The sequence below is a fragment of the Capricornis sumatraensis genome, chromosome 7 (genome assembly GCF_032405125.1).
Source record: "Capricornis sumatraensis isolate serow.1 chromosome 7, serow.2, whole genome shotgun sequence".
Classification (NCBI taxonomy): domain Eukaryota; kingdom Metazoa; phylum Chordata; class Mammalia; order Artiodactyla; family Bovidae; genus Capricornis; species Capricornis sumatraensis.
Window position 1 is genome coordinate 9,443,559 of NC_091075.1, and position 72,089 is coordinate 9,515,647.

The 72,089-nt window shown below is 38.2% G+C and overlaps 1 protein-coding gene across 1 annotated transcript; it reads right to left on the reverse strand.

Moving 5' to 3' along the window:
• Positions 1–2,742: 2,742 nt before the first annotated feature.
• Positions 2,743–41,400, reverse strand: METTL14 (methyltransferase 14, N6-adenosine-methyltransferase non-catalytic subunit). The gene is made up of 11 exons (XM_068975271.1): positions 41,232–41,400; positions 36,930–37,018; positions 36,204–36,291; positions 34,844–34,924; positions 34,408–34,495; positions 22,865–22,955; positions 21,315–21,456; positions 17,064–17,156; positions 14,548–14,664; positions 12,951–13,161; positions 2,743–4,000 (listed from the first exon to the last, which is right to left on the reverse strand). Exons 1-11 carry the CDS (start codon positions 41,295–41,297, stop codon positions 3,696–3,698), a joined length of 1,371 nt encoding a protein of 456 aa, XP_068831372.1. The 5' UTR covers positions 41,298–41,400; the 3' UTR covers positions 2,743–3,695.
• Between the last annotated feature and the right edge of the window lie 30,689 nt (positions 41,401–72,089).

Here is a 72,089-nt window from a genome sequence, read left to right on the forward strand (position 1 = left end):
ACATTTCAGACTTACCATCCTCCCTCTGTGGTGACAATCCGTTGGCGTTGGGTATGATGTCTGCCTTACCTGTGAGCTCTGTTGCCACCTCTCTCTCAGATCTCCACGGCCTTGAGATCAAGTCAATGACTACTTATTAAGGTGCTCTGTTCTGCTCCCTTAGAGAGGAGCTAAGAAAATCCACCCATGTGGGAAAGCAGCAAAGACAGGACAAAAGGGAGACAGTAAATGAAAGTAAATAGTCCTGCATTAAATATGCAAATAGCGTTGTCAAAGTCACTCAAAATGTCTAAAAAAAGAATTCAGTTCAGTTCAGTCGCTCAGTCGTGGTCCAACTCTTTGCGATGCCATGGACTGCAGCACGCCAGGCCTCCCTGTCCATCACCAACTCCCAGAGTTTACCCAAACTCATGTCCATTGAGTCAGTGATGCCATCCAACCATCTCATCCTCTGTCGTCCCCTTCTCCTCCTGCCTTCAATCTTTCCCAACATCAGGGTCTTTTCCAATGAGTCAGTTCTTCGCATCAGGTGGTCAAAGTATTGGAGTTTCAGCTCCAACATCAGTCCTTCCAATGAACACCCAGGACTGATCTTTAGGATGGCATGGTTGAATCTCCTTGAGTCCAAGGGACTCTCAAGAATTTTCTCGAACACCACAGTTCAAAAGCATTAATTCTTCCGCATTCAGCTTTCTTTATAGTCCAACTCTCACATCCATACATGACTACTGGAAAAACCACAGTAATGTCTCTGCTTTTTAACATGCTGTCCAGGTTGGTCATAGCTTTCCTTCCAAGGAGCAAGCGTCTTTTAATTTCATGGCTGCAGTCATCATTCCACTATAAAATGAACTCATGGCTTGCTTCACTGATTCACATTATATACCTAATTCCTATATGCACTTTATATCACTGACTTCAATTTTAATTTTTTAGAAGCATTTTTGGAAAAAACCTACCTTATTTGATTTCATTGTTCATCAGCCCCTCTAGTTACAGAAGAACTATAACACAGACTCAAACTGATCATTTTAATATTTTGTCAAATTCTAGAAAAAGGGTTTATAGAAAAAGAACATCTAGATTAAATGAGGTAGTATTTTGTCTGCACATTATACCTAACAATGTTCATATGAGTAACTGACTGGGCGTCTTGAGAGCAGAAGCAAATGTGACTTTTCAGAAATGGGAGTCTTCAATGGGCTCAATTTGCTAGATAAATGTTCTAACCTCCTGGGGAGTCCCAGGTTTATAGCTTAAAAACTGACAGCATATACTTAAGTCCCTATCACTGAACATCAAAGATAATGCTAATGTCCTATATGGACCCCAAGATTATACAGGACTGTTCCAAGAAAAGCCTTTCTTATACACAAAAGCGTATGTTTTTAACAGCGCGCTCAAAAAGAGACTTTCCGATCAAAGATTATCATTTAGAATGAATCCCAACTGGGGTATCATTTTGTCAAGTTAATAAAAATTATACCAAATCAATAAAATCTAGAACTATAGACTAAATCTTACGTTCTTAAGTTCAGAATGAAAAAAGTATAGGTTTTAAAAATCAGGTGCTGTAATCAGAACATTGTAAGTTAACGACTAAAATGGGTAGAAAGTATTTTAAGAGACATGCAAAGGAATCATTCTCAGTTACAGTGTGCTACCCCAGGCATCCAACCATTACAATCCCATCAATTTAAAGTGAAACTGTGGCACAGCAATTACGTGGTTTACAAATAAGAGAGGTATGTAGTTTTTATGAGCTAAGGACTTATAGGAGGTAGCTCTTCTACTTACCAAAGTATTAGCTGGTGCAGCCCTGATTCCCACTCCAACTCTGGTGCAGCCCTGATTCCCAATCCAGCTCTGGATATGCAGCCTGTGGAGTCTGACTCCACACTTGATCCCCCACTATAAAGCTCAACGCCTCGTGCACTGTGCTATCTCATTCTACACTGTGACTGACATCGCAACAATTCCCTGGTCTGATATGGTTCAGTAGTGTTTGGGTACGATATTCCCCACCACGAACTCTGTTCTAGCTGACCCAGAGAAGGAACCAGGCTAGAGTCCTATTTAAAGGACAGAATCACTCCCTAGCTGGTGTGTCTAAGGACTCCCACTAGGCAACTGAGTATCCATCTTCTTCATTCCCAGGTCACCTTTAACAAATAGAGTTCTCTCTATTAATTACTGGAGCTGAAAATGTACCACCATTTCAGTAAAAATTCTAACCAACAGTTCCACATCATATCTACATCAAGAAGAACATTAGTCAAATGCTACCTGTACTAGAAAGATCTAACAGGTTGAGCAAGTAAAATTTATCACGCTTTTAAGGATCTCAAGCATATTCCTATAATTCAATCCCTATCTTCAAACTGAGTCTTTAAAGGATATAACATAACCTCACTTTATGAGCCAATACACATAAAGGACTACTCACAGACCAAGAGAATAGTCTCATCTGAGGTCAATCCTTTTTCATTTGGTAATGACGACAATTCCACTCACAGAAAAGAGACTCTCAAAATTCAAAGGTTTAAAGTTTCATTAGAAAAATCATACATAAGATAAAAAATATGTTTATCAACAATAATGGTATTATTTCATTTAGCAGATTCATGCAAAACATGAGTGACAGTATAGAAATGACCATATAAAATTTCATACAACTTATCTGGAAAACCAGTCCCTTAGAAGGCAACTGCAGTTCCATTTTTCCAAGCTCTCTTAAGTTGAGGGTTTTCTGTAATTGGTTTTACCTTTTCTCCATAACAAGTTTAAAGATGCATGTCATTTTCCCATCACCAAGTACTTTATTCCCCAAAATGTTTAAACCAAGCACCTGATAACCAGGTGTATCTGTTGCTTTTATTCTTTTATTTTGCTAAGGAATATGAAACTGCTTTGAAAGTCAATCCAAGATCACACCAAAGTTTTATTGTCCTTAGCTGCTTGGCTATTTGTCCTCGTCAGCTTCTTAGGAAGCATGAGTAACAGTCATCGGTAGCTGCACAACTGAGATTATGAGAACTTTTTTCCCTCTTTGTAAAGTATGTCTATGGGCTCTACTCCTCTCTGCCCACCCGGTGGCTCCACCTCCCTGATCAGATTTAAACCTGGGAGGAGGATTTTGTTCCAAGTCTCTTAATTTCTTCTGTGATCAAACTACACGAGTTTACTTAAGATTTTTCAAAAAGAAAGAAAAAAGTCTCTTTTATTGTTTCAATGAGAAAATGTTGAAACCCTAAGAGAAGTTTACCATCTGTCCCAACTCCACTCGATCAAGCCTGCAAACAGCTTCCCATTTGCTGTGACAGCAGTGGTGGGATGCCCATGATCAACTACTGTCAGCACCCGTATGATACTTCAGACTGGGTCTTTTTCACTGCTCACTTTATTCCTAAAAAGCAAAAGCCTTTGTAATTAGACTAAATTCCGTTTCTGAAAGCGAAGGTATTTGTGTTGTTCCACTCTGTTTGGTTACATGCACAGGACAAAAGCCAGGATGACTCATTTACCCTGAATAAAACGCGACAGTGACAACTGCAAGGGAGGTTGATTAAAATATTCCTGTAGCTTAGAGAAACTAAAGCAAAGTGCAAGCTGGAACAGAGTTCTAAACATCTCCTGGGTGAAATTCAAACTATCGGAAAGGTGAAGGGGCATTAATAGGATCAGTGTCCTAAAAACTATCGAGGTGGAAAGCCACCTCTGTGTGCTCCTCCACGGCCCCCCCTGAAGCCACCTCTTTCTCCTCGGAAGTTAGATCGATTTCTCTCTCGCCCACGGCCGGCAGACGTGCCACCTCTTCCGCCTCCTCTGGGAGCTCCACCTCCCCGATCAGATTTAGATTTGGGAGGAGGTGATTTTGGTCGAAGTCTCTCAATTTCCTCTGTACATCCAGTCAAATAAGAATTCGGGGCACTGAAGTAGGATGCATACGTTTCTGCATTGTAGTTACTATTTGTAAGAGTTGGTCCAACTGTAAGCCACCCTGAAACGGAGGGAAAAAACATTAACCTTTTTCTTCCCCCCAATTATTTTACTTATCTTTAGAAGCCATTTCAAATCTCCAGTTATTTCCAGAGATGCCCCTATCACTTACCCAATATTGATATTTTACATAGAACATGTGGCATTTAACTATGGTCTTTGATTTTATATATATATTTGTTTTGTTTTTCCTCTTAAAAACTTTTATAATATAATTGTGATTTCCATCCATATTTCACATTCTGTGAGAATAGGATTTAGAAAATATTAGACACTACACTGAGTTCTGGCTTAGTGAAAATTTATTAAATTTTATATTACCTTCCTACTTGTAGAAATGGTTCCAGTTTTCTAACTAACATCCTGGAACTAACTTTTGCCTCTTCTCTTCCAACCACGTTAACCCAGCTGGCAGGTCTTAGAAATTCAACCTACTACCATGCTGCTCCTACTTGTTACCATTTCTGCTGCCACCCTTAGAGTTTTTATTTTTCTACTAGTTTTGTCCCCTACACATACAACAGACATACTTGTGTACTGTAATGCTTTCCCAACCTCTCCTCCTCTAAAAGTGGAAAGCCTAAAGCAAAGCTGAAACCACATTCCTTCTCTGCACAACCTTCTGGGCTTTCCACTAAGCCAGAATTCAGTAACATGGAATCGGAAGCCTTATACGATGAGGTCTGAACTAGCTTTCTAATTGCACTGCTGAAACAATGAACCACTATAGTTAACTGTTTGCACACTGATCTCCACCTTGTGCCTACAATTTTTTCTATCCTGTCAACCTGGTGAAAATTCCATCCTTCAACATCCACTTTAAACATGGACCTTAATGAAATGAATTATCCTTCTGAATTTCCATTACATATTATATTTCTATAGGTAAAAAGGTTTTGTCAACTTCACTGCTAGATAATTTTCCTTATAAGGATGGTTTCTGTTTGATTACATTGTATCTGCAACAGGAAGAACTACAAATTAACTGTAAATGCCTGATGGAGACCTCGCGCTTTGAGGTTCCCTGCATGTGGAGATTCCTGATCATTAGGGCAGGTTGAGGAATCTCTTAAGAATTAGGTTCTTCACCTGAAAAATTAATCTCACACAATTTCTGCCTTATCAAGATTATTTCTTAGACTATTCAGTTCAGTTCAGTCGCTCAGTCGTGTCCGACTCTTTGTGACCCCATGAATGGCAGCACGCCAGGCCTCCCTGTCCATCACCAACTCCCGGAGTTCACTCAGACTCACGTCCATCGAGTTAGTGATGCCATCCAGCCATCTTATCCTCTGTCGTCGCCTTCTCCTCCTGCCCCCAATCCCTCCCAGCATCAGAGTCTTTTAAAATGAGTCAACTCTTCGCATGAGGTGGCCAAAGTACTGGAGTTTGAGCTTTAGTATCATTCTTTCCAAAGAAATCCCAGGGTTGATCTCCTTCATAATGGACTGGTTGGATCTCCTCGAAGTCCAAGGGACTCTCAAGAATCTTCTCCAACACCACAGTTCAAAAGCATCAATTCTTTGGCACTCAGCCTTCTTCACAGTCCAACTCTCACATCCATACATGACTACTGGAAAAACCATAGCCTTGACTAGACGGACCTTAATCGGCAAAGTAATGTCTCTGCTTTTGAATATGCTATCTAGGTTGGTCATAACTTTTCTTCCAAGGAGTAAATGTCTTTTAATTTCATGGCTGCAGTCACCATCTGCAGTGATTTTGGAGCCCCCAAAAATAAAGTCTGACACTGTTTCCACGGTTTCTCCATCTGTTTCCCATGAAGTGATGGGACTTAGACTATTAGGTCCATGATAAAATGGAAAATATTTTACTGGGGTCACATTCTAAAATGTAGTAGCCCTTTTTTTTTTGTACAAAACTGTGTTCATCATTTAAATCGTCTAACAGTGCACAGATAAAATCTGTTACTATCTGGAGAAAAATAACAGATAAAACCATATGATGCTTTTCATGTCTCATCAAGTAGACACCTTGATAAAAATGAGATGAAAGAATACACTGCACACCTATGTGGTCTCACTGACAATTGAACCTATGAGACTTTTACTTGCTTTTGGTTTATTTTCTACCATACATATGGTGCTGTGGAACACAACGCACAAGCAAGAGGTAAGAAAAAATTCGAAGATTTAATAAAAATAGTTAATATTGTCTCCTTCATGCTATATTGCCCTACATAAATAAGACGTAAACCTTTACAAAGTAAACTGCAAGGGACACTGCTTCCCACTCACAAATTCTTCACTGCAACAGTGTTCTATTAAAATTCTGAATGCTTAATTTCTAAGAACCAAGTAACTTTAAATTAGCCTGGCTTCAGTGACTATGATACATATATCAATTTTTAAACATTTAAAGCAATAATAAAGACTATTCCTCTGGTATGTGTTATATACCTTAGACTATCTCCTTGAGGAAGAAATGTATTTGAGGATTTGACCCAAATAAATTATAGCCTCTTGTACAGACTTCTCTCAATTGATCCTATTATTTACATGGTTAACTTTCTACTACATAATTTTCCAAAGTGGATATTCTTTCTTAATACTAAAATAATTTGTGCAAGAATGGGCAAAGATAAAGAATCAGACAGTAGTTTACAAGCAAAAAATAAAATCTAAATCTCTAAGACTTTGTACAACTGGTATAGATATAGATAGAAGGGTATCAGAGATATAATGTATAATATAAAGTGGGTAGAGTGGCCATAGCTAAATGAATGGAGAAAATTCCCATTATGTTATAGTTATAGAATATTATAAATACAAACTAGCACCAAAATTTGTATTTTTATTTCAGTTGCTGTTTAGGTTTATATCTATAGCTATACTTAATAATTATCTACTCTCTCTACTCCTTGGTCCTTCCACTCACATTTAAAAAAAAAACTTAAAATAATGCTATAAAGCCATTAAAAGCATTATAATTACTTAAATGTAGAAATAATTTTGACATATATTTTGACATAATATTGAGAAAAATACAAAATGATGAATGACACAGTTATGTAAAAATTTGTATGCACAAGAGGACTGGAAAGTATTACACAAAAAAATAATACTTCTTGGAAGTAGTGAGGTTGAATCTTTTTTCCTCTTGAAAATTTTCTTTAATGTTGTTACACTGACTTTTCAATTACTAAAAGATTACCATCTGTTTGATGTTCCCTTTTATTGTTCAAATAGCTTTGCTGTTTCTTTAAAGTTTTCCACTTCCTTTAAATAGCAGTTCCCACTGGAGATTGTTCCCAGATTCAAGAGCTATTTTTGAGTACAAAGGTTAATGATGGAAGATAAAAATCTGTTCCTTATTTCCTCAAACACTACAGCCATAATCTTAATATTCAATACCTATGGACATCTACACTTTCTGAAAAACATACAACTCCAGCTGAGCATCTAGTCATATTACTTTCTTTTAAGCCAGTGAAGAGGAAATATTTGCTTGCCACAAGCTCTGTTGCCAAAATATTTTACTTTGATAAGAGAGTAAAATCACTTACTAAACCTCCAAACAAGATGTTCATGTATATGTATAGCAGAAGTCTCCACAACTCAAAGTTCATTCTGTAGCTGTATATCTAGTATGTGTGTAAAACTCAGGCATGACTGTATATATATAGAAAAATTACCTTTAAAAGACTAAAGAAACTATGAAGTTTAAACCATAGCCTTCCTACCCTTAAAAAAAAAAACCAATATGCTACTTTAATTTAGAATTTAGTAATTCAAGGGTACATGCTGCAATTTCCAAGAAAACCAGTGAAGGAACAATAAAAGAATATATAACAAGTTAATAAAAAAGAAACACTTGAATAATATAAGAATTCTTAATCCAAAAGAAATGAGAGAAAAGGGGACACAGAACAGGTGTACCAAGGTAAAGCAAACATTAAGGTGGTCATAGCAAACACCCTCTTCCAACAATACAAGAAACAACTCTATACATGGATGTCACCAGATGGTCAACACCAAAATCAGACTGATTATATTCTTTGCAGACAAAGATGGAGAAGCTCTACACAGTCGGCAAAAACAAGACCAGGAGCTGACTGTGGCTCAGATCATGAACTCCTTATTGCAAAATTCAGACTTAAATTGAAGAAAATAGGGAAAACCACTAGGCCATTCATGTATCACCTAAATCAAATCCATTATGATTATACAGTGGAAGTGACAAATACATTTAAGATCTGATACAGCGTATTAATTTAAGATCAGATCTGATACAGCGTATAGAACTATGGATGGAGGTTCCTAACACTACATAGGGAGGCAGTGGTTAAAACCATCCCCAAGAAAAAGAAATGCAACAAGGCAAAATGGTTGTTTGAGGAGGCCTTACAAATAGCCAAGAAAAGAAAAGAAGCAAAAGGCAAAGGAGAAAAGGGAAGATATACCCATCTGAATGCAGAATTCCAAAGAAGAACAAGGAGAGGTAAGAAGGCCTTCCTCAGTGTTCAATGCAAAGAAATAGAGGAAAATAGAATGAGAAAGACTAGAGATCTCTTCAAGAAAATCTGAGATACCAAAGGAACATTTCATGCAAAGATGGGCACAATAAAGGACAGAAACAGTATGGACCTTACAGAAGCAGAAGAGATATAAGTGGCAAGAATACATTGAAGAACTGTACAAAAAAGGTCTTAATGACCTGGATAACCACAATGGTGTGATCACTCACCTAGAACCAGACCTCCTGGAGTGCAAAGACAAGTGGGCCTTAGGAAGCATAAATATGAACCAAGCTAGTGGAGGTGATAGAATTCCAGCTGAGCTATTTCAAATTCTAAAAAGTGATGTTGTGAAAGTGCTGCCCTCAATATGCCAGCAAAGATGGAAAACTCAGCAGCGGCCACAGGACTGGAAAAGGTCAGTTCTCATTCCAATCCCAAAGAAGGGCAACACCAAAGAATGTTCAAACTACCACACAATTGCACTCATTTCACATGCAGTAACACTCAAAATCCTTCAAGCTAGGCTGCAACAGTATGTGAACCAAGAACTTCCAGATGTACAAAGTAAATTTAGGAAAGGAAGAAGAACCAGAGATCACATTGCCAATATCTACTGGATCACAGAAAAAGCAAGAGAGTTCCAGCAAAATGTCTACTTTTGCTTCAATGACAACACTACAGTCTTTACTGTGTGGATCACAGCAAACTGTGGAAAATTCTTAAGAGATGGGATACCAGACCACCTTACTTGCCTCCTGAGAAACCTGTCTGCAGGTTAAGAAGCAACAGTTAGAACTGGACATGGAACAACGGACTGGATCAAAATTGGGTAATGACTATGTCAAGGCTGTATATTGTCACCCTGTTTATTTAACTTATATGCAGAGTACATCATGAGAAATGCTGGACTGGATGAAGCACAAGCTGGAATCAAGACTGCCCGAAGAAATATCAATACCTCAGATATGCAGATGACACCACCCTTATGGCAGAAAGTGAAGAGGAACCAAACAGTCTCTTGATGAAAGTGAAAGAGGAGAGTGAAATAGCTGGCTTAAAGCTCAACATTCAGAAAGCTAAGATCATGGCATCTGGTCCCCTCACTTCATGGCAAAGAGATGTGGAAACAGTGACAGACTTTATTTTCTGTCTTCAAAATCACTGTGGATGATGACTACAGCCATGAAATTTAAAGACACTTGCTCCTTGGAAGAAAAGCTATGACAAACCTAGACTGCATATTAAAAAGCAGAGACATTACTTTGCTGACAAAGGTCTGTATAATCAAAGGTATGATTTTTCCAGTAGTCATATACAGATGTGAGAGTTGGACCATAAACAAGGCTGAGCACCAGAGAATTCATGCTTTTGAACTGCGGTGCTGTAGAAGACTCTGTAGAGTCCCTTGGACAGGAAGGAGATCAAACCAGTCAATTCTAAAAGAAATCAACCTTAAATTTGGAAGAACTGATGCTGAAACTGAAGCTTGAATACTTGGGCCACTTGATGCAAAGAGCCAACTCACTGGAAAAGGCCCTGATGCTGGGAAAGACTGAAGGTAGGAGGATAAGGGGATGACAGAGGATGAGATGGTTTGATGGCATCACCAACTCAATGGACTTGAGTTTGCGCAAACTCCAGGAAATAGTGAAGGACAGGGAAACCTGGGGTGCTGCAGTCCATGAGGTCACAAAGAGTCAGACATGACTGAGCGACTGAATAACCACAAATATCAGAAACCACATTAAAGGTTTTCCTAGTGGCTCAGTGGTAAAGAAACCCCACACTAATGCACGAATTTGCCCTTGATCCTGGAAGATCATACTTGCTGTGGGACAACTAAGCCCGTCTGCAATTACTGAGCCTGTATTCTAGAAACTGCAGCTACTGAGGCCACATGCCAGAACTACTGAAGTTCTCCTGCTCTAGAGCCTCTATTTCACAAGAAAATCCACTCAAATGAGAAGCTTGTGCACCATAACTAGAGTAGCCCCTACTAGCTGAAAAGTCTGTGCAGCAACAAAGACCCAGCACAGCCAAGAATGAATAAAAAAGACATTTTTTTTAAAAGAAATTACATTAAATATAGACGACTCATAGCTCAGTTGGTCAACAATCTGCCTGCAATGCAGGAGGTTAGGGGTCAATCCTTGTGTTGGGAAGATTCCCTGGGGAAGGAAACAGCAACCCACTCCAGTATTCTTGCCTGGAGAATCCCATGGACAGAAGAGCCTTGCAGGCTACAGTTCATGGAGTTGCAAGAGTTGGACATGACTTAGCGACTAAACCACCACTACCACCACCACCAAACAATTCAATTAAGGGACTTCTCTGGTGGTCCAGTGGTCAGGATTCCACACTTTCAAAGCAAGGGGCACGGGACAAATTCCTGGTTGCGAACTGAGATCCTACGTCTCTCAGCCAAAGAAACAAAAACCAAAAAAAAAAAACAAACAACAGAAACCAAACATGGGAAAGGGAGCAATCAATTATTTAAAAAAAAACCCCAATTCAAAGATAAAGATTAAACCTACCTATTTAATGAAAACTACCTTTATGTTTGATCACAAGAGGTATGTTAAAGGATATGGAAGATTGTAAATAAAGGATGGAAATAATATACAGAGTAAACACAACCCCAAAAAAAGCTGGAATCACTGTAATAATGTTAGATGAAGTAGGATTTAAAGTTAAGAAACTGGATTAAGAAGGACAATTCATAATATTAAGAGCATCAATCTACAAGGAAGGCATAAAAGTCCTACATTTTAAATACACCTAATAACAATCTTGAACAGACATAAACTCAAAACTGACAACTAAACAGAACCAAAAGCCCATGATCTTAATAGATTTAAACATACCTTTCTCATAGAATAGTTAAAAACATCAGTAAAGACATGGCTGACAGAAACAGCATACACAAATACTACAACCAACAACAAAAAATTTACATTATTTTCAGTTATCTAAATTCGGTCAAAGCAAATTACAAATTAGTGGTGTTTTAAGATACATATTATTTGACCACAATATTAAGCCAAAAAGCAATGATAAATGATAACTTAAGCAACGCAATTCTGAATAACAAACTGCCAGGAGAAAAACCATTTAACTTTTAAATACAGAAAACATTTTCTCTAAACCTAAGCCAAAGAGAAAAAACATTTCACACGCAAAGTATTTCTTTGTAAAGAGAATGTACTTTTATTTTTCCCTTTATCATTTTACAGAAGTTTATGAAATTCAAGACCAGTTTCTACAAACGAAGATATTTCTATGTGTTCACTAAAGCACACCCACAGAGAATAGCTGACCAGTCTAGGGAGGAGGAAGGGAGAATGGATCCCATTATACCTACCTCAACTTAAGGGTTACTTTTTTTAGAATGAACATCAGAGTTTCTTTTAAATTCTTACGTACTTTGAAGGCCAATTATTCCACTGTACCTTCTTCAACTTTTACCTTGTATAAAATGTAGACTGTTTAAAACAAGTAAGATTCTGGCTCCTTTCAGCTTTAAACAACACTTCTAGCATGGTAAAACCAAACAGGTTGATTTTATATACTGTGATTGAATGATGCAATGTCCTTAAAAGTAACTTTTATATTTTCCGAGAAGAAACAGAATGTATAATGACTTCAACAATACTTTGTAAACAAAAGCTGTCCCCTCTGAAAGAAAATTCCAGTCTGTAACAGCTTAATTATTTTCTACTCATTTTTTTTTTCAAAATTGTAAATTCACATTATACAGATTTAGTAAAAAAGTTAAAGTTTTGATAAAACAGTATCATGATATATGTAAGGAGACAAGCCAAGTACTAATAAGGCTGAGATATGTCATTTATTTTACAAATGTATGGTTATTTTCTACAGGATCATTTGGTTAGTGCTATCTAAAAAGTAAGACATTTTGTTCATGCCAAAAGATCCTTGAAACCTGAGCAAATCTGGTCCCTGCCAAATGATTTTGGACAGGGCCAAATATCAAGAACCTTTTGGTGTGGACCGAATGTCTTACAGACATTTTGGACAGGACCAAATGTCCATTATGCATTTCTTCAACACAGTATTTACTTAATAACCTAAATGCTGGTTCAAAAGAAAATAAGACAGTCTTCGTTTTCCGTGAGACCGCGGTGCTAAAGACATTGACTATAAACATGCCCAAATGATTCTATAATTCAGGTAATAGTGCTATGAGGGAAAGAGCGGTGGAAGGTCTGGATAGTACTGTGAAACTGGCTAATTTAGGCGGTGTTGTGAGAAAAGGTTTGTCAGGATCAGAATGATAGGAAAGAGAACCCTTAAAGAGTACTGAAACAAGACTGAGCTTAGTATACTTGAAATACACCAAGAAGAGGGGTCAAATGTGTCGTAAGCATTTTATTTTACAAAGGACCGTGTACTCTTTCTTAACATCTATATCTCAAGGAACTATTAACATTTCCCCCCACTGAGATCTTACCTGGTCGAATTGTACTATCTCTTCCAAACAGATGAAGGCGTCTTCTACCAAGACAAAAATGTTCAATTATATGAAAAATTTCTACAGGTTTTTCTATATTGCCAATTTCAGGTTCTTCTGTGATAATCAAGTCAATGTCAACATTAGCATGAATGAAGTCCCCGTCTGTGCTACGCTTAACAGTTCCTTTGATCCCCATAAGGCAGTGTTCCTAAGTAACAATAAAAACAGGCCAATTAATTTCTTTTCATAAACAGTCATATTGCACAACATTTTACATTTCAAATTCCAAAACAATACTACTTCTCTGAATCTTTGCGATATAGTTCTATCGGCAAAAACACAATAGGAAAAACCTGGATCTCTGGACCTTCAAAGACTGGCAGGGAAGCTAGACATTAAACTCAGGACCGTCACATTTTAGATAACTGAGTCAATGACTGTGGGATGTTTTCCTCTGCAACTCTTGATAGTAACTTGTTTCCAGAAGTTATGGAAACATGGCACTTGATTTCAGAATCTGATTTTATATCGGGCCTCACATGATCCAAGAGCAAATCTATACACAAGGTGTAAGCCTTTTCAAATGGAGAGAAGACTTTAAGCAAGGATACAAACTGAAAATACTCAACATACATAAATGTGAAAGTCAAACAATTTCTTTTTTTGTTGTTTATTTTTTGACCTCTATTTAATCTGGACAACAGGGTAAAGTTTAAATAAATTTAATCTCACTTGACTCCATGAACCAATAATAGCAAGGATGGCTTGGATTCCCTTCAAAAAGAATTTCTAGCCCAAGAAAGACTTCAAAAAGACTCTCCCCCTGAAGCTCCCAGAACAGTGAAAGGCTGGAGGACAAACTGTTAAACCCTGATAACTAGGAGGGCAGTTCTATGAATCAGAGGTTCTCAGGGCTTCTTCAGGTTCTTATGTAGAAAAAAGAAGGGAACGTGAAAGTTGCTCTGTCCATGGAATTTTCCAGGCCAGTATACTGGAGTGGGTAGCCTTTTCCTTCTCCAGGGGATCTTCCCAACTCAGGGATCAAACTAGGGTCTCTGGCATTGCGGGTGGATTCTTTACCAGCTAAGCCATTAGAAAAGCCCAAGAATACTCGACTTGGTAGCTTACCCCTTCTCCAGGGAATCTTTCCGACCCAGGAATCAAACTGGGGTCTCCTGCACTGCAGGAGGATTCTTTGCCAGCTGAGCTATCAGGGAAGCCCAGAAAAAAGAAGGGAAGAGAGAAATATTCATCTTAGCTGGCCAGCTATGAGTCTTCCTGCCATTTTTTTTTTTTTCTGAGTCCAGAGAAAGGAAAAACTATAGGGGTCAGAAGTACCAAAAGCCCACATCTGACTGAGAATGACAGTAGTATAGGATATATGGGAATACATATTACCTTCTCCAGCACAGCATAGGCTTCTCTGAGTGAATAGAATTTTTTAAATAAACTTGGCTGTGTTACTTTAATGCTCAATGCCATCTGTGCAAGTCTGAGAGAAGAACCTTTCACCAAAATGAATTAAACAGCATGGAGTCATTTGTAAAAGCTTGAGAGAAAATAATTAAAATATAGAAAACAGTAAAGACAATACCTTTGTTCTCTGGAAGACGGCCTTTGGATCTAAAGTCTTAGTCTTCCCGGGATTGTTTTTATTGGTTTTAATCCAACAAATATCTTCACATCTTCTGTAACCCCACTTGCGTAAACACTAGGAATAAGAGAATTTTTTAAAATTCCTTAGCTAAAAGAAATAAACAATACTTAATCAACTAGCATTAAAAACTTCCTAGAGGTTTGAGACACTAAATTCCAAGATGTCATAATAATTTTGTATTACTGTAGAAACAGAAAAAAAGAAATACTTGTTTTTAAATATACAGCCATTATAAAAACATATAATACCAAAACATGGAAAAGACTATATAATACTCCAATTCTTTATACTACCTTCCACTGTCATCAACAGAGAGTGACCTTTAAATATGAGAACAATCAGCCCCTCTTTAATTAAAAACTAATTCAAAAGGTAAACTGTTCTTGCCACCTCAATTTTTTATCCTCTGATAAAGCTAAAAACTGTTAAGAAGTTCTAATCAGTAACTTCCTTTCAAATGAGTCTTGCAAAATGTTGTTTTTATATATTTAAAACTAAACCTCAAAAATCCAAAGACTTAAAATTGTCTGTATATTTCTTTATAAGATAAAACTTTACTTTCAGCTTTATGTAACCTAGACAATAGAGAGGTTTGAATCTTAGTGTCTTAGAATCTGTTATATATGAACATATAACAAATATCAGCTAAGTGAGTACCCAGAGAAGCATTTTGAGCCCTACCATATGTAGGTGTTGGCTAGCTGCTGGGATTAAAACCATGAGTAAGATACAGTCCTTACCCCTAATTGACTAAGTGCAAAGTAGGAGGAATTAAGTAAATTGTGCAGTGCAACACTGTTGGCACTATGATCAAGTACAAATAAAGACACGGTAGAGCATAAAATATATGTACTTTTCATTGTATAAACCGAGATACACCTCAAAATGGAACTTAGATTTTTAACTTAAAATCTCAAAAATCACAATGACTATCTGTTCCTGTTGCCAAATATTTGTTTAGCACTGGATATTCATGAAGTATCACAAGGGCCTAAATTCAACATGCCTTAATCAACTTAGCACAAGTTCATGAGTATTTCTCATGCTGTATTATTTTTGTAATTATTTTGGGCCAAAATCTGCTTTCACTAGTATGATAAACTGATGCATAAATAAATAAGATAAAGCCTCCTAATCAATTTCAAGCTAATCTGAGGGGTAGGAGAAAAGCCCAAAGCTAGATATTTGATCTAAACAGGGTAATATAACTATAAAATATACCAATATATCTATAAAAACATATGGCGTGTTTCTATTTTCTTAGATTTTTTACAGCATCTTAGGGAGATACCAGCAATAAAACAGATTCCCAGTATACAGTTATAGTCTTACCATGGAGTTAATAAATGATGGAAGCAATGATGTGATCCAACAATCTCAAACTTGCTATTTATACAAAAAATACAAAGCAATTGCAGAACTTCAGGATTTGAGCACAAATTTATCTCAATATAATCCTACTTAAATTCTTCACCTGTCAAATGGACACCTCCTAAAATTACCAGGATTAAATGAGATCTTGGTAGTATATCAAGTATTAATAATATGTCCTAAAAATGTAAATATTACCCCATAACAAGTGAGGAAAATGAAACACACAAGAGTAAATACCTCCTTACCCAAAGTTTCACTGCTGGACAGCAGATCTGAGACCAAAACTAGCCACAAAGCTACCAGTATTAAAATAAAAGCTTTTAGTATTTTGTTTCCATTTAGAAATTCAAAACACTCCAACCAAAAAGACAAAAAAAGTTTTGAATACGATAAATATAAGGTACCTAAAATAAACTGAGATAATAAACTTCTTTCTCACTCTCATTAATCCCTTCAAACTATGTGTTCTAGATGCTGTGTTATCCAATGCGATTCGGGTTACATTTGGAATTCATGAGTTAAGGCTACTCAGAGAATACATTTTAGCTACTATGCTGGGAGGGACTGGAGGCAGGAGGAAAAGGGGACAACAGAGGATGAGATGGCTGGATGGCATCACCGACTCAATGGACGGGAGTCTGAGTGAACTCCAGGAGTTGGTGATGGACAGGGGAGGCCTGGCATGCTGCAATTCAAGGGGTCGCAAAAAGTTGGACACGACTGAGCGACTGAACTGAACTGAATGGACAGTATACAACAGTAAGCTGCACACTTCGGAGCTGCAATTCAATTTCAAATCTCTAAACTGTTCTCTTCCTGAAGTCGTAGTAAATTGTAGTTTGATTTTTCATCCCGAAAGCTAGTTAACTGACTAAGGGGTACTGTCTTTTACATATTCTTTCTTTTTTAATTAAAAATATTTTTTACATATTCTTTTTAAAAGTTTTTCTTTCTGAATATTTGAGTACTATTTAATAAATGAAGAACAATGTAAACTTAATCTTCAAATTTCTTATACAACATACTGTTGTTTCTTATGAATTTTAAAAAAACACTTAAAAAAAAAACCACCATCTTACCACTCTTCCAAGGTCCAATCCTTCCCCAGAACCACACCAGAGAAAAATAAATGATCGAGGTGCTGCAATCTCATCAATTTCTAACTTCATAATCTGGAAGAAACCAAAACAGTATTGCATTGAAGTATCTTGTTTCCCATTCATTCTAAATCCAAAAGAACAAGCACTGAGATTTATCAGGACTTACAGTATATGTTTATATACTTATAATATATGCTTCCCTGGTGGCTCAGATGGTAAAGCGTCTGCCTGCAATGTGGGAGACGCGGGTTTGATCCTTGGGTCAGGAAGATCCCCTGGAAAAGGAAATGGCAACCCACTCCAGTAACCTTGCCTGGAAAATCCCATGGATGGAGGAGCCTGGTAGGCTACAGTCCATGGGGTTGCAAAGAGTCAGGCACGACTGAGTGACTTCACTTTCCTTTTCACTTACAGTATATGTGTTCTTTAAGTGTACTAATTTTCTTTAGGAAATACAATGGAAAATAAATTTTATCCTTAAAACTTGTTCTTATGGGTTTTTTTCCCCTATATTAATACAAAACAGATGAACACATGCACATAGATACACTTGATTTTATATGAAAAGTTTGCTAAGCTAAGTCACTTCAGTCGTGTCCAACTCTGTGCAACCCCAGAGACGGCAGCCCACCAGGCTTCCCCGTCCCTGGGATTCTCCAGGCAAGAACACTGGAGTGGGTTGCCATTTCCTTCTCCAATGCACGAGAGTGAAAAGTGAAAGTGAAGTCACTCAGTCGTGTCCAATTCCTAGCGACCCCATGGACAGCAGCCTACCAGGCTCCTCTGTCCATGGGATTTGCCAGGCAAGAGTACTGCAGTGGGTTGCCATTGCCTTCTCCATGAAAAGTTTATAGGAAACCATATTTATAGAATTATGGAATTTTATAAGGTATAGCTTTAGAGCAACCTGTTACCATTTACAGAAGAAGAAACTAAAAAGAAAAGGGATTAAATTACCTCAAAGTTAGGGGCAAACTTAAAATAAAACATAACCACAAATGTTTGTGGAGGATGATGTTTCCAGCAGAACAATTCTAAATAAAATAAATCAATATACACATTTCATTGTAATGATCACTTTAGGTCTGAAATGTAAAAAAAAAATAGGCTACAATTGTTGGCTTTGTATGTGCTAAGTATCTCAATTAAAAAAAAAAAGGTCTTTAATAATTAACTCTCTAAATTTGGGGACTACCACAGTGTGTATAAATGACTACAAAAGCAATCATTTTATATGGTATTCTTATTCTACTGCTTCCTTTTACAGCTAACAAGTTCCACAAACCATAGAGCAAGCTAATACTTATTAGTTACATGTATTGAGGTAATTTTAACTTAAAAAAAAATTTTTTTTCCTTTTTTCTTTGACCACACCTCACGGGTGTGTAGAACTTTCCCAACCAAGGATAGAACCCACATTCCCCACAGAAGAAGTGCAGAGTCTTAACCACTGGACTACAAGGGAAGTTCCTTAACTTTTACCTGAGTGCATCATAACCATATCACCTATAACTTATCTAGGTAAAAAGAAACATTATTTGAGAGTGATAGTGGAAATAAATTACAATAGGCATAAACCTATTCAGTTTTACACTTCCAATTTTGTCTTGATATAACGCCTGATCTAATATTCTCTTAAGAATATGAATAAACATTAATACGCACACACACACACATTCCTACACACATTTATACATGGCATAGCTAGGGTAGGTGATGGCACACAGTGAAGAACATTAAGCAAATAACTCGATATTACAATTATAAATACTAAATATTGGTATTTTAAGTGCTTATATTCTTAACTAAAACACAGTGACCTCCACTGACTCTAACATGAAAAAGAATACCTGAGAAACTCACTTTTTAAATTTATATTTAGCTATTGGCACTTTCTTTAGGTTATTACTACATAAAGGTTAAGAGCTTAGAGTTCTTAGGGCTCCAGACAAAACTTTTCAATATGCATATAAAATGGAATTTCTTTATTACAAAAACTCTATTAGTTTATCATGTAAAATTTAAACTCTTGGATTTCACTGACCAAATCTTAGAGATTGGCCAGAGAAAATAAAGCTCAACCTAACTACTAACCATAGACATAATAAGATTAATTTTTCAATTTTCTTTTGCCTAAATTGAAAAAGATTATTTTCTCTATTAATTTTGATGAGGAAAAACAGATATTTCTTAAACACTATCAGAACGAATATTAACTTGTACAACCTATCTGGAAAACCTTTCAGCCCTAAATATCAACAGCACTACGTCTTTAACCTTAAGTTTTGGGGATAATATATATTTCTGTGTTTCAACAATAAACACAGATTATACTTATCAGAGGAGAGGAAAAACTTGTAAAATAAAATACAAATGTAAATAAATGTGACAGAGGTATTGAGGCTGATAGGAAAAGCTTCAAGGAAGAAAAACTGAAGTTATATCTTGAAGAGTAAGTAATATTAACAATAGTAACAACTATTAACTCAGAAGGGGATATGCAAGGATTCAAAGCAGTTTCCTGTGAAACATCAGTTTACAGAGTTTGAGTCCACTGCCTTCCTTACCTCTCTTCTGTGTTCAGCGCTTTTGATCACATGCTCCTCCTCAATTAGGGAAGCTCTCTATGTCCTTGGCTTCCATGACATTCAAACTATCTTGATTCATCTCATCCATCTGTGACCCATTCTTTTCACATCTTTTCTATGTGCCTCTTAAATGTTTAGTTTCCTGAGGTTCTACAGAAAATTCACATTGTATCCTAATTGAGATACTATCTCAAGACATATTCATTTATTCTCATAGGTTTAATATGCTAACCCTTTAAAATCCGTCTTTTGAGATGGCCAGATCTTTCTGTTAAGTTGCATACTCCTATTCCAACCTCCACTTGAATGTCTCTTATACACCTCTCATCAACACATTCAGCATATCCTAATCCCTCTAATCCTGCTCCTCTTCTTAAACTGACTCTCACCCGGTGATAACTGAAACCATTTATTCCAAGACTCAAACTTCTGAACATCCTTACCTCTTTCCTTCATCTCAATCATTAGATCTCACCAGACATACCTGCAAAACATTACTGAATTTATCACCTTTCTATTCTTACTACCATCACCCTAATTCAGGGAACCTTCATCTTCTAACCAGACTACTACAACAGTCTTCTACCTGCTCTTCCCTCTCCAGTCTTCATTTTCTCTTCTCCACACACTAATTAGACCATTTTACTAAACTGGTTAAAGCCCCTCAAAGATTCCTTAATGTCTTCATGATAAAAGTCCAAGCTTCTAAGAAGACAGCATCTCTAGACAGTCTCCATCTGTGTTTCAACACGATCAACATACACACGACCTCCATTCTCACCTCTTTGCCTCCTGCTCTTGCTGTGCCTTCAGTTTGTAATTCCTAGCCCAGCCCATTCTCCGTGGCCAATTCTGGCTAATCAGTTCATGCATCACTTCCTCTTTATGTCCCCCAGCTTCCTCAACTTGGTCAGGTTTGTTTTCAGATCACCTTATGCAATCCTCTATTACTGAACTAACAAAATGATACTGCAATTATTTATTTAGGTCATTGCTTATCCCATTTAACTGTGTGTTCCTTAAGGCCAAATACTAAGTCTCATTCATCTTTGAATCTCCAGTACCTAGTTGCCTAGTACAGAGTGGTACTCAATAAATAAATATTTGCTATTTTTGTTACTGACCAATAAAAACAGATTACTTTATGTAACTCACTGAAGCTATCAGTTTGTTTACTTTTATTTAGGAAAACAGAACTTTACTGCAACTATATAAGACTGAGATTATATATACTTTAAATCTATTACACTGTTAAGTTCTTTAACGAGTAAAAATTATGCTAATATATATGTGTGTGTGAATACTCTGACATTCACTGAAACTAACCAAATACAGAAAGCTATCAACCATTCAATCTGTTTTTAGACTTATTTCTAGCTATACATCCAAGGACTCTAAGATTGGAATTTTAAGGCTTCTACAGACAACTTACTTATTCCCTGCTCAACTTCTGCCTCAAAAAGAAAGACCAAAGATATTATAATAATTGTTACTGTACCTTACATCTTTAGCCATAATATATACTATAAATCTGTATTTATAATTCCTAAAACAGTATTTATAGTATTATTCTCTGATCATATAAAGATATATTCATTTGAAAAATAAATAATTCATTACAATGTAGAAAGTTTCATCATACATCATCCCAAGTCCAGCATTTTTCATTAGCAGTGATGCCGGTCTCTCTGTAATATTCTTCTAAAGGTGGTTCAAGAAGAATCACATCAAATTTGGGCGTCAGTTCTCTGATGTCAAAGGCTTCTATATCTGCTTGTAAGTACCTATTTGATTAAAACATAAAAAGTAAGAGATTACAGATGGTAATGAAAAAATGTTTCTTAAATATTTCCTAATACTATTTCAAAGTCATCATGAGCTAATAACTAAATACCTTTTTATGGAGGAATCTCTCTCCTTAGTACAGACAGTAAAATATTCTACCATTGTTCTTCCTGAGGACATGGATAGAATCATACTGCAAAGCAAAACCATGAACCCACAGGAACATCTTGAGCATAAACCTCTCCCATTTTTATACTGAAAATCCATACTCAGATGTGAGTGTCTGAGTCCCTTTCCATTATCATAATACTTCGAGGAATATCACATTATTTTTCCTGCAATTGTCCTTTAGAAAAATTGTTTTGTTTTAAATTCCTCCGTCTAAAAAAGTTTCTAAAGCTAGACATAATTTTCTTTTGCTAGTTTGTTTGTTAGCAATAGTGTTTATATTAACAGTCCTTTCCAGCCATCTAGTATAAATTACTACTAGCCTTTATTTAATGGTTATTTCTACACAGTATGAAGGTATTTCAATATAAATATAAAACACTTCGGGGCTTCCCCAGTGGCTCAGCGGTTAAGAATTCACCTGCAATGCAGAAGTCCCAGGTTCAATCCCTAGGTTGGGAAGATCCCCTGGAGGAGGGCATGGCAACCCACTCCAGTATTCTTGCTTGCATAATCCCATGGACAGAGAAGCCTGGAGGGCTACAGTCCATAGGGTCACAAAGAGTCGGACATGACTGAAGCAACTTAGCATGCATGCATGCATAAGTTACTTTAAATGTAAAATATTTCTAAATATGATAAATATTAGCCTGTTAAAAATTTTTCTACAAACTCAGTTATCTTTGTGGTTCTTCACTAATCATTAATAACATACATTTTAGCAAATTGTTAAGTGTATAATATGTTCAAAGTAAGCTAAAGAGTCTCCAATTTTAAGGATTAAACACATTTTTTGAGGGAAACATCATTCTGTTAGCAAAGGTTAAAATGAATTTTTGTATTCCAAAATGTTAAGAATAGTATCCCTAGATGCCAAGTTATAATTAACTTTCATTTATTTTCTCTCTCTTAAGTTTTCTAACTTTCTTCAATATGTAATTTTTGAGAAGAAAAGATATTTAAAAACATTTAAAGACAGTTAAGAATACAATAAATAAGATTTTCTTAAAAAAAAAAAAACTTAAATATACTCTAAATTATCCAGTAAACTGTAAACAAATAAAATGACAACCTACTGTGTACTCAGTGCCAGAGTTTCAAACTAATACATTTCACTATAAAGAAAAAAGAGTGTGTTAACCTTTCAAAGATGCTGAATTTTTTTCAAACTTCAGAAAGGTTACATGACAAAAAGACTAATATTTTAAGCCTGAGTTGGGAAGAAAAAACCCCACTTACATAGGAGGAGTGTTAGATTTAGCTATTAACTCATCCTTCAGTCTGATGAGCTCCCGCAGTTTAGGGTATTCTTCAAATCTGTCGGCCAAACCTGGGGAGGAAAAATAGTAAATTCCAAATTTCAATACAATTGAGTATCAGTGAATTCAAAGGTGATAAGCCCACTCAGGAAAACAAAATAAGACACAACCAACTTATCATTCTCGCATCCTCTGTAAAAAAGTTAGTTTTGAGTATCTTTAAATACTTCATAAACACATTTTATACCTAATGACCCTAATTTCATATGTAGGCAAACACCCAGGTGTTTTAAAGGCAAGATGGTTTAAGTCAATTAACCATTTAATTTTTCAAACTTATTGTATTAAATAATCTGCTTAAAATATCAAGTTTAGACATTCTGTTCTCAGGAAAAGAAATTTTTTTTATTCATGCTTTTTTCCTTTTATTTTCGCTAAAAAAACAAAAAACAAAAAAACAACTCTCCCAAAGATCTAGTGACTGTTCAGTTTTCCCTTAGTTTGACAGTTATCCAAAGCAGAGAAAATAAGATTTCTTATCCTTACTACTGACGATCTTAAATGGCTTAAATTATGGACACAATCCCAGAACAAATTTAGGCAGGAAGATAATGAGTCCCTATTAGTCGATTAGCTCTCATCTCACTCACTCTGATTACTCATCTATATTGTACTACCGACTCCAAGACAAGTCATTTTCTCTAAGAACATATCCTATATCAGTATTTATAGTTTTAAAGATTTCAGATCTCCACATATTATAAACCAAATCCTCATATATATTTTCAAGCCTAGGATCTTCAAAAACACCTCCAAGTCCCAGAAAGGTTAAAAGCAGGAGCCTCATTGTTTCTATGTCCTCAAAAATATTTAAATCTTTGAACCTCAGAAGAGATTGTAGGTAAAACAGCATAATGCCTGTTTAAACAAATGTAGGGGTAAGCAGGGCTTTGAATATCAAAGATTCCTAAAAGATCTTATTTTACTTTATCCTCCTTCCTTACAAGAATAATAATCATCTTAAGTTAAAAACCAAAGTACATCTCACAACCCTAATATCAAAGATTAAAAAAAATGAAAGATTTTGTAAAGCATCCTTAATCAGTGGTTACAGATCAAATTTCAAATGAAACAAGTTTGAAGATTTTATTATATTCGAGTTTCAATCACAGTAGAGTCAGCTCTCAATCATCTACAAAACAGAGGTACAACTTTTTCTCAATCTATAATAGTTTCCTAAGTACATTTTCTTTGCCTTGGAGAAATAAAACGTCTTAAAAGCAGAAAGGCCAATAATGAAATTTGGCTATATTACTTATAACCTTAAAAAAAAAAAAAAAGCTTTACTGAAGTATTTTTGATAAATTGATTGAGGTATAGTTGATAAACAAAAACCTTATACATTAAACTTACATTTAATGGATGCAATCTGATGAGGTTTAACATATGCATATAGCTGTGAAACCATAACCACAATCAAGGTAAGACATATTAATAACCTTCAGAAGTTTCTTTGTGTTCCTCTGGTTTTGGTGTGTATGTGCAGTAAAACCCCTTCATGGATCACTGCCTTGTCATGGCGAACAGGCTTGCATAACTCAATGAAGCTATGAGCCATGCTGTGAAGGGCCACCCAAGACAGATGAGTCACAGTGGAGCGTTCTGACAAAATGTGATCCACTGGAGGAGAGAACGGCAAACCACTCCAGTACACAAGCCTTGAGAACTCTATGAACTGTATAGATAGGCAAAAAGATGTGACACTGAAAGATGAGCCGTTCAGGCTGGAAGCGTCCAATATGCTTCAGGGGAAGAGTGGAGTACAACTACTAATAGCTCCAGAAAGAATGAAGCGGCTGGGCCAAAGCAGAAACAACACTCAGGTGTGGATGGGTCTGGTGATGTAAGTAAAATCGGGTGTTTTAAAGAATAGCATTCCATAGGAACCTGCAATGTTAGATTCATGAATCAAGGACATGGTCAAGCAGGATATGGCAAGAGTAAATATCAACATCTTAGGAATCCATGAAATAAAATGGTTGGGAATGGGTGAAATTAATTTTGATAATCATTGGACCTATTACTGTGGATAAGAATCCCTAAGGGAAGCAACCTAGATGTCCATCGACAGATGAATGGATAAAGAATTTGTGCTACATATACTCAGCCATAAAAAAGGAATGCATTTGAGTCAATTCTGATGAGATGGATGAATGTAGACCCTATTATACAGAGTGAAGTGAGTCAGAAAGAGAAAGATAAATATTATATTCTAACACATATATATAGAATCTGAAAAAATGGTACTGAAGAATTTATTTATAGGGCAGCAATGCAGAAACAGACAGAAGTCTTATGGACATGGAGAGAGGGGAGGAGAGGATGAGATGTATGGAAAGAGTAACATGCAAACTTACATTACCATATGTAAAATAGATAGCCAACTGGAATTTGCTGTATTTCTCAGAAAACTCCAACAGGGGCTCTGTATCAACCTAGAGGGGTGGGATGGGGAGGGAGATGGGAGGGAGTTTTAAAAGGAAAGGGACATGTGTGATTTATGTTGACGTTTGATAAAAAACAACAAAATTTTGTGAAGCAATTATCCTTCAATTAAAAAAAAAAAAAGAATCCCTTAAAAGAAATGGAGTAGCCCTTATAATCAACAAGAGAGTCTGAAATGCAGCATTTGGGTGCAACTTTAAAAATGACAGAATGATTTCAGTTCGTTTTCAAGGCAAACTCTTCTATATCACAGTAATCCAAGTCTATGCCCTTACCACCAATGCTGAAGAAGCTGATCAGTTCTATGAAGACCTAGAAGACTTTCTAGAACACCAAAAAAAAGGTGTCCTATTCATCATAAAGAAAGCCAAGTGCCGAAGAATTGATGCTACTGAACTGCAGTGCTGGGAAGACTCTTGAGAGTCCCTTGGACTGCAAGGAGATCCAACCAGTCCATCCTAAAGGAAATCATTCCTGAATATTCATTGGAAGGACTGACGCTGAAGCTGAAACTCCAATATTCTGGCCACCTGACTCGAAGAACTGACTCACTGGAAAAAGACCCTGATGCTGGGAAAGATTGAGGGCAGGAGGAGAAGGGGACAACAGAGGATGAGATGGTTGGATGGCATCACCAACTCAATGGGCATGAGTTTGAGTGAACTCTGGGAGTTGGTGATGGCATGGAACCCTGGCATGCTGCAGTTCGGGGTCACAAAGAGTCAGACATGACTGAGTGACTGAACTGAACTGATTCATCATAAGGGATTGGAATGCAAAGTAGGAGCCCAAGAGATACCTGGAATAACAGGCAAGTCTGGCCTTGGAGTACAAAATGAAGCAGGGCAATGGCTGACAGAATTTTGCCAAGAGAATACTCTTGTCATAGCAAACACCCTTTCAAAACAACACAAGAGATGACTTTACACATGGACATCACCAAATGGTCAATACTGAAATCAGATTGATTACATTCTTCACAGCTGAAGATGGAGAAGCTGTATAGAGTCAACAAAAACAAGACCTGGAGCTGACTGTGGTTCAGATCATCAGCTCCTCATAACAAAATTCAAGCCTAAACTAAAGAAAAGTGGCAAAAACTACTAGGCCAGTCAGGTAAGACTTAAATCAAATTCCCTATGAACATCAGGGGAGGTGACAAATAGACTCAAATGATTAGATCCAGTGAACAGAGTGCCTGAAGAACTATGGACAGAGGTCTGTAATACTGTACAGGAGGCAGCAAACACCACCATCCCAACAAAAAAAGGCAAGAAGGAGGCTTTACAAATAGCTGAGGAAAGAAGAGAAGCAAAAAGAAAGGGTGAAATGGAAAGGTTCACCCAACTAAAGGCAGAGTTCCAGAAAATAGCAAGAGAGCAGGTCTTCTTCAATGAACAGTACAAAGAAATAGAGGAAAACAACAGAAAGCGTAAGGCTAGAGATCTCTTCAAGAAGACTGGAAATATCAAAGGAACATTTCATCCAAAGATGGACACAAAAAGGACAGAAACAGTAAAGACCTAATTGAAGCAGAAGAGATCAAGAAGAGATGGAAAAAACGCACAGAAGAACTGAACAAAAAAGATCTTAATGACCTGGCTAACCACGATGGTGTAGTCTCTCATTCAGAGTCAGACATCCTGGAGTGTGAAGTCACATGGGTCTTAGGAAGCACTGCTGCCAAAAAGCTAGTGGAGGTGACGAAATTCCAGCAGGTATTTAAAATCCTAAAAGATGATGCTATTAAAGCTCTGCACTCAATAAGTCAGCAAATTTGGAAAATCTAGCAGTGATCACAGGACTGGAAAAGGTCAATCCTCATCCCAACCCCCAAGAAGGATAGTACTAAAGAATGTTCAAACCAATGGATAACTGCACTCATCTCCCATGCTAGTAAGGTTATGTTCAAAATCCTCCAAGGCAGGCTTTGACATTACATGAACTAAGAACTTCCAGAAATTTAAGCAAGCTGCATTCAGAAAAGGCAGAGGAATCAGGCTGATTGCCAACCTTCACCGGATCACAGACCAAGCAAGGGAATTCCAGAAAAACATCTACCTCTGTTTCACTGACTACACTAAAGCCTTTGACTGTATGGATCATAACAAACTGTAGAAAAGTAAAGAGATGAGACTATCAGACCATATTACCTGTCTCCTGAGAAACCTGTACAGGTCAAGAAGCAACAGTTAGACCCCTACTGGGAACAACTGACTGGTTCAGGATTGAGAAAGGAGTAGGACAAGGCTGGTATTGTCAACCCTGTTTATTTAACTTATATACAAAATACATCATTGGAAATACTAGGCTGGATGAGTTATAAGCTGGAATCAAGGTGGCCAGGAAAAATATCAACAACTTCAGATATGCAGGTGATACCACTCTAATGGCAGAGCATGAAGAGGAACTAAAGAGCCTTTTGATGAGGGTGAAAGAGGAGAGTGAAAAAGCTGGCTCAAAACTTAATATTAAAAAAACCAAGATCATGGCATCCATTCCCATCATTTCAGGGCAAAGAGAAGAGGAAAAGGGGAAAGCAGTGACAAATTTTCTCTTCTTGGGCTTTAAAATGACCATGGACGGTGACTGCAGCCATAAAATTAGAAACTGCTTCTTGGCAGGAAAACTACGGCAAATCTAGACAGTGTGTTAAAAAGCAAAGACATCACTTGGCCAACAAAGGTCCTTATAGTCAATCAAAGCTATGATCTTTCCAGGAGTCATGTACAGATGTGAAAGTCGGACCGTAAAGAAGGCTGAGCACCAAAGAACTGATGCTTTTGAATTAGTGCTGGAGAAGATTCTTGAGAGTCCCTTGGAAAGCAAGGAGATCAAACCAAATCAAATCTTAAAGGAAATCAACCATGAACATTCTTTGGAAGGACTGATGCTAAAGCTGTAGTTCCAATCCTTTGGCCACCTGATGCAAAGAGCGAACTCATTAGAAAAGACCCTGATGCTGGGAAAGATTGAAAGCAGGAGAAGATGGCAACAGAGGAAGATGGTTGGATGGTGTCACTAATTCAATAGGCATGACTTGGGCAAATTCTGGGAGATGGTGAGGGACATCAAAGCCTGGCGTGATGCAGTCCATGGGGTCACAAAGAGTCAGATACAACTTGGCGACCCAACAAGTATCTTTAAGTAAGTTAAAATATATCGTCTTAAATTTTTTGAAGTATTGTTGACTATGGTCAGCAGTATTGCTGAGTATAGACAATTTGCTATACAGCAGATTTATAGAATCTTTTCATCATAGGGGCCTGGAATGTCCCTATGATGAAAAGAGTAGGAAATCAAGAGACAACTGAAATAACAGGCAAGTCTGGCCTTGGAGTACAAAATGAAGCAGGGCAAAGACTAAGAGACTTTTGCCAAGAGAACACACTGGTCATAACAAACACCCTCTTCCAACATCACAAGAGACAACTCTATACATGGACCTCACCAGATGGAAAAGATGGAGAAGCTCTATACAGTGAGCAAAAACAAGACCAGGAGCTGACTGTGGCTCAAATCATGAACTCCTTATTGCAAAATTCAGACTTAAACTGAATAAAGTAGGGAAAGCCACTAGACCATTCAGGTACAACCCAAATCAAATCCATTATGATTATACAGTGGAAGTGACAAATAGATTCAAGGAATTAGATCTGATAAGAGTGTGCCTGAAGAACTATGGATGGGGTTCATAACATTGTATAGGAGGTAGTGACTAAAATCATTCCAAAGAAAAAGAAATACAACAAGGTAAAATGATTGTCTGAGGAGGCTTTATAAATAGCCAAGAAAAGAACAGAAGTGAAAGGCAAAGAAGAAAAGGAAAGATGTATCCATTTGAATGCAGAGTCCCAAAGAATAGCAAGGAGAGATAAGAAAGCATTCCTAAGTGATCAGTGCAAAAAAATAGAGGAAAACAACAGAATGGGAAAGACTAGAGACCTCTTCAAGAAAATCAGAGATATAAAGGGAACATTTCATGCAAAGATGGGCACAATAAAGAACATAAACAGTATGGAACAGAAGCAGAAGAGATATAAAAAGAAGTGGTAAAAATACACTGAAAACTTTACAAAAAAGGTCTTAATGACCCGGGTAACCATGATGGTGTGATCTCTCACCTAAAGCCAGACCTCCTGGAGTATGAAGTCAAGTGGGCCTTCAGTTCAGTAGCTCAGTCGTGTCCAGCTCTTTACAACCCCATGAACTGCAGCACGCCAGGCCTCCCTGTCCATCACCAACTCCCGGAGTTCACTCAAACTCATGTCCATCGAGTGAGTGATGCCATCCAGCCATCTTATCCTCTGTCATCCCCTTCTCCTCCTGCCCTCAACCCCTCCCAGCATCAGAGTCTTTTCCAATGAGTCAACTCTTCGCATGAGGTGGCCAAAGTATTGGAGTTTCAGGTTTAGCATCAGTCCTTCCAATGAACACCCAGGACTGATCTTCTTTAGAATGGACTGGTTGGATCTTCTTGCAGTCCAAGGGACTCTCAAGAGTCTTCTCCAACACCACAGTTCAAATGCATCAATTCTTCTGTACTCAGCTTTCTTCACAGTCCAACTCTCACATCCACATGACCACTGGAAAAATGATAGCCTTGACTCTACGGACCTTTGTTGGCAAAGTAATGTCTCTGCTTTTGAATATGCTATCTAGGTTGGTCGTAACTTTCTTTTCAAAGAGTAAGCATCTTTTAATTTCATGGCTGCTATCACCATCTGCTGTGATTTGGGAGCCCCCCCAAAATAAAGTCTGCCACTGTTTCCACTGTTTCTCCATCTATTTCCCATGAAGTGATGGGACCAGATGCCATGACCTTCGTTTTCAGAATGTTGAGCCCTAAGCCAACTTTTTCATTCTCCTCTTTCACTTTCATCAAGAGACTTTTTAGTTCCTCTTCACTTTCTGCCATAAGGGTGGTGTCATCTGCATATCTGAGGTATCGATATATCTCCCGGCAATCTTGATTCCAGCTTGTGCTTCTTCCTTAGGAAGCAGTAATATAAACAAAGCTAGTGGAGGTGATGGAATTCTAGCTGAGCTATTTCAAATTCTAAAAGATGATATGCCAGCAAATTTGGAAAACTCAGGAGTGGCCACAGGACTGGAAAAGATCAGTTTTCATTCTAATCCCAAAGAAAGGCAATGCCAAAAAATGTTCAAACTACCACACAATTACGCTCATTTCACATACTAGCAAGGTAATGCTCAAAATCCTTCAAGCTAGGCTTCAGTGGTACATGAATCGAGAACTTCCAGATTTCTCAATGTACAAGCTGTATTTCAGAAAGGCAGAGAACCAGAAATCACATTGCCAACATCCTTTGGATCATAGAAAAAGCAAGGGAATTTCAGAAAAACATCTACTTCTGCTTTATTGACTACACTAAAGCCTTCAACTGTGTGCATCACAAGAAACTGTAGAAAATTCTTCAAGAGGTGGGACTACCAGACCACCTTATCTGCCTCCTGAGAAACCTGTATGCAGGTCAAGAAGCAACATTTAGAACAGGACATGGCACAACAGACTGGTTCCAAATTGCAAAAAGAGTTCGTCAAGGCTGTACATTGTCACCCTGCTTATTTAACTCATATACAGAGTACATCATGGAAAGTAAGGAGCTGGTTGAATCACAAGCTGGAATCAAGATTGCCAGGAGAAATATCAATAACCTCAGATATGCAGATGACACCACTCCAATGGCAGAAAGCAAAGAGGAACCAAAGAGTTTCTTAAAGAAGGTGAAAGAGGAGAGTGAAAAAGCTGACTTAAAACTCAACATTCAAAAAACTACGATAATGGCATCTGGTCCCATCACTTCATGGCAAATAGATGGGGAAAAAAAATGGCAACAGTGATAGATTTTATTTCCTGGGCTGTAAACTATTACAAACCTAGACAGTGTATTAAAAAGCAGAGATATCAATTTGCTGACAAATGTCCATATAGTCAAAGTTACGGTTTTTCCAGTAGTCACACAGGGCTATGAGAGTTGCACTATTAAAGGCTGAGCACTGAAGAATTGATGCTTCTGAAATGTGGTGATAAAAAAGACTCTTGAGATCCCTTGGATGGCAAGGAGATCAAACCAGTCAATCTTAAAGGAAATTAACCCTGAATATTCATCAGGACTGATGCTAAAGTTGAAGCTCTTAATACTCTGACCACCTGATGCAAAGAGCTGACTCACTGGAAAAGTGATGCTGGGAAAGATTGATGGCAAGAGGAGAAAGGGGAGGCAGAGGTTGAGATAGTTGGATGGCATCACCAATTTGATGGACGTGAGTTTGAGCAAATTCCAGGAGACAGTGAAGGACAGGGAAGCCTTGCATGCTGTGGTCCATGGGGTCATAGAGTCAGACACAACTGAGCGACTGAACAACAAGATCTACAGAATTAATTTATCTTGCATAACTGAAACTTTATGCCAGCTGCACAACAACTTCTCATGTTCCTCTCTCTCCAGCCTCTGACAACCACTGCTGTATTCTCTTCTTCTATGAGAATCACTATTTTTGGTAGCTCATAAAAGTGTATGTATTTATATATGTACTACTAATATTTTAAGTACCTCTTTAAGTGTGTGCATTTTTGTCATTCTGTAACTGGCCTATCTCACCATTATAACTTTTTGTGCTACATCTAAATTGTGACCATGAAAACATTCTTACAAGCAAAAAAAGAAAAATATATTGGATTACATCAAAATAAAATTTTTGTGTGGCAAATGGCGCCATCAAAGAAGTGAAAAGACAACCCACAGAATGGAAGAAAATATTTTCAAATCATACATCTGATAAAGGACTTACACTGAGAATAGATAAAGAACTCTTTCAATAAAAGTCAAATACCAAAAAAAAAAAGCTTTTAGACATTTCCCCAAAATAGCTATTTAAATGGAAAATAAGCATAGAAAAAGATTTTTAATATCGTTAGTCACTAGGGAAATGCAGATGAAAACCACAATGAAGGAATGGGAATTGACTGCTAATGACTGAGAGTACTGAATTTCTTTAGGGGAGATAAAAATGTTCTAAGGATGTGTAATATTGTTGGTAGGAATGTAAACTGGTTGCAGCAACTGTGGAAAACAGTACAGAACTATCATACTGCTTTCTCAAAAAACTAAAAATAGAAGTAACTATATGAATACAGAAATTCCACTCCTGGGTATGTATCTTAAGAACACTAATTCAAAAAGACACATGCACCCAATGTTCTTAGCAGCATTATTTACAACAGCCAAGACATGGAAGCAACCTAAATGCCCATCAACATATGAAAGAATAAAGAAGACGTGGTACATATACATATGCAATGGAGTACTACTCAGCCATAAAAAAGTGATTATTTTTTTCACCATTTGCAACAACATGGAGGAGAATATACTTGGTGAAATAAGTCAGAAAGACAAATACCATATATTGTGTCTCACATGTGAAATCTAAAAAATAAAGAGCAACCTAGTGAATATAACAAATAGACTCAGAAAACAAATTAGTGGTTACCAGTGGGGATAGAAGAGGTAGAGCAAAATTGGGGAGGGAATTAAGAAATACAAATTTCTCTATATATAATAAGTTACAAGCATAATGTTCAGCAGAGAGAATATAGCCAATACTTTACATTAACCATAAATGAAGTATAAACTTTAAAAACTGTGAACCACTATTTGTACATCTAAAACTTATATAATATTGTAAGTCAACTATATCTCAATTTTTAAAAAAGGTCTAAAATTAGATGGTGGTGATGGCTGCACAAACCTGTAGATACTTTAAAAAAATTAAATTATATTCTTTAAATGGGTGAATTGTATAGTACATAAATTATCTTAATCAAGCTATTTTCAAAACTGCAGGGATACTGCCTCTGATGAGCATACTGATAGACTGAACACAGCTGAGGAAAGGATCTGAGCTTGAGGATATCTCAACAGAAATCTCAAAAACTGAAAAGTAAAGGGAACAAAAATTGGGGGGAAAAAAGACTATCCAAGGAACATGAGATAACTACAAAAGGTATAATGGCAATATCAGAAGACAAAAACCACAGGAACAGAAGAAATATCTGAATCAATAACAACTGAGGGGACTTCCCTGGTGGGTCAGTCGTTAAGAGTCCACCTTGCAATTCAGGGGATGACGGTTCGATCCCTGATTGGGGAACTAAGACCCCACATGCAGCAGGACAACTAAGTCCATGTGCCACACTACTGAGCCACAACAGTGAGCTCACATGCCACAACTAAGATATGAAGAAATCAAAAATAAACAAAATAATGACTAAACATTTCACAAATTAATGTCAGACATCAAACCCCAGATGAAGGAAGCTCAGAGAGTACCAAACAGGATACATACCGAAAAAAAGAAAAAAGAAAAACTCAACTATACCTACGCATATCGTTTTCAAGCTATAGAAATAAAGTCCTAAAAGAAACCAGGAAAAAAAAACAAAACACTACTATGGAACAAAGTTAAGAATTATATCCAACTTCTTGGAAAAAAGCAAGCAAAAGGAGAGTGAAGTAAAATATTTAAAGTACTGAAAGAAAGAAAACACCAATCCAGAATTCTGTACTTTATAAAATTAATCTTTCAAAAGTAAAGGAGAAATAAAGACTTTCTCAGAGAAACAAAAACTAAGGGAATTTGTTGCTAGTAGGCCTATCTTGCAAGAAATGTTAAAAAAAATTCTTAGAGGAAAGGAAAATGACATAGGTCAAAAAATCAGATTTACCTAAAGAAAGGAAGAGCATCAAAGAAGGAATAAATAAAGGCGAAATAAAAATGAGGAATAATCACAGAAACAAAATGAAGGAAAGGAAGGAAGAAGGAAAAAAGCAACACTGCTTGACAGAAAAAGAGCATTTACAAGAAGTACTATGAATGGAAAGGGGAAGCCAAGTCAGGAAAAAGTAATTTGTTAGAAATAAACCACAAAATGGATAAATTACATGCATGTAACCGACAGCCAGCAATCACATATCCCCAACAAATCAGACATACCTACATCCCTGATGAAATTCTGGGGTCTATGTCCAGTGTCTACAAAATGTTGGCAGTAATCATTATGGGGATTTAAACTCTGTGTTCCCTAAAGAAAAAGTCAAAATTAAATTAATAGCTTTCATTCTGGTGGCAGATACATTAACTTGGAGCTTTATTTTTTACTATGAGGCCAAGCAAAATATAAGCTAACTGATAGATTTAAAAAATAAAAAACATCACTACTAAAATGATAGTTTATAATTCAGTTATCTATAGATATTAATAACCAAGCATCAGAAGAACATGTCATGAATAATTTTAAATGATATTTTATTTTATAACAATAATGATCCTTCAATAACTGAAAAAAAAATCTTAAACATAAATAAGTATTTAAAATCTTTTCGGGCACAAAGCTGAAACATGAAAATTTAAAGATTTGAAAATTATTTACCTTAAGAAAAGTACTAGAATCTTTATAAATCTCTTCTTCATATGGCAAATTCTCTTCCTCCTGTTGCATTTCTAATTCATCCTTAAAAAAGGAAGATTAAGTAGATATTTTATGTATAAGGAATCTTATGTATTACATCATAAGTATTAACACTCATAAATATTTTATTTCCCTAAGACATAAATTTTTCAAATTACCATTAAAGTCAAACAATGAAGTCTTTGCTTTCTCATCATTAGCTATGTTTATAAGAAAAATTTCCTTTTCATTCTCAATACCTGTCTACAACTACTAATTCTGTTGACTAAGTTAGCTAGATTTACCTTAGATATAAAACTTTAAATTATTAGAATTTAGCTTAAATCATGAAAGATAGGCCCACCAATGGGGCAATTTTATTTCCACTAGAGCAAACCAAAAGAAATCACTATTTCATAAGTCAAAGATGTTAAAATATGAGGAACTGTATATGCTTTAATCTAACATAATCACAAATATTTAAGTTATATACTAGGATATATCAAATGCAACCAACACACAATATTGTTTCACTAAGTTGTGTCCAACTCTTTGCAACCGCATGGACTGTAGCCCGCCAGGCCCCTCTGTCCATGGGATTTCCTAGGCAATACTGGAGTGGGTTGCCATTTCCCTCTCCAGGGGATCTTTCAAACCCAGGGACTGAACCCACATCTCTTATGTCTCCTGCACTGGCAGGCACATTCTACCACTAAGCCACCAGGGAAGCCCAACACACAACATAGTTTTTATGAAATTAGGTAATTATACTTAAGAAATTTACTGAAACTATTTATTCTCTTCTGTTAAATATAGCTGTATAACAGTTAATTTGAAAAAATGGAGATAGGTTTTTTGCCCTTTACTTTTTTTTCACCTAAATAATGCAACTACAAGTTAAGAAGTTGGGTTTTTTCCCTTGGGCCTCTGTTAGAAATCCTTCTACACTGCTATCTAGCCCATGAATTCTCAAAATATTTTAATTGCACTACCCTATACTGTTAAGATGGAACAACACAACTCATAAAAGATAGTACTGTAGCCTCCTGAAAACTGATCCAATTATCCAACGTTTCTGGTACATCTACCTCCTTTCTCTTATTTAAGAATGTTGCTGCCTAGAGCTTACTAGGCATTATGCTTATATACATCACCTGATTTAATCCACATACCTCTTCTATTAAAATGAGTAAACTGATATAAACGGTGACATATATGCTACTGACATTCAGTATTTTGTCAAAATTCAACTTTTGTCAAATTTGTTTTTCTAGATAAGACTCTATAGATTGTAAGGACTTATTTTTTTCTTGACCAAAACATTGTCCCATTCTCTACTTGCCTTATATTCTTCCATCTTGTCTTCATCTGTCTCTCCTTCATCCTGATACTTACGTTTTGCATTTGGAGCAGAGGTATCATAGGAAGCCCTGAAAATTAAAACTGAAATATCACTCACAAATACATAAGATGTATACATGTATTCATTAATATTAAAGGATAGTTTTACAGAGACAGAATAAGGCAAATTTTTCCTAACTAAACAGTATCCATTCACTCGGTTTATAAATTTTAGAAGTATCATAACCTGATTAATAACTCTGTACTTTATTTTTGAGAAAGCAACCAAATGAGAAAATAAGTTTTTATAAGGTATGTATGGCAAAGAGAAATTTCTACATATCATTCTAATCTGTCTTGAGTGAAATTGATGTTCTAATTGGTAACTACAATACTGAAAAATTCTAAATGCTTTACGAACTATCAAATGAATACTACTTTTAGGGTATTCTTTTTTAAATAAGCATTTTTAAAATAAAATTATATATGGTACCTAAGCTAATTCTCAGTCTAATATTCCATTTTCTAACTGGTTCATAAATGAGAACTTATATTCAAAAAATAAGCATTTCATAATTCATAGACAATAAAAATCAATTTTTTCCAAATTGGTATGCTGATGCTTATCATAACAACATACTTGATACCGAAGATTATTGTTTACTAAAGCAATGATCCTTTTGCAAATATTAACATGTCATTTATAAAAAGCCATTATTCTACTGACCTGCAAGTTTCTCTTGTTTCAGCAATTTCTCTCTGCTCATCTTTGCTATTTAACACAGCACCAATGCTGTCAGCACTTTCAGCTCCCAACTGAGAAAAGGCAAAACTCAACATTAGAACACAATGCACTAAGCATCCTTTCTAGCCATTGGCAGCAGCATTTAATACATCAAATATTAAAAAAAAAAAAAAATCCCTAACTACCGTAGCAAGCAAATGGAATATTTACCTTCCAGGAAAAACAGTAAGTACCTTGAAACAAAACCACATTATTTAAGAATGATTTCAACAGCTGAAAAGTATTTTATGCTTTAAGTTATACTGAAATCAAAACAATTAACTTGAGCCAATCTTCTTTTAAAGTAAATAATAAAATATGATTTAGCAGTAGTAACCAAAAAAAAAAGCAGGTAACAGGGTTTATAGTTTGATAGGCATTATGTTAAACACTTTTCATCCATCTGTGTACCATACCTTATCTATTTTATATAGTACATATACTTCATGTGCTATACCTTATTTATCCCATACTGTAATAAATACTATTTGGTTTTATTCAAGCCAAGTCTTTATATAATGATTACAGGCACAATACTAAACTTTCCAAATACCTGAAAAATAGTTATGCAAGTTATGGCTGGCAGTTGGGTAAATTCTACAAAACACAAATGTAAAAAAAAATCACCAGTTGAGATAAGTCTGGCTACAAACTGTGGCGTCAATTCATGGAACACTTAAAAACCAAACCAAAGGTATAGAAAGCAATTTACAAGCCATGAGGAATCACTTAATATTTTTAAGCACAGGAAAAGCATGAGGAAGTCTGTATTATATAGTCCCTTGAGCTCAAAAAAGGAAAGAAAGCATACTAGAGCCCAGCCTTTATTAAACAATTTTCATTACACAATTACATTAATTCCCACTGCCTCTTTACACTATTCCATGACTCCCCTAAGGTTTCTCCAATGATAAACCTCTTCCAATATATTAACTGTTCCTGATATTTTAACTCTTCCATAAAATTTTCCTGACCCCTACTGTTTCATTGGAAACCACAGCTACTTCCTGTAGGGGAAATGCCTTTTAACCTTCTTCCCATGAAAGTGACTGACTCCACTCCCTTCAGTTCTCAGATAAATACACGTCACTTCCTCAGAGAGTTCTCCATGAACACTAGAGAGAGAACAGGTAGTCTCCTTGCATTTTTCTCTTACCTCATTTTCTCATTCAGATCATAGTTCTCATTCAGATCAAAATACAAACTAATTTTGTTTTACTTTTGTTTATTCCCTATTTATATTATTTTATACTTTATATTTGTACACATCAATTATTTTATGTTGACTTTTGTCTACTTCTTCCCCCACTGAATTGTTAGCTCACCGAGGAAGAACTCTATCCTGTTGATATCTAATGTTCAGGAGCTATTATAAAGTCTTACTTATATTAGATGCTCAATAAATATGTCAATAAACCACTGAGATTTCTTGCCAGGGCCTAAATTAGAATACGATGTTTTATAAGACAAATGTTTTAAATCAAATTGTGCTTACATACATAATCGTCTTCTTGTATTCCAACTTTTTTTAAATTGTGGAATGACTGGAGTAATTAAACAGACTTTCCATTGTGGGTGTGTATATGTGTGTGCTCAGTCGTGTCCAATTCTTTGTGATTCCCCCTTGACTGTAGCTCACCAGGCTACTCTGTCCATGGAATTTTCCAAGCAAGAATACTGGAGTGGGTTGCCATTTCCACTGTGGTAGCACTAAATATGTTATTTGAATAATTATGACAATTTGGTATCCTCTGAAAGTATACTACTTTTAAAAACAAAGCTACAAGTTAAAGAGCAGGTGTAAATTACTGGTGGCAGCATCAATGGCCACAATCATAGTGTGTGCCTATACACTGCCTGGTGGCTCAGACGGTAAAGCGTCTACCTGCAATGTGGGAGACCTGGGTTCGATTCCTGGGTTGGGAAGATCCCCTGGAGAAGGAAATGGCAATCTACTCCAACACTCTTGCCTGGAAAATCCCATGGACGGAGGAGCCTGATAGGCTACAGTCCATGGGGTCGCAAAGAGTTGGACACGACTGAGCGACTTTACTTATACACTGCATCTGATATCTTCATCCAACAGCCAAAAGCAAATCAAGCAAATTACATACGCTGAGTTGTGCTCTACTTTGAAGTTCACGAATCAACAAAAACTTATTAAAAACTAACTTTGGGTAAGAAACAAAATTAGGGTAGAAGATTAACCCAACTGGAATTGTCTGTACGAGTGATGTACAGCAGTGGCCTCAACATTCAGTCAGGACAATGGATGCACAGAGCGAGAAAAGCCTAAACCAGGGAGTTCCAGACCAAGTTTCATCACAAAGTTCTGCCCTGGGCTGTGCCATAAAGGATAGACAGAAATCAGAAAGAAAGGATGCTTCTTAAAAATTACAATGTCTATATCACACAAATAACTTTCTGGAGAGCAACCAGTCTGTCTTGTTCACATAGTCAGTGAAAAAAAGGCTTCTGGTAAAGTGGAAGTCTACTATTGATTATACTGGCCATCCTCACCCAGGTGGAATGGTATCTAACCAGTTATTCCAAGAGGGAACCAGGTGTATTGGAAAGAGCACAGAAAGGCCTAAGACTGAAGCTGGCAAACTTAAGTTTTGTCACCTTCAGCATGTAAGGTAAATTCTTTGAGCTTTATTTTCTTCACCTATAAGATCCAGATAGCATCTGACTTGTATGATAAAATAACATACGTAAAAATTTGTCAAGTCCCTTGACACATAAAATGGACTTAATAAATGGCAGCCATTATTAAATGCTGTACACTATTTAAGTTCTCTAAAGGTAGGATAACCTATCATTCATAGCAGACTTACCAACATCTGCAAGAGTTCCTGGTACATAGTAAAACATTCAAGAAATAATTTTTTATGTATGTATTTTGAGTCAAATATAGGTCTGAATTCAAAACTTAAGTGTCAAAATCTTACTTGGTTCTAATAAAGAGCCACTGGACATTTTCAAACATAACATGATAAAAGCAATTGGGATAAAGAAGGCTCGAAAAAGATACCTGATTTGTCAAAAAATCATAATGTCAGAGGCACAGAAACAGATCTAATTCCAAACACCCACTTTTTCTTTTTTCGTTTTGGCTTACACCACGGGGCTTAAGAGATCTTAGTTCCCAGACCAGGGACTGAACCCGGGCCACAGCCATGAAATCGCAGAATCCTAACCAGTGGACCAACAGAGAAGTTCCCCAAACACCGACATTTTAACATAACATAACATAAATCTTTTCATCATGTCATAAAAGAAGCTATATCTTTGATTTTCATTTAATAAAACCAAGATTCATTACAGAAAAAAGAATAACTATTTTTGAATAACTATTAAGATTCCTCATTAAAGCTTATGAGCATTTCCCCCATCACTGTTACTGATCCGAGGGGTAGAAAGGAAAAGACAGCCTCTGACTTTAAGCAAAGGTGGCATCTGCATTTTCTGCACGTGCACTCTACTAATCAGCACGTGTCAATTTACACGCAAGCAGCGGTGAAGACAAGCTTTGGAGAGACAAACCAGGGTTCAACTTACTGGCCCAGCGGTTAACGACTTGAGGGAAAAATTCGTTAGCCACCGGCGCCCGTGTTTCATTACGTGACGATAATGCTACCTCTTTGAGAGATCTGTTGTGACTGAGAAAAGAATTCAAACATTTAGCTGTGGGTAATGACGAGGATACCGTATACAACACAGTCGACTGCAACACCCATGATGCAGAACCTAAAATTTACACTCAGGCTACTGCCAATGCGGTCTTTAGATATTATCCCAGGAAAAACCACTGTAAACCTATTTCACAATGAAGCCACAATCTCATGAATCAGGCGCTGATAAGAGAAAAGGCAAGACACAAAAGGCTATTTAAACAGTGAAGAGAAACTGAGGGGCTAACGACTCCCCTTTCCTCGCGTGAACTGCGATAACTTACACACAAACACCAAAGTTTTGTTTCCTCATCACTGAGGATGCCAGACCCCTGGCGGGCATTCCACACATGATGCTGAAGACCAGGCGTGGCGGTCGGTTTAGCACCACCGCAAGGACCACAACATGAAAGGGGAACGATTCGGGGTAGAGAGGGTAGAGAGGTCCTGGGATTAAAGTCGCGAGACCAGAAAGGGCTGCCGGGTGGCAGGTGAGGAGACGGAAAAACCGGGAGAAAGGGACGGGAAACGCGGCGCACGCGCATTCGTGACCCCTCCCTGGGCCGCGGACCTGCTGCGCGAGAAGCTGTCGACGTAACTTCTGCCGCTCCCGGATCTCCTGCAAGCGGCTGTCCATGTCCCGACTTGTTTTCCACTACCTCGAAAACTTGGCAATTAGCGGATGAACCCTTGCGCCAATTTCTCTTCGAAATCTGTGGATCACAAAATTTCCCAGCCGCTTCAGGAGGCGGGTACCCAATACCTTCTCCTCAGTAGGTGTTTCCGGCGCGGCCGGAATTTTGCGCCACGGACCCCGGAAGTCCCGCCTCCCCCTGGACGCCCGCGATTTGACGCCGTTTAGCAGAGGCCCAATGAGTGTCCTGCGGCGCCCGTGGCGTCACGGAAGGTAACCGCCCTTCAGAGAGCGCGGGCTGTCACAGTGGTGCGGGCAGGTGGCCTGGCTTCTTACTGCCCTCTCCTGGGACTGCAGGCTTCCTAGGTCTTTTAGCACTGTTTCCGAGTTGTGGGCCGTATTGTCGATTCCCTTTTCCAGTAATTCCCCAGTGGCCAGTCCTGGCGTTTTCAAAATTGCTGGATACCAGGTTTTTTGCTAAAAGCACAGACTCGAGTCCGATTGCCGGGTTTAAACTTGGGACTGTCCTTTACTAGCTGAATAGCCTTGGCTAGTTAATCACCCTCTGTGTGCCTCTGGTTTTCTCATTTGTACAGTGGGAGCGATAAGAGGGCCTACTTCACAGAGCTGAAGATTGAAAGAATAAGCAGAGCTAAAAGCATACCACCATGGAGGTGTTTATTGAGATTTTTATTATTACTTATATTTCCCTTTAGGCAGGGAACAGCAATGCAGGACACATAAGAGACACGGGTTCGATCTCTGGGTCAGGAAGATCCCCTGGAGGAGGGCACGGCAACCCACTCCAGTTTTCTTGTCTGGAGAACCACATGGACAGGGAAACCTGACAGGCTACAGTCCATAGAATTGCAGAGTTGGACAGGACTGAGTGACTAACACTTTCACTTTGACTTTTTTGTCCTCTATTACAGTTCAGTTTAGTTGCTCAGTCGTGTCTGACTCTTTGCGACCCCAAGAACCGCAGTTCGCCAGGCCTCCCTGCCCATCACCAACTCCCGGAGTCCACCCAAACCCGTGTCCATCAAGTCCGTGATGCCATCCAACCATCTCATCCTCTGTCGTCCCCTTCTCCTCCTGCCCTCAATCTTTCCCAGCATCAGGATCTTTTCAAGTGAGTCAGCTATTTGCATCAGGTGGCCAAAAGTATTGGAGTTTCAGCTTCAACATCAGTCCTTCCAATGAACACTCAGGACTGATCTTTAAGATGGACTGGTTGGATCTCCTTGCAGTCCAAGGGACTCTCAAGAGTCTTCTCCAACACCACAGTTCAAAAGCATCAGTTCTTCGGGGCTCAGCTTTCTTTATAGTCCAACTCTCACATCCATATATGACCACTGGAAAAACCATAGCCTTGACTAGACAGACCTTTGTTGGCAGAGTAATGTCTCTGCTTTTTAATATGCTGTCTAGGTTGATCATAACTTTCCTTCCAAGGAGTACATGTCTTTTAATTTCATGGCTACAATCACCATCTGCAGTGATTTTGGAGCCCAGAAAAATCAGTTAATCACTAAATTATACATAAATGGCCTATCTCTGGGAACCCTGCTTTCCAGGGACTGCGCATTAAGCTAAAATCTTTCTCATAGGAAACATCCTGAGCAGACCCACCTGTGAATCACTGCCAGGAGAAAGAGAGTAACACATCCCTCTCCAGAGGCTGATAGGAAACAGAAAGCGTTTGACTTTACTCCCTCCACTTTTACTATAAAAAAAGCCTAAATTCTAACTCAGGCAAGATGGTTGTTTGGGGCATGAGCCCACTCTCTTCTTGCTTAACTGACTTTCCAAAGGAAGTCATTATTCCTTGTCCCAACTACTTGCCTCTTGATTACTGGCCTTTTGTGCAGCAAGCAGTATGAGCTTAGACTTGAACAGATGGGTCAAAGGAAAACAAGTCTTGGTTGTATTCTAGAGGTCAGATGCTAGGGGACCCCTTTTTTGTGCTTGTGCATTTGTCTTAGCTGGAAATAACCCTGAGATATAAAAACATAGTCTACTGAGATAACATGCTTGTAGAAGGGGGCTCAGTAATGATTCTCCTCTCTTTATAGAAGGCAGCAAAGACAAAGTCTTAAGTTATTACAGCTATACACCATATTATCATCTTATTCCAAATTCAAAGTACTAGCAGAAGTAGGCTAAGAAAGTCATGTAGCTCCATGTTTAGTTGGAAATTGTGGCAAGTACTTAGTAACATTAGTAACAAGTCTATATTCTTCAAGAGGGGATTTACATTTTGAAAATAGTATTAAATCCTCCAGATCAAAAGCAAGTGGTCCAGGCTAGGCCAAAAGGGCTAAACTCAGTAACAGGTGGGTCATTGTAAAACATGTCTTGGTTCATGTTCTAGAGGTCAGACGCTAGGGATCACCTTTTTGTGTATGTCCATTTGTCTTAGCTGGAAATAACCAGTACTAGACTCTACCAGTTGTCATGAATTTCTCAATAAGTAGCTCTGAAAGGCAGTTTCAAAAAAGGAGTCCTAAAAATCCTTTGAGTAGTGGCAGCACTACTTGAAAAAGTATGCTGACTTCCAAGGGCCCTATACTGTAAAAGACAATACACTTGCCAGTCACATGAGTACTGATTTGAACTTTTATTGATCTAAATAAATGATGTAAATAGACATTTTGTTCACTCAAATATGCATTGATATTAACTGAGCGTTTCATACGACAGACAGGATGATGGACCCTCAGGTATGCTGCTGCTGCTGCTAAGTCGCTTCGGTCAAGTCTGACCCTGTGCAACCCCATAGATGGCAGCCCACCAGGCTCCCCCATCCCTGGGATTCTCTAGGCAAGAACACTGGAGTGGGTTGCCATTTCCTTCTCCAATGCATGAAAGTGAAAAGTGAAAGTGAAGTCACTCAGTCATGTCCGACTGTTAGCGACCCCATGGACTGCAGCCTACCAGGCTCCTCCATCCATGGGATTTTTCCAGGCAAGAGTACTGGAGTGGGGTGCCATTGCCTTCTCCAACCCTCGGGTATATCAGTGACCAAAAACCAAATCAGATAGTTTTTCTTTAAGGAGCTTACTATCAAAAGGAGGGAAAATGTTTTTTCCTGGTAAAGCGCAGTGCAGTGAGTTGTACTTGAGCCCCATACTCACCCACACTCTGCTCTGTGATGATGGTTGAGCTGAGTTGACAGACTGAATTTCCCAGCTTTCCTTGTCTGATGGCTTCCTGTAAGATTCTGCAAAGAATTCTGCACAGGCAGACTAGAAGGTGGAACATGGGAAAGCTATTGTCCCTTATTTCTCCACCTCTCTGCTTCTGTATCTGGGGGAATGGCTGTGGCCTTTACAAAGTTGTAGAGCCAGTTGAGAAACCCCCTCCTTAGTGGTCCCACCTTCCCTTTCCCTACACTCAGGTGGGTGTCCCCAGAAGTGACTTTGCTCTTAGGCTCTGAAAATACCATCTCCGTACTCTATCCTACCAGCTCTAGGGCTGGCAGCTGATTCCTGAAGTTAGGAATTTATTATTTAATCTCACCTTCCACTTTTTGCTCTTCTAGCCTTCAACATTTCTCCATAGCAAATGCTGTCTCTTTAGAATTCCCTGTATGATTAGTTTTCCTACCTGAAACGTGTACTGATAAAGAAGCAAATGTATGCTACCTTATAGTATTTACAAAGCCATTGGCATGTAGCAGAGAGTTTTCGCAGTTTTCACAAACAAAGGGATATAACTCTGAAGTCTGTCTCCCAATGAATTTTAAAACACTAGACCACACCAGCACACCTGTAGAGTACTGTACATGTGCATCAGTAATATTTCTTCATCACGACAAAATAAGGGCCACTAGGGAATGTGTGTGGCAGGGGCAGGGGGAGAAGAAATTTGAAAATTCCCCCAATATAATTCATATTCTTTGAAAAAGCAATTTTACTTGTAGGCACTTATTTTAAGGAGGTAATGAGAGATGCAGGCTTCCCAGGTGGCTCAGTGGTAAAGAATCCACCTGCCAATGCAGGAGATATGGGTTCAGTTCCTTGATTGGGAAGCTCCCCTGGATGAGGGAATGGCAACCCACTCTAGTCTTCTTGCCAGACAAATCCCATGGACAGAGGAGCCTGGTGGGCTACAGTCCTTGGGGTCACAAAAGAGTCTGACATGACTTAGCGGCTAAACAACAACAAATGAAAGATCTAGGTAACAATTAATGCGTCTCCCCTCTTGGGCTCAATCCCATAGGCCTACAAGTCCTTGCTCACCCAGCTTCAAGCCCAGAGTGAGCAACAGAGACACAAATGGTTTAATGGAGGGGGAACTAACGTGTGAAGCGAAGTCCTGGAGCAACACCTCATGGTGTATGGCAGATGGCAGGCAAGACGTAGTGGCCATCTTCACTGGGGGGATGGGAATATATAACCAGTTATAAGGGAACTGAAGTCAGAAGGGCTCATTAGTTACTAGGGAAACCAGTAGAGGGGCATGCCCCTCACCACCCTTTGATGAGAACAATCACTAAATCACTAGCTGAAGCCTGAGGCAAGTTTACAGGAAGCTCAGTCATGTGATCAGGGTGCAGGCAGTAGGGTGCAGGGGATGTCCGGAGAGCAAGGGAGCAAACGTCTTCAGTGGCCTGACCATGCATTCCCCCTAAGTTCCTTGAGGATGACTCTTCCAAACTTATGGATCCAACTGCCTATTGTCCATCTTAGTAACATGTCCCTCACAGTCTCAAAGTTGAGATGGCTATAAGGTGAATTCATCAATTACTCCCATCCATTAATTTTTTAAAATTAATTTTTATTGAAGTATAGTTGCTTTACAATGTTGTATTAGTTTCTGCTGAACAGCAAAATGAATACATGTACATATCCCCTCTCTTTTGGGTTTCCTTCCCATTTGGGTCACCACAGTGCACTAAGTAGAGTTCCCTGTGCCTGTCTTTTTAATTATACTCCAAAAATGTTTCCTCTTTCAGTGAGTGGGATCAATCAGTTCAGTTCAGTTGCTCAGTCGTGTCCAACTCTTTGTGACCCCATGAATCGCAGCACACCAGGCCTCCCTGTCCATCACCAACTCCTGGAGTTCACTCAGATTCACGTCCATCGAGTCGGTGATGCCATCCAGCCATCTCATCCTCTGTCGTCCCCTTCTCCTCCTGCCCCCGATCCCTGCCAGCATCAGAGCCTTTTCCAATGAGTCAACTCTTTGCATGAGGTGGCCAAAGTACTGGAGCTTCAGCCTTAGCATCATTCCCTCCAAAGAAATCCCAGGGCTGATCTCCTTTAGGATGGACTGGTTGGATCTCCTTACAGTCCAAGGGACTCTCAGGAGTCTTCTCCAACACCACAGTTCAAAAGCATCAATTCTTCGGGGCTCAGATTTCTTCACAGCCCAACTCTCATGTCCATATATGACTACTGGAAAAACCATAGCCTTGACTAGACGGACCTTTCTTGGCAAAGTAATGTCTCTGCTTTTCAATATGCTGTCTAGGCTGGTCATAACTTTCCTTCCAAGGAGTAAGCCTCTTTTAATTTCATGGCTGCAGTCACCCATTTTGCTAAATAAGAAGCACTTTACCTCTCCTTCAGCCTCCTTATCTGCTTTGTGACTGTAATCTCTTCCCTGACCTTAACACTCACACAGACACCCTAGTCTTCATTTCTGTAAACACAACCTTGGATGATACGTATCCTGACTCATATGCTAATTTTCCTATCAGTTTTCAGTTTATCAAATTCTTACTAGAGATTTGTGGAAAAATTAAAATTTATCACTTCCGACTCTACGAAACATTTTTACATGCTTCCCCACTAAATATTTTTACATGCTTCGCCACTGTCTGGCGGAGAAGGCAATGGCACCCCACTCCAGTACTCTTGCCTGGAAAGTCCCATGGACGGAGGAGCCTGGAGGGCTGCAGTCCATGGGATAGTGAAGAGTCAGACACGACTGAGCGACTTCACTTTCACTTTTCACTTTCATGCATTGGAGAAGGCAATGGGAACCCACTCCAGTGTTCTTGTCTGGAGAATCCCAAGGACGGGGGAGCCTGGTGGGCTGCCGTCTATGGGGTCACATAGAGTTGGGCATGACTGAAGAGACTTAGCAGCAGCAGCCACTGTCTGGGGCAGTGCTGTCCAAGAAAATTTTTTATAATTATAGAAATGTGCTATTTGCACTAAGCCACTAGCCATATGTATCCACTGAGGATTTGAACTGTGCCTGGTGTAGCCAAGGAACAGAATTTTTATTTGATTTTAATGAATTAAATGTAATTAACCATATTTGGTTTATCAGCTGCTATATTACATAACACAGCTCTAGGTTCAAGGGGATTAAAATCTAAACTACCCAGCATTATATGCAAAACAGTCCTCTGTTACCCCTCCCATTTCCATTCTATTCTCCTTTATGTACCCAATCTTCCAGGTATATTGAAATTTTTATCTATTTTCCTAAAACATACCTTTTTTCTTGTACTTTTTCTGAACTTATAACTGGGTGAAAGAAATTCTCCTAAAATAAAAAGAGATATTCTTAAAAGACTTTTAAAAAATACATTTGGTAAGAAACTTTTTGGGAAAGAGCTAAAGAACTAGAAATGAATGCTTTCTCCCCGTGCCTTGGAAACAACAAACGTGCAACAAACGCAACAAATGTTTATTGATGAACTGGTTGAGGCTAACTCTCTAATTTTTCTGAGTTTCACTGGGAAGGTTGGTTGTAAGTAGCTGTTTTGGGAGGGATGGGAGACAGCCAGTTAGCATCTGACATTTTCCACGTCATCCGTGGAAATTCATTTACAGGCATTGGGTGCAGGTTTCTCAGTCTGTACATGTGTTGTGCCCAACAGGACAACAGTTAAGATCTAGTGCAGCTGTAGCACAAGAGAATATTTAGCCAGCCTCATGTGTCAAATGAATGGACTACATAAGAAATAGGGATTAGGATGGTTTTTCTTATCATCTGTCAATAGATTTTTTAAAAAGGCATTGTGATTAAATTATTCTGGAGACTTTCCTGGTGGGCCAGTGGCTAAAATTCCACGCTTCCAAAGAAGGGGGCCCAGTTTCTATCTCTGGCCAGAGAAATGGATTGCACATGCCACAATTAAAGAGTTTGAATGCTGCAACGAAAGATCCTGCATGCTGAAATGACGGTCAAAGATCACATGTGTCACAACTAAGACCTGGTGGAATCAAGAAAATTTTAAAAAATACTTAAAATATTTTATAAAAGATTCATTTTCTGGAATATAAAGACAAATATTTCACAGATTATATGTCAGTGTTAACTGGCAAAATGTGGAGAATGGAGTATGTTTGATTTACCTGGAGAATTAGCACAAAAAATCCCTAGTCTTTTCAAAATCACAAAAATAAGGGAGCAAGTGAGACAAGGCAAAGTGAAAAGCATAAAATAATGCAAAGACAGTTTAAGTAATGTCAACACACTTAATAGATGAAGAAAAATATTTAAGTATTGGTTAGTGTGATGTTAAATGACTGTATTATTTGCAAAAATCAGTACTGCTGGAGTGCACAAAAGAAGGTGGATGAATCCTATTAGGATAGTTTCAGTACAGGTAATGAGTAAGGCCTTGGAGTACAGAATGAAGCAGGGCAAAGGCTAACAGAGTTTTACCAAGAGATCACACTGGTCGTAGCAAACACCCTCTTCCAAAAACACAAGAGAAGACTCTATATATGGACATCACCAGATGGTCAATACCGAAATCAGGTGGATTATATTTTTTACAGCCAAAAAGGAATAAGCTCTATACAGTCAACAAAAACAAGACCGGGAGCTGACTGTGGCTCAGATCATGAACCACCTTATTGCCAAATTCAGACTTAAATTGAAGAAAGTAGGGAAAACCACTAGACCATTCAGGTATGACCTAAATCAAATGTGTTACTATTATACAGTGGAAGTGACGAATAGATTCAAGGGATTAGATCTGATAGACAGAGTGCCTGAGAGCTATGGATGGAGGTTCGTGACATTGTACAGGAAGCAGTGATCAAGACCATCCACAAGAAAAAGAAATGCAAAAAAGCAAAATGGTTGTCTGAGGAGGGCTTACAAATAGCTGAGAAATGAAGAGAAGTGAAAGGCAAAGGAGAAAAGGAAAGATATACCCATTTGAATGCAGAGTTCCAAAGAATAGCAAGGAGAAATAAGAAAGCCTTTCTCAATGATCAATGCATAGAGATAGAGGAAAACAACACAATGGGAAAGACTAAAGGCCTCTTCCAGAAAATTAGAGAGACCAAGGGAATATTTCATGCAAAGATGGGCACAATAAAGGGTAGAAATGGTATGGACCTAACAGAAGCAGAAGATATTAAGAAGAGGTGGCAACAATACACAGAAGAATTATACAAAATGATATTCATGACCCAGATAACCATGATGGTGTGATCACTCACCTAGAACCAGACATCCTGGAATGTGAAGTCATAGCATCAATATGAACAAAGCTAGTGGAAGTGATGGAATACCAGTTGAGCTATTTCAAATCCTGAAAGATGATGCTGTGAAAGTGTGGCCCTTCAATATGCCAGCAAACTTGGAAAACTCAACAGTGGCCACAGGACTGGAAAAGTTCAGTATTCATCCCAATCCCAAAGAAAGGCAATGCCAAAGAATATTCAAACTACTGCACAATTGCACTCATCTCAAACACTAGCAAAGTAATGCTCAAAATTATCTTAGCCAGGCTTCAACAGTACATGAACCGTGAACTTCCAGATGTTCAAACTGGATTTAAAAAAGCAGAGGAACCAGAGATCAAATTGCCAATATCCTTTGGATCATTGAAAAAGCAAGAAAGTTCCAGAAAAACATCTACTTCAGCTTATTGACTATGCCAAAGCCTTTGTGTGGATTACAACAAACTGTGGAACATTCTTAAAGAGATGGGAATACCAGACCACATGACCTGCGAGCAGCCTCCTGAGAAATCTGTATTTAGGTAAAGAAGCAGCAGTTAGAATTGGACATGGAACAACAGACTGGTTCCAAATCAGGAAAGGAGTACATCAAGGCTATATATTGTCATCCTGCTTATTTAACTTATATGCAGAGTACATCATGAGAAATGTCAGGCTGGATGAAGCACAAGCTGGAATCAAGATTGCCAGGAGAAATATCAATAACCTCAGATGACACCAACCTTATGGCAGAAACTGAAGAACTAAAGAGCCTGTTGATGAAAGTGAAAGAGGAAACTGAAAAAGTTGGCTTCAGTCAGTCAGTCAGTTCAGTCACTCAGTCCTGTCCGACTCTTCATGACCCCATGGACCACAGCATGGCAGGCCTCCCTGTCTGTCACGAATTCCTGGAGCTTAAACTCATGTCCATTGAGTTGGTGATGCCACCCAACCATCTCATTCTCTGTCGTCCCCTCCTCCTCCCGCCTTCAATCTTTCCCAGCATCAAGGTCTTTTCAAATGAGTCAGTTCTTCGAATCAGGTGGCCAGAGTACTGGAGTTTTAGCTTCAGCATCAGTCCTTCCAATGCACACTCAGGACTGATCTCCTTTAGGATGGACTGGTTGGATCTCCTTGTAGTCCAAGGGACTCTCAAGAGTCTTCTCCAACACCACAGTTTAAAAGCATCAATTCTTCAGTGCTCAGGTTTCTTCACAGTCCTACTCTCACATCCATACATGACCACTGGAAAAACCATAGGCTTGACTAGATGGACCTTTGTTGGCAAAGTAATGTCTCTGCTTTTTAGTATGCTGTCTAGTAGGTCTTAACTTTTCTTTCAAGGAGTAAGCAGAGACAACTGGACATCACCACTGGTCAATACTGAAATCAGATTGATTATCTTCTTTGCAGCCAAAGATGGAGAACCTCTATACAGTCAACAAAAACAAGACCAGGAGCTGACTGTGGCTCAGATCATGAACTCCTTATTGCCAAGTTTGGGCTTAAATTGAAGAAAGTAGAGAAAATCAAAAAGTTGGCTTAAAACTCAACATTCAGGAAACTAAGATCATGGCATCCGATCCATCACTTCATTGCAAATAGATGGGGAAACAATGGAAACAGTGAGAGACTTTATATTTGGGGCTCCAAAATCACTGCAGATGGTGACTGCAGTCATAAAATTAAAAGATGCTTGCTCCTTGGAAGAAAAGTTATGACCAACATAGATGGCATATTAAAAGGCAGAGACATTAGTTTGTCAACAAAGGTCCGTCTAGTCAAAGCTATGGTTTTTCCAGTAGTCATGCATGGATGTGAGAGTTGAACCATAAAGAAAGCTGAACACCAAAGAATTGATGCTTTTAAACTGTGGTGTTGGAGAAGACTCCTGAGACTCCCTTGGACTGCAAGGAGATCCAACCAGTCCACCCTAAAGGAAATCAGTCTTTAATATTCATTGGAAGGACTGATGCTGAAGCTGAAACACCGATACTTTGGCCACCTCCTGTGAAGAACGGACTCATTGGAAAAGACTCTGCTGCTGGGAAAGAAAGATTGAAGGCAGGAGAAAGGGACAACAGAGGATGAGATGGTTGGATGGCATCACCATCATGATGGACGTGAGTTTGAGTAAGCTCCAGGAGTTGGTGATGGACAGGGAAGACTGGCATGCTGCAGTCCACGGGATTGCAAAGAATCAGACACGACTGAGCAACTGAACTGAACTGATATCTTAAAACATTTAAATTATCAAGAAAAGAGAAGAGTAAGAGGCTTTAAAAACACTTATAATTAGGAGGAAGTGCATTATAGTTCTACTTTCTATGAATTCTTTTATTATTTCTATACAATTTCTTCAACATTCCCTGTATCTTTATTCCTATTTCAAAAACACTAATAGTGCAATTTTAAAGATCCGTAGGATAAAAAATTTAATAAAGTGAAATATCTCTATGAAATAAAAGCAATTTCCCTCTAATTTATCTCTCCTATAATTTATTTTAACAGGTCAGTGTATCTCAATATCCTGGTGGAGGAAAGGGCAACTCACTCCAGGATTTGTGCCTGAAAAACCCCATGGACAGAAGAGCCTGGTGGACTACAGTCCATGGGGTCACAAAGAGTCAATCACAGCTGAGCCACTGAGCATGCATGCAGGTGTCTCTATGTAACACAGAAAATGTTGAGTTAAAAATCTGTAAAGTTTCAAATATCTGTAACTGCATGTAGGGCTTTCTCTAAGAAGATTACCATACTTACGTAAGAAATGAAATTGTTTATGAAGCAAATACTTTTGGGAGCTTATTCAGTGGTTTTTAAAGAATAGGAAGTTTTGTTCTGTAGCTCACTCCAACTAACAGCCTTAATGCTTTACACTATTTTTAAAATGTGTTTGTTTTTACAGCTTAATTCTTACTTTGAGTATTCTCTCTCTGCATAATTTGAAATGTTAAAAACAATTAGAAAAAGAAAGTACATTCTGGAATGAATCAAAATAAATCCTATAGGGACTTCCTTGGTATTCCAGTGGTTAAGAACGCACAAGCTGATGCAGGGGACGCAGGGTCTATCCCTGACTGAAGAACGAATTTCCACATGATGCTGGGCAACTAAGCTTGCTTGCCACAACTAGAGAAAGCCAGCGCAGTGAAGACCCAGTGTGGCCAAAAATAATAAATGCATAAAACTCATATTCAAAGAGGAAATGATGATATAATAGTAAGTGCTGCTTACTTTTTAGTGATCTGTTTGGGATTTGGTGGATATTTAAATATTTAAAGTATTTTATAAAACACACATACAAACTGTACAAGATTTGGTCTCAGAAATTACAAAGTACTATTATAAAGGAATCCACTGTTCCAGAAATTTGGATTAGAAAAATGCTAAAAACTATTTTTGTACCTTTATACCCAAACTTCTCAGGTGGCGCTCATAGCAAAGAACCTGCCTGCCAGTATAACAGAGGTTAAGAGACACGAGTTCAATTCCTGAGTTGGGAAGATCCCCTAAAGGAGAGCATGGCAACCCACTCCAGTATTCTTGCCTGGAGAATTCCACGGACAGAGGAGCCTAGCAGGCTACAGCCCATAGCATTGCACAGAGTCGAATATGATTGAAGCGACTTAGCACTCAGGCACCATAATTACAGATTTCATTGGATACATTCTTTAAAACAGGCGACATATTCATACAGAGTGAAGTAATCAGAAAGCGAAAAACAAACATGGTATATTAATGCACGTGTATGGAATCTAGAAAGATGGTACCGATGAGCCTGTTTGCAGGGCAGGAATAGAGATGCAGATGTAGATAACATATAAGTGGACACGGGAGAGGGGGGAACGGATTGACGTATACTACACACTTGTGTAGTACAGATAGCTAGTGGGAAGCAGCTGTATAGCACAGCGAACTCAGCTCTGTGCTCCGCGATGACCTAGAGAGGTGTAATGGGGGAAGTAGGAGTGGGAGGAGGCTCAAGACGCAGGGGATACGAGTATACATACAGCTGCTTTACTTTGCTGTACAGCAGAAACTAACACAACATTGTAAAGCAATTATATGCCAATTAAAAAAAAAGTATGACAGATTTTTGTAGCCAATGCAAATGCTGTAATTTTTACAGTATTTAAAATTAAATTTCTAAATTCCAAAGAACTAAGTTTCAAATGAATATGAAAAAGTAATTCTTGTATATGTGCTCAAAAATACAGATACTAAGACCAAATTATGGCTAATATGCTAAATCTGTTTTAGATTATAAATCAGTGCATGCAAGAGAAATCACTGGAGTCGCCCTACTTTCTCCTTCCCAGCCTTCTCCTTTGGGCATTTATGTCAGAAGACGTAGGAATGTGCAGAATTAGCGTTCACTGGCTACTCAGTGGTTATGCAGTATTCCCTCCGATTTGAATGATCTCAACTGTTTTTTTTTTTTCTCTCATCTGTTTATGGGTCAAATATACAATAACTCAAAGCATGTTGATCCTGGTGAAATTTAGCTGGGAGAAACAGCTTTGGCCACAGAAACTTGAAGAGCTTTACTGAAGGGAAAAAACTGGACATTTTCTCATCCTGGAGAGGAGCTGGATAGGATTCTAACTTCAATTTCCAATATGTCTCTAAAGGCTGGACCTTACTTAGGTAGTCTCATCTTAGGCCAAAATAAACAGTTTCCATATTTGTAGCACAGTATTACTGCTCTGTGAGTTAACTAATTCAGGAAAACTGGAAATGACATTATATGTAAGGAATTCTTTCACATCTGTACCCAAGTCTGAATTGGTAGTTTCTGAAAACAGGTATCATCTTCATAGCAGGGGGAAAAGCACGTGTTTCTCTATGTACGTCTACACACATATTCACATATGGCAAAGTATAATTTGGAAAAATTTTGTTAAGATGTATAGGAAGATTGGGCCTTCCCAGATGGTGAAAAATCTGCCCACCAATGCAGGAGGCTCACTATACAGAGGTTCGATCCCTGGGTCAGGAAGATCCCCTGGAGTAGGAAATGGCAACCCACACCAGTATTCTTGCCTGGAGAATCCCATGGACAGAGGAACCTAGTTGGCTACAGACCATGGGGTAGCAAAGAGTCGGACACTGAGCTTGCAAGCGTAGGAAGATTACCTTTGTATTTAGAATACTGACCCAGCAAGGCTTGTAGCATATATTCATAAAGCAAATTAATTATTGTCTTCTACTACTCTTTCTGTGAGACTGGTTCTTCCCTTGTCCTTGGATGAAAACTTAAGCAGTCTTCATAGTTTTCCTGGTCATTCTTGTTTATTAGAAACAGTTATTTGGTTATTGAAGTTTTCATCTCATTATAACAATCAATGAGACAGGCTTGTTGGTGGGGGGGTGGGGGTGGGGTGGGGTGGGGGCTTCCCTGGTGGCTCAGTTGGCAAGAATCTGCCTGCAATGAAGAAGACTTGGGTTTGATCCCTTAGTCAGGAAGATCCCATGGAGAAGGGAATAGCAACCCACTGCAGTATTCTTGTCTGGAGAATCCCATGGACAGAGGAGCCTGGCAGGCTACAGTCCATGGGGTCGCAAAGAGTCTGACATGACTGAGTGACTAACACACACATATAACAATCAAAGTAAGAAGTCTCAACTTAATTCTGGCTTTCTGGTAAAGGCTTGTCTCCTTACCCCCTGTCTTCAGGCCAGTTGCAGGCGTGAAGCTCACCGTTGCAGAGGCAGAGAAAGGAGCGTGCTATCTGCTGCTTCTCTCTGTCCTCCTGGGGATGCTCCAGCTCCACATCTCAGTCAGACCTGCAGACTCCCACCCGCAAGGTAGGAGTGTGGGGATCAAAGGGACTTAATGGACAGCTTACCGGAAAAGTTCTTACTAAATTGGTATGACAGTACCATTCGTGATCTAGTATAGAAATTTTCTGGACTTGGCAGATGTTTAAAACTGACTCTTTTTCTTTCTTTAAAATATTTATTTTATGTAAATAAAGTGGCTGCACCACTTCTTAGTGGTGGCACGTGGGATCTTTGCTCTTCGTTGCAGCGTGTGGAATCTTTAGTTGCGGCATGCAAACTCTTAGTTGAAGCATGTGAACTCTGAGTTGCAGCATGTGGAATCTCATTTCCTTGTGGAGAGTGAAGTCTTAGCCACTGGACCACGATGGATGTCTCTTAAAATTGACACTTTCTCATTTTGCATTTTCATGGGTTTTTCCAAGACCCACTCTACTCTCCCTGTGGGTTCCCATGACAAGAGCTAATGTATCTCTGTTTTCTACTGTTCTTGAGCTTTCTTTATTTACTTGGCTTCTTTCTGCAGAGAACTATGTTTACCTCTTGGCTATTCTTCGGGGCTTAATCTAAGAAGACCCCATACTACCTTCCTAAGTGAGTGGCTTTCCAAGATTTGGTCCATGGAAAAACCACATTGTTTATCCCATTGGCATCTGGGAGAAGTATTTTACTGCCAGAATTCAGGAAAACCAGAAATCCTATTACAAAGTGGCCACATGACCCTTTGAGCAACTAACCAACCATTCCAAATGGAAAGTAAACAGTCCCATATTCCCCAGACCTCAGGTTCCCCCATAGTCTCCTTAAAGCCTCCTTTGTTGATTTAGGTTAAGCAGGACTAAGCTCTCTCTCCCTTCCTTGAACTCTGTGAATACAGTGAACTCTGAAAATTCTCTCCTCCAATCACCATTTCTTGATCATTTGAGGACTCAGAAGCAGACAGAATAGTTTAGAGCCCTATAGCCAATTTTCTTCTGCTTCTTTTACATGTCCGAGAGGGTGGTTGTGATCCACACTTTGGAAACTTTGGAAGTCCTAGCCAAAACTTCCACAAGTACTATTGTACACTTGAGTGAAAGATATATCCTATGATGTTGTTCAGTCACTCAGTCGTGTCCGACCCTTTGTGGCCCATGGACTGAAGCTCACAGGCTTCCCTGTCCTTCACTATCTCCTGGAGTTTGCTTAAACCCATGTCCACTAAGTCAGTGATGCCATCCAACCACCTTATCCTTGCTGGCTGTCTTCTCCTCCTGCCCTCAATCTTTCCCAGCATCAGGGTTTTTTCCACTTAACTGGCTCTGCACATCAGGTGGCCAAAGTATTAGAGCTTCAGCTTCAGCATCAGTCCTTTCAGTGAATATCCAGGGTTGGTTTCCTTTAGGATTAACTGGTTTGATCTTCTTGTTGTGCAAGGGACTCTTGAGTCCTCTCCAACACCACATCTCCAAAGCATCAATTCTTCAGTGCTCAGTCTTCTTCATGGTCTAACACTCACATCTGTACACAACTACTGGAAAAACCATAACTTTGAAGAGACTGACCTTTGTCAGCAAAGTGATGTCTCTGCGTTTTAATACACTGTCTAGGTTTGTCATAGCTTTTCTTCCAAGGAATAAGCATCTTTTAATCCTAAAAATTTAATATATCCTATACAATAGTTAAATTTTAAAAGTTAAATATTTTATTTTGTCATTACTCTGTTGTGTGTTATTTTTTTGCACTAGACTAGCTGAAATTATTTGTTTACTTCATCTTCCCTCACTCAAAGTGTGACCTTGCCTGTCATATTCATCACATCTCAAATACCCAGCACATAGGGGTCACTTAATATTGATTACATGCTTAACATTTCTATTTCCTTTTCAAAATGCAAATTCTTTTTGAGTATTCAACTACTGGTAGATTCAGTATATCCTCAAAAGGGACTGTTTATAGTGTTGTTAATTAATTACAGAAACAAAGAAAAGTGAGCTCTGATTTCAGATAAATTCTACTCATGCTACTTACCACTAAGTCAAGTCCTATATTCATGCTGCATGAAGTAAATAAAAAAACGTGGAACCATATATTAATATATCTCAAACATGTCTTGATTCTAAATGAAAGAGAGGATATTGTTGTGTTTCACAAGTTCCAGAAACCATGGGAATTTTTATCCTTTGACTTCATCAGTAATTCTGTGATTTAACCTAGGCAAGTCTGAACAGGTTTTCACAGCTCTGTGTTTCGTTGTATTAAAAGGATATAACACAAGCTTACCTCATCAAGATGCTATGTAAAACAGTTTCTATTTGTTCTAAGTGCTGTGTGATTTTGTGTCTATATTTGTATGGAACAGCACATTTATTACATGATGGCGTCAGAAGAGTTCATGCCACAAAGGATGCCACATTCTTAGAGATCCTGGTGGGATTCTATTACCTCTATTAAATTAATTTTGGGGATTGGGTTGCAATTAAGTCTAAAGATAAATTTGGAATTTAGCTAGGTTGAAAAATTGTCTCAGACCATTTTAAATTGTGTGTTTAGAATAAGACTCTTAGATATATCAGGATAGCTTCAAAACTTTAGTAGAAAATCAGTGAAATACATCTTATAAACTTAAAATTCTATAGTTTATGTATCTATTACATAATTAGAATATTGAAGGCATATTCCTTATTTTGGAATGAAAAAGCTTTCTGATATTATTAGCATTCACTTACTTGAAACTCTGTGGAACTCAACATAATAATAGAACACAGAAATAGAAAAAAAAGTTGTCCATTTATCCATTCATTCTGAAAGGATTTTCAAAGAAACTGAAACTTAAAATATATGATACAGTTTCATAAAATGCATTGTGTAGAGTTTTTAAAAGAATTTTAAAATATCAAAAGAGACTTATAGTTACCTTAATATAACTAGGAGTAATATTGTAATAGAATTCAGTAAAATAAAAAAAATGTAATTTATAAAAGTAGAATTTTTATTTATAAATGTAAACCAGGATTTAAAAATTCTTGAGGTATGAAAAAGAAGTAGCTTTATGGCATGGATCAAGTCATCTAACCATTTGTATCCTGTGTTCCTAAACTGCAGTGCAAAAGGAATGAAATAATTTAGTGGTTCTCAAATAATTCAGTGGTTCTCTGAGATTTCTCAAAGAAGTCTCTCAAGGACTTCTTTACTCTCTTAAAACAGGTGATCTCAATAAGCTCAATTTATATTTGTGAGGATTATATCAATCATTATTACAAAATTAGAAATTAAGACTGAGAAAAACTTGAGAAAAAATGTATTCATTTAAAAATAACTATCTCACTGTATGTTAGCATAAACAATATATTTTATGAGAAATAACTATGTTTTCCAAAACAAAATATTTTTTTAAGAAGGGTAGCAGTGTTTTGCATGATAAAAAAATCTGTTTAATGTCTGGCTTAATAAAGAATGGCTGGATTCTTAGATATTTCCCTGCATTGATTTTCCTGTGATATGTTGTCTTGATTAAAGTCTATGAAGAAAATCTGGTTTCATGTAGATATTTGGAAAGGAGTTTAAACCTTTAAAACTTTAATATTCTTTTAAGATAATTATGGATATTTTTCTTCATACCACATGGAAGCTTGATACACGATCATTTTTTTAAAGCCCAGCTGCTATGTGAAATCTGTAATCATAGCAATGAATTTTTCATATCAAAGAGTAACAACTTTCTGGAGAGTGGCTTGAAAATGAATAGAGATTATGCCACCTTTTAGTCTACCACTAAGAGTGATGTGATGAGAGGTTTTTATTCCTTTTTCTTTACTTGACCCCTTTTCATTAGTGAATATTCTTTCATTGTCTTAAAAAAGTTTATTTTTGGTGAATTTTCTTAAGACTAGATATAGCTAAGCAATCTAAATGGATAGGTAGTTTAATAGATATCACAGTAAAATGATGAATACTGAATATCATCAATTTAATCAGATTCTGAGAGTCTGTCTCGACTGAAAGATAGAAGAAGATCAGTGGGGGAGGGGGTGGGTGGAACAGAGTTAGTGGTTCAGTACAGTCACAGTAGTAGTAATAATAGAATAATGCTCAGTTCAGTTGTACCAGCAGCATCATGGGAACCTAGCTTCTAAACCTTTCTTTCAGGATCAAGACGTGTTCAAAATGTCTCTTAGATCAATTTACAATGAGTCTTCTCGGTCCTCTCTCAGCAGCCCCCCTTTCTACTTCTGGTGATGACGGCCTCTTGCATCCTGTATCACCAGATCTCTAATCATCTGTTCTTACCTGAGTTGAAGAGTCCTGGTGCTCAGACGGCAAAGAGTCTGCTGCCATGGAGGAGACCCAGGTTCGGTCCCTGGGTCAGAAAGATCCTCTGGAGAAGGAAATGGCAACCCACTCCAGTATTCTTGCCTGGAAAATCCCATGGACGGAGGAACCTGGAGGGCTAGAGTCTACTGGGTTGCAAGGAGTCAGACATGACTGAACGACTAACACTCCTTACATTTCTGGGACCTAGAGAAAATGAAATCCAGAGAGGGAGCATCCTGTTCCCCGTCTGTTCTATGCCATTAGGACAGACATAAAATAACTCTTCTCAAAATGGCTTTATTCCATTCTTCATTTTGAGAGCTTCTTCTCAATCTGATACTCTAGCTGAGAGGTAAAGGACTAGACCTTGTTTTCTGATGATTTAAGGACCTTACAACTGCACTAGGGAACAGCTATCCAAAGTAGCTCAGCCAGGCATTGCCCTTCTAATGAATTGTACAGTTTTTCAAGGGAATAGATCCAGCTAGCCGGAGAAGGCAATGGCAGCCCACTCCAGTACTCTTACCTGGAAAATCCCATGGACAGAGGAGCCTGGTAGGCTGCAGTCCATGGGGTCGCTAAGAGTCGGGCACGACTGAGCGACTTCACTTTCACTTTTCACTTTCATGCACTGGAGAAGGAAATGGCAACCCACTCCAGTGTTCTTGCCTGGAGAATCCCAGGGACAGAGGAGCCTAGTGGGCTGCCGTCTATGGGGTCACACAGAGTCAGACACGACTGAAGCAACTTAGCAGCAGTTAGCAGCCCACTTGCTTTCACTATATAGGTAGGTGGTGACTATTCAAGAGGTTCATGTTTTGGACTTCTTTCCAGGAAACTTCCTACCCAGAATTTTGGTCACCTTACTCTCTTTCTTGATTTCATTTTCTCTCAGTCTAAGATACTCCTGTGCCTGCATTCTCTTATTCTCTTTAGCCCAATTATTACTTTTTTAATCATGAGCAAATAAGTTTGATCTATGCTCCAAAGGTTTAAATACTTCTCTATGTCTCAGAATCACCTGAGGATATTTACAAAAGCTTTCTTCTAAGGCTGTATCTACCTCTTTCAAGAAACAAAAGCTGTGTGTGTGTATGTGTGTGTGTGTGTGTGTGTGTGTGTGTGTGTGTGTGTGTCTGGAAGAGGAAGGAGATGATCACAGGGAACAGTGACCTCCAGGTGAAGAGAGCTAGGCATCAGGGATGGAGGTTTGCTTGGAGGAAGAGCTGTCCTTTTCTCTCTCCTACATTGTTCTGGCTAATTATTTCCCATCCCACTGCCTCTGCAGGGCAGAAAAACACTAGCTCCGGTTCAGTGCCAGCCCACGGTAATGATACGGTGGCACGTACCAACTAAGGCAGGCAAGCTGACCATGCCCTGAGCATGCACCCTACTCCTTCACCCGCTGCACCCCAGCTCTGGCCAGATAATTCCAGCTGAAGGAAACAGTTGCTGCAAAGAATAGTGCCCAGGTTGGTAAAAGTGATAGAAGGTTTCCTAAGGGATAGCATTGCCTGGTAGATCATGGAAAGGGTGGAGATGGGGAGTGGTCAATTCATATTGCAACATCAAAGATAAAGAAAACATCTTAGAAGATTTCTGAGAGAAAATGCATATCACCCATAGAGAAACAAAAATCAGCTTGACATTAGCCTTTCATTAGCCACTGTAGGTGCAAGAAGGTAAGAGAGTTAATATTTTCAAAGGATTTTAGCAAAACAACTTTTAACCTAGACTTTTTACTTCTAGGAAAACTACATCTGTAAGGGCTTGATAATACAAGGAGGCAAAAGTTCTTCCCTCAAAAATCTTTGCAATGACTCTTGGAGGAAATACTCCATCAAGAGAGAAATAAATTCTGGAGAAAACAACTTTATATTTATATTTAAAGATGAACAAAATAATATAAAGATAAACAGTAAGTTCATTAAGCATTGACTTGAGGAAAAGAATGAGAAAGAAGCATTAAAAATATATTTATATCAATTCTGAACAAAAATGCTAGATGATACCAATATGTGCTGGTGAAGGGCTGAGGCAGAACAGAAGAAATGGACTGATGCTAAGGTTCTTATCTTGTTTGAGGCAAGACATACCTATTGGTAAGTACAACTAATTTGTAGAGACAATTGAGTCTAGTCTTTTGGGTTTTAGGAAGAGACAATAAAGAACAAAATAACATAATTATTCTTGTTATGCAGTCACCAAGTCATGTCTGACTCTCTGCGACCCCAAGAACTGGAGTACACCAGGCTTCCCTATCCTTCACTATCTCCCTTCGGGAGGATAGGATTGACTGGTTTGATCTCATTGCTGTCCAAGGGACTCTCAAGAGTCTTCTCCAGCACAAGTTGAAAGCCTCAATTCTTAGGCGCTCAGTCTTCTTTATGGTCCAACTCTCACATCCATTCATGACTACTAGAAAAACCCCATTGCTTTCACTAGATGGACCTTTGTTGGCAAAGTTATGTCTCTGTTTTCTAATATGTTGTGTAGTCATAGGCTTCCCAGGTGGCGCTAGTGGTAAATAATCCCCCTGCCAATTCAAGTGATGTAAGAGACATGGGTGCGATCCCTGAGTCAGGAAGATTCCCTGGAGGAGGGCGTGGCAACCCACTCAGTATTCTTGCCTGGAGAATCCCATGGACAGAGGTGGCTGGTAGGTTACAGTCCGTGGGGTCAAAAAGAATCGGATACTACTGAATTGACTTAGCAAGCAGCACGCAGTTTTGTCATAGCTTTTCTTTGAAGGAGCAAATGTCTTTTAATTTCATGGCTGCAGTCACGATCCACAGTGATTTTGGAACCCAAGAAAATAAAATCTGTCACTGTTTCCACTTTTTCCTCATCTATTTGCCATGAAGTGATGGGACCAGATGCCATGATCGTAGTTTTCTGAATGAGTTTTAAGCCAGGTTTTTCATTCTCCTCTTTTACCTTCATCAGGAGGCTCTTTAGTTCCTCTTCACTTTTTGCCATTAAAGTGATATCTATCATCAACCTATCTGAGATTGTTGATACTCCCAGTAATCTTGATTCCAGCCTGTGCTTCATCCAGCTCAGCATTTAGCATGATGTTACTTTGCATAAAAATTAAATAAGCAGGGTGACATAATACAGCCTTGATGTACTCCTTTCCCAATTTTGAACTAGTCCATTGTTGCTCATCCGATTCTAACTGTTTCTTCTTGACCTGCATACAGGTTTCTCAGGAGGCAGGTAAGATGGTCTGGTATTCCTATCTCTTTAAGAATTTTCCAGTTTGTTGCGATCCACACAGTCAAAGGCTTCAGCGTAGTCAATGAAGCAGAAGTAGATTTTTGGGGAATTCCCTTGCTTTTCCTATGATCCAGTGGATGTTGGCAATTTGATCTCTGGCTCCTCTGCTTTTTCTAAATCCAGCTTGTACATCTGGAAGTTGTCAGTTCATGTACTGCTGAAGCCTAGCTTGAAGGATTTTGAGCATAATCTTGCTAGCATGTGAAATGAGTGCAACTGTACAGTAATTTGAACAGTCTTTGGCATTGCCTTTCTTTGGGATTGGAATGAAAATTGACCTTTTCCAGTCCTGTAGCCACTGCTGAGTTTTCCAGATTTGCTGGCATATTGAGTGCAACACTTTAACAAAATATATAACTTTTAAATTAGCAAAAGATAATATGCATTATCCTGTGGGAAGTAGAAAAGGAAGAAAAGAATATGGCAATTGCAAAACACTAAATAAGGGATCAGAAAACATTCCAAATATCACAATAATTTCAATCAATGTCAGTACGTTAAATTTACAGATTACAAGACAAAATTTCAGACTGTATTAAAAATATAACAGTTTCTAAAAAATACATTTCTTAAAAGAGACTGTTTCTTTTCTCAGAGAGATACATGGGTGAGCTGTGCATCCCCGTTGGAGGCTGCATCTGTTTTCCCTCTGGGCATCAAGAACCTACAGCCAGATCTTCACCATATCCATTGTCAAGATCATTGCCAAAGCTTCCTAGAAACTTGGTGTTGAGGTTAAGCTTTCCATCTGAAAATTTCTCTTCAGAGCTCCTCTAATAGCATGTCAATCAGTGTGTATATACATGGCCCTCAAGCTCTGGGAAACAATGAAAAAAAGTACCACCAAAGCTGTCAAACACGTAAACTAAACTACTGGAACTGCCTAGTAAACAAGGGACTGAGTGTTATGTAAAGGAGGTTGACAAACTGATGACAAATTGGCACTGAGAAGGAATTTAAATAGAAATATTGTCAAACTAAGTATTCCCCTTGCTGTCAAGGCTGAAACTGTCAAAGGGGTAGGGGGGCCTTTCTCTCCCATCTCATTATCAACTAATCTGGCCACTCAGATGTCACCTAGTCAGTTCTAGTTTTCAGTGTGATCAAGAATAGCAACAAGCTCACAACGCAGTGTTTCATAACACTTCTGAAACATCTGAAGTGATGCAAACCTCAGATAATGCACTAGAGTTGAGGTCTAACAAAACAAAAGAACTTCATCAAGGAGGAATAAAGAAAGATGCACCAATAAGGGGCATGAGAGGTTTTCCTCTAAACACCCTTGAGAATCATGAAGCCCTGGTCCTGTTAAAGATCATCATTGCAAAGGCTGCATACATGGATAAAGTTGTTGACATAGATGAAAGTACCTCTGGTTCTTCCAGTGTTGGAGATATGACCCAGATTTCAAGTCTTTTATGAACTCTAGCTGGTATATCTTATCTGACTAGTTATCAAACGTGCAAGTTTTTCATCAAGGATGCTTTGGTGGCGAGATGCTGTTGTCTATTTAACATCCTTTCCATAATGATGGCTAGGAAACTTCAAAGAAGTTCCCTAGCATACTATTTTCCAGGTGGTAGGAGCAGATCTCATAGTGACCAGCCCCAAGAAAATTTCCAAGGCTATGATGAGAAGTCATGCCATTGCCTTCTGCTCACAGTGAATCAGATCAGCTCTGAAACAGTGTTTTCAGGTGTGCTATTTGGTTCAGTCCAAAAGGTGAATTCTCATGGTTTCCCATAATTCTAAAGATATTGAGATATTACTGTTGTCAACACGGACAGCACAAGGCCATCCCGGTTCCAGTCTAAGTGCTTGGCCAAGTACAACTGGCAACAAAGAAACCAAAAGTTCCATAGACAAGTGTTACTGAATAAGACCTCTTCTCCTCTTCTAAAAGCAGGTAGCCCCAGATAGCATAATTACCTCTTCTTTTGCCCATTTACCTTTTGATAGGCTCCATGATTCATTAGAACTGCTAACCTGGAAACTAAGCTTGTATCTGGGACATGTTGGGGGAAGAATGTAGATTTTGTGTCTGACTCAGAATTATCATGTAATCTCATCTGCCTCTATGAAGCTATATACTTATAATGTAGATCTTAAAGTGTCTGTAAGCAAGACCTGTGGCTTTACATTGGGGGAGGGAAACAATTCAGTAACTTACCTCAAATGTGTGCATAAAAGGGTATATGTTAAGAAAAAGGGATATCATGTAATTATGAAACAATCTCCTTTAAAAGAAGCCATGATAGTAAAATAGAATTTGAAGTTAAAAGTAACTTTTAGAATTAACAGTATACCAATAAACTATAAAAATATAATATGAACATTTCAGCAACAGACAGCATAACTTTCAATTATATAAGGAAGCAGAAAGAACTATTGAGAGAAATTAATAAATTAATTTAAACTGGAGATTTTAAGTCATCCCTCTAAAAAAACTTGAATAAGTCTTCAAAAAATCAATGCTATACATAATTATAACATGACTTATAAACTGAAATGAAGATAATAGAATCTTACAATCAGCAGAGTATATATATATATATGTTATATGCTGCTGCTGCTGCTAAGTCGGTTCAGTCGTGTCCGACTCTGTGCTACGCCATGGACTGCAGCCTACCAGGCTCCTCCACCCATGGGATTTTCCAGGCAAGAGTACTGGAGTGGGGTCCCATTGCGTTCACTGATATTATATGCTATATAATATATATTTAATATATATAATATATATCATTTATATATAGTATAATATATTACATTTATTATCAGTTCAGTTCAGTTCAGTCGCTCAGTTGTGTCCGACTCTTTGCGACCCCATGAATCGCAGCACGCCAGGCCTCCCTGTCCATCACCAACTCCCGGAGTTCACTCAGATTCACGTCCATCGAGTTGGTGATGCCATTCACCCATCTCATCCTCTGTCGTCCCCTTCTCTTCCTGCCCCCAACCCCTCCCAGCATCAGAGTCTTTTCCAATGAGTCAACTCTTCACATGAGGGGGCCAAAGTACTGGAGTTTCAGCTTTAGCATCATTCCTTCCAAAGAAATCCCAAGGCTGAACTCCTTCAGAATGGACTGGTTGGATCTCCTTGCAGTCCAGGGAACTCTCAAGAGTCTTCTCCAACACCACAGTTCAAAAGCATCAATTCTACAGTGCTCAGCCTTCTTCACAGTCCAACTCTCACATCCATACATGACTAGTGGAAAAAACCATAGCCTTGACTAGACGGACCTCAGTCGGCAAAGTAATGTCTCTGCTTTTAAATATACTATCTAGGTTGGTCATAACTTTTCTTCCAAGGAGGAAGCGTCTTTTAATTTCATGGCTGCAGTCACCATCTGCAGTGATTTTGGAGCCCCAAAAAATAAAGTCTGACACTGTTTCCACTGTTTCCCCATCTATTTCCCATGAAGTGATGGGACCGGATGCCATGATCTTCGTTTTCTGAATGTTGAGCTTTAAGCCAACTTTTTCACTCTCCTCTTTCACTTTCATCAAGAGGCTTTTGAGTTCCTCTTCACTTTCTGCCATAAGGGTGGTGTCATCTGCATATCTGAGGTTATTCATATTTCTCCCAGCAATCTTGATTCCAGCTTGTGTTTCTTCCAGTCCAGCGTTTCTCATGATGTACTCTGCATAGAAGTTAAATAAGCAGGGTGACAATATACAGCCTTGGCATACTCTTTTTCCTATTTGGAACCAGTCTGTTGTTCCATGTCCGGTTCTAACTGTTGCTTCCTGACCCGCATACAGATTTCTCAAGAGGCAGGTCAGGTGGTCTGGTATTCCCATCTCTCTCAGAATTTTCCACAGTTTATTGTGATCCACACAGTCAAAGGCTTTGGCATAGTCAATAAAGCAGAAATAGATGTTTTTCTGGAACTCTCTTGCTTTTTCCATGATCCAGTGGATGTTGGCAATTTGATCTCTGATTCCTCTGACTTTTCTAAAACCAGCTTGAACATCAGGAAGTTCACGGTTCATGTATGGCTGAAGCGTGCCCTGGAGAATTTTGAGCACTACTTTACTAGCGTGTGAGATGAGTGCAATTGTGCAGTACTTTGAACATTCTTTGGCATTGCCTTTCTTCGGGATTAGAATGAAAACTGACCTTTTCCAGTCCTGTGGCCACTGCTGAGTTTTCCAAATGTGTTGGCATATTGAGTGCAGCACTTTCACAGCATCATCTTCCAGGATTTGAAACAGCTCAACTGGACTTCCATCACCTCTACTAGCTTTGTTCGTAGTGATGCTTTCTACGGCCCACTTGACTTCACATTCCAGGATGTCTGGCTCTAGATGAGTGATCACACCATCGTGATTATCCGGGTTGTGAAGATCCTTTTTGTACAGTTCTTCTGTGTATTCTTGCCACCTCTTCTTAATATCTTCTGCTTCTGTTAGGTCCAGACCATTTCTGTCCTTTATCGAGGCCATCTTTGCATGAAATGTCCCCTTGGTATCTCTAATTTTCTTGAAGAGATCTCTAGTCTTTCCCATTCTGTTGTTTTCCTCTATTTCTTTGCACTGATCACTGAAGAAGACTTTCTTATCTCTTCTTGCTATTCTTTGGAACTCTGCATTCAAATGCTTACATCTTTCCTTTTCTCATTTGCTTTTCGCTTCTCTTCTTTTCACAGCTATTTGTAAGGCCTCCCCGGACAGCCATCTTGCTTTTTTGCATTTATTTTCCATGGGGATGGTCCTGATCCCTGTCTCCTGTACAATGTCATGAACCTCATTCCATAGTTCATCAGGCACTCTGTCTATCAGATCTAAGCCCTTACATCTATTTCTCACTTCCACTGTATAATCATAAGGGATTTGATTTAGGTCGTACCTGAATGGTCTAGCGGTTTTCCCTACTTTCTTCAATTTAAGTCTGAATTTGGTAATAAGGAGTTCATGATCTGAGCCACAGTCAGCTCCCGGTCTTGTTTTTGTTGACTGTATAGAGCTTCTCCATCTTTGGCTGCAAAGAATATAATCAATCTGATTTCGGTGTTGACCATCTGGTGATGTCCATGTGTAGAGTCTTCTCTTGTGTTCTTGGAAGAGGGTGTTTGCTATGACCAGTGCATTTTCTTGGCAAAACTCTATTAGTCTTTGCCCTGCTTCATTCCACATTGCAAGGCCAAGTTTGCCTGTTACTCTAGGTGTTTCTTGACTTCCTACTTTTGCATTCCAGTCCCCTATAATGAAAAGGACATCTTTTTTAGGTGTTAGTTCTAAAAGGTCTTGTAGGTCTTCATAGAACCGTTCAACTTCAGCTTCTTCGGCGTTACTGGTTGGGGCATATTGAATGGTTTGCCTTGGAGATGAACAGAAATCATTCTGTCATTTTTGAATTTGCATCCAAGTACTGCATTTCAAACTCTTTTGTTGACCATGATGGCTACTCCATTTCTTCTGAGGGATTCCTGCCCGTAGTAGTAGATATAATGGTCATCTTGAGTTAAATTCACCCATTCCAGTCCATTTTAGTTCACTGATTCCTAGAATGTCGACGTTCACTCTTGCCATCTCTTGTTTGACCACTTCCAATTTACCTTGATTCATGGACCCGACATTCCAGGTTCCTATGCAACATTGCTCTTCATAGCATTGGATCTTGCTTCTATCACCAGTAAGGATGTTTAGACAAGACTAAAAAATTATAAACTTTAAGAATAAATGAGGAGCTTCACTACTGGTCCAGAAGTTAAGAATCTGCCTTCCAATGCAGGGGACTTGGGTGTGATCCCTGGTCGAGGAGCTAGGATCCCACATGCACAAGAAAACTAAACCGTTGGGCTGCAACATCACAGTGTAAAGTCCAAGCACCGCAATGAAGTCCCAACACAGCCCAAAAAATGTGTAGGTGGTATATGAATTTTAATTCATATATTACTTAATATAGAAATCTTTCATAAGATTTCTATACAAAGAGGATATGATAGACAAACTTAACAAGCTTGTGGAAGATTAAAAGATGTTTTCAAAATTTAAAACTGAAAAATGATTATTAACAAATAGAATATATAAAGAACTACTAATGTCGTCAAGGAAGCAAAAACTCGACAAGGAGTAAAAATAGACTATTCATGGAAGAAGTAGTCTAAATAGCCAATATGGACATGAAGAGATGCTTAACTTCACATGAAGTCAGAGAAATTCAAATTAAGTCAACCTAGTATTGGGAAAAATTTAAAAGTCAGCTAATACCAATGTTGGTTAGAATGAGGAGTCATGAGAAACTTTGTGCACTGTTGGGAGAGCAAACTGATAACATTAGTGAAATTAATTATCCATATAATCTGCATACATATCATTCCTTCATCTGGGTTTACACTGTGTACAAGTTTTTAAGGGAACATTTATGACAATAATATCATTGCATTATTTGTGTTAGCAGAAAGTTATAAGAAGCCTTCATATCTGTCCCTAGGGAAATGGATTATCAGAATATGTGATAAATACATGCAATGAAATACAGTACAGCAGTAAGTAGTTAATCATTTTAAGTTAAGATCTATATGGATAGATCTTAGAAATATAGAATGAATTATATACAGCAAAACAATTTATGTACATTCAAAACACACACATAGAAAGTAATATTATTTCTCAGGGTTATAGTTTTGGATGCTAAGGACATGTATTGAATATACTAATGTAAACATTTCTGATGAGAAGGACAGTGTAAATGAGAATGGGCAGGACGAAGGGGAGAGAATAATGAAATAAAACGAGAGGAGCATTTCATGGACTTTATAATATGAGTAGAAAATGCAATCTGTGTATTTGAGAGCCATCTGACTCATGAATAATCAGCGTTTGTCCTAATTTGGGAGAAGAGTAAGTAATGTTCCCAGCAAAAGGATGCACATATTTTAAAACAGATTCTGGGAGGATTTGAATGGCCTTATGTAGAAGACAGATGGATATCTGTCTAGCATAAATCTTTGCTTTAAATACATTTCTCCACTGACAGTGTTAGAAATTAGTTTGAAATTAGCCTCCAGCAATCAATCAGTCTAGGAAAGGAGTGAAAATTTCAAAATGTGACTGTTTGATATTCAGAGAGAATTGCTCTGTAAATCTGGAAAATACAAAATACTCTGTGAAAATTTTGCCTTTTGTTAAGTTTCATGTAATCTGTCATGCAGTAGCTTAAAAAGCATCAGTTTGTTTTGTTCGATGGTATTATCTCATTGTACATACTCACTGACTAAACCTTTTATTCTATAAAATTTTCCCTATCATTAATTCTTGTGTGAACAATATACTACAAATTATAGCTTGTAGATGCTGCTCTGTCATGCTTAGCATATTGCATTTTTCAATTGCTTTGGTATTCTCGGTATTAATCTTAAAACTCTTTAAAGTCTTCTGGATAGTATGTCACTTTTGTCCATATTGTACTTAATAAATCATAGCAATGTGAACTATATAATTAAATGAAGGTTAAGTTCTAGGTGCTAAATATTCAAAGGCACTATTTTTTGATGGCCTAACCACATGCATGTTTTAATAGAAAATGTTTGCTATAACCATCTTTTCCTATCACTCATATTTTAGAAGTTATATGATTTTCATTATTAATATTTAAAATAATATTCTTTAGTCATAGCAAATATCTCTACTAAAATGTCATGGAGCTTGTCAAAAATGTTTCTAATAATGTTATAGATGTATATATTTATATTTATATATATACTTATGTATGTCTTATTGTTCCACAATTTTGTGATTCTTATTTTATATTTCATGTTCTTTTCTAACTGGAAAGTGGCTCAGTGTACAAAAGTTCTTAGCATATTAATGTTCTTCTTTCAGATGTTTTTCATGCCTTATGTGTGTTAGTCACTCAGTCGTGTCTGACTCTTTGTGACCCCATGGATTGTAGTCTACCAGGCTCCTCTGTCCATGGAATTCTCCAGGTATGAATACTGAAGTGGGTTGCCATGCCCTTCTCCAGGGGATCTTCCTAACCCAGGGACTGAACCCAAGTTTTCCACATTGCATACAGATTTCTTTACCACCTGATCCACCAGGAAAGTCCTTGGTAAATTAAAATATGATAACATTTATAAGGCACCCAGAGAAAGTTATGTGAAGCCACTTGTAGCCAGAGGCAACTCCCTGCCCTGAAGGTCCTGCCCCACCATCCTGGAGCTGAAGGGGGTGCTATTTCCTACACATTTAACAACTCTGTGTTCCAGCAGGCAGATTGGAAAGCTCGGAATTAATGCTTTTAAATTTTTTAGATGAAATAATTTCTTTCCCAGCCTCTAGAGGTAAGATTAAGTCTAGAACATAGTGAGACCTCCTCTTTTATACAGAAAGAAGGGATAAAAGATGGTAAGTTGTATGGCCCTTCAAAGAGTAGGGAAGACTCAGGGAAAATCTCCGGAGACTTTTTACTTCTACTACTACTAGTATAATGATTTACATTTGGAATCATGATGTCAATATGTGTCTAGATTTAATAGTTTTTAAGGGATGCTATAATGTGGCAGACACAGAAAGGTGATAGGCAAGCAGGACTGGACACCTGGAAATAATGGGGTGGATATAGGACACTACACTGCAGGTGAGACAAAGTTATTTGAGAGCAATGATTCACAAACTGCTCAATCTTTCTGTGTCCAAGATAACTGGATGAAACCCTGAATAGGCAATGACTGACCTGTCTGCACTTTCCACAGTGCATTCTTCAGGACATCTTTGTGACATATTCGCAAGTATTTGGAGGGGCAGGGGAAAGATGAATCTCTTTACCAAATAAATGTGAGAAATTCTGAGATAAAGTTACACTTGATGCTTGATTTCTAAGTCTTTAATATACTGCTATTATTCGTATGTTTCCAGGAGGAAATAGTAACACATACCTTTTTTCAGATGACAAACTATAATATACACTCTTTCTCAAGTGTGTTTGGCCATGTGCACTTACTTCATTTTTTTCGCAAAATATATTACTAACCCCCTCAGAACACTAGGGTTTTTTCTAAGATGAGAGTAG

Bases quoted from the DNA above. Each gene is read 5' to 3' on its own strand.
- METTL14 (XM_068975271.1), bottom strand. From the start codon at position 41,297: ATGGACAGCCGCTTGCAGGAGATCCGGGAGCGGCAGAAGTTACGTCGA. The intron at 21,457-22,864 runs GTAAGTGGGGTT...TTAATCAAATAG, and splicing joins AAATCTAACACTCCTCCTAT to GTACTTACAAGCAGATATAG. The intron at 14,665-17,063 runs GTAAGATGGTGG...TCTTATTCCTAG, and splicing joins GATTGGACCTTGGAAGAGTG to TGTTTACGCAAGTGGGGTTA.